The sequence below is a fragment of the Cibotium barometz genome, chromosome 24, assembly GCF_041138505.1.
Source record: "Cibotium barometz isolate CiBa-2024 chromosome 24, ASM4113850v1, whole genome shotgun sequence".
Taxonomy (NCBI): domain Eukaryota; kingdom Viridiplantae; phylum Streptophyta; class Polypodiopsida; order Cyatheales; family Cibotiaceae; genus Cibotium; species Cibotium barometz.
Genome location: NC_141069.1, coordinates 56186197 through 56258285, shown reverse-complemented (window position 1 = coordinate 56258285; position 72089 = coordinate 56186197). Strand labels below are relative to the sequence as shown.

The window sequence follows — 72089 nt, the reverse complement described above, 5'->3', positions numbered from 1 at the left end:
ATGAAGCGGAACAATGCCATATCCCATATGCACTAACTCACAACACACAACCTTCCTAATCCTATGAGGTCCTCAAGAGTCCCACTCTCTGGCTACCTCGAGAGCTTTGAAGTCCCACTCTAACCTGTCACCTAATCTAACATAAATGTAAAAGTACCCTAGACGAATCTAGAGGAACCTTTGACAATGCTAAGATGAGTAGACTCGCTAATCTAAGGACACTGTCCTCGACAACGGTGCAAATGTTAGTGGACCACTGCGACGGATGTCAGAGTATAGCTTTACTGGGCACTAACAACTTATCAATGCCAAGGGAAGTGACTCGATTAGTGCATGGAGGTGTCTAGGCTTGTCAGGCACTACGGAGTCTAAGAGTAACATGGTCCAAGCATCAACACAACCACTCAACAGAGATTCAAGCACTTAAACACAAACACAGCAAGTCTTTCCTACGAGCAAACACATGCCATTTCGATGAGCAAACATCATTTAACGGTCACGAACCTTAATGAGCATACACACACCATGCTAAGGAACATAACTAAAGTCTCAAATCTTCAAATCCTAGGCACTCAAGAATCGCGAATCCTTATCGCCATGCCAGAAAATTGAAGATTTTAGTCGTGCAATCTCTTGAGCAACATGAGGAGATACTCCCTAAGTATATTTGCAAGCTAAAATAATGCAAAAAAGACCCTTAATCTCTTGATTAAGCTTACTAATCAAGAGGATAAAGAGAGCTTAAATCTTCATAAATTGCATACTAATCAATGGAAAAGCATCAGAAGAACACTTACACTTGATTAAAGACGCAATGGCAAGCAATGGATGTGCTCCTTGAGCTCCAACAATCCCTTCACAAGAGGCAATGGATCACTGTATACACATACTCCTCTCTTCTTCACATTAACAAAAGGTCTTTTCAAAAGAGGATTTTTTGACTTAAAATACCTAGGCTATGAGGTTGTGGGTTCAATCCTTCTACAAATTGGAAGCCCATTGACCCATTTAAGTCACAAAAATCAGGGAAGTTACAAATGTATTATGTGGGTAAGCCTTTAGCTTCAAAAATGATTCCCACAACAATGTGGGCAATGTGGGTTCCCGCATCCATTCCCATAGCTGCTCCCGTAACCTCTCTTTATCTTTTCCGTTCCATTCCACACCCGTAGACGTAGGCGTTGCCCCACAATAGGGGAGACGCATCAAAGGGGGTTGGCTAGTATGTGAGCTTGAGGATAAATTGTATCTGACACAAACCTATTGTGATATACTATGATTAATGGAATACTGTTCTGTGTCACCTCTCTTGTTTACTGTAACTTGCATTGCCTCATCTTTCATTGCTTTACTAACCAATGTGATTATTTGAGAGAGTTAGAGGAGATTTTGAAGGAAAGGGGTGAGTGCACAGATGATCATAGCGGTCACACATTGGTGAGTGGCCTATTACCCCGGGACTCCACCTTGTGAGTTGTCACCCCCGAAAGTAGCTACATTAAAGAAGGTATCACCTTGTGAGTTGTCACCCCCGAAAGTAGCTACATTAAAGAAGGTATCACCTTATGAGTTGTCACCCCCGGGACTCCACCTTGTGAGTTGTCACCCCCGAAAGTAGCTACATTAAAGAAGGTATCACCCGGCCTGCCATGATGGAAGGTCCCGCCACAGAAGTTACTGAGTGGTCTTCACCGTTATTAGGAGACCATTACCCAAGTGGGGTGACTTGGCATCTTGGATCTTGGAGAAGGGGTATATAAGGGGGAGATGCTGTGTGACAGACTTCTTGATGATGTGGAGAATAATAATGTACATAAATGTAGCATAAATAATGAGCTTTATGAGGATATAGAATAGCAAAAATCATGCTTGTGTGACAGGTACATAAGGCGATGGATTTTATGGGTGCCACGAGTATGTGTGGCAAGGTAGCTAGTGGTACTAGAAAGTGTCCAGATCATAGGGGAAAGCATGTGTGAGGATTGTGGTGTGTTTATCTCTCTAGCTTGTATGAGGCTCATCCTTATAAATATTTCTAGTGGTACTAGAAAGTGTCCAGATCATAGGGGAAAGCATGTGTGAGGATTGTGGTGTGTTTATCTCTCTATTGCGTCCATGTTTGAGGCTAGTTTAGCTTGTATGAAGCTCATCCTTATAAATATTTCATATCAGAAAATTCCCCTAGTTTTTCTCTGCTGATGAAAAACTTATTTGAAGTGTGAATTGGTTGGGGTCTGTTCTGATTAGGGTTTGCCTTGACTATGTGCATAGTCATGGAGTATTATGAAACCTATTTTGGTGTGAATGGTTGGGAGTGAAGCTATATGAGAATTATTGGGTCATGTTCAGGTTTTTCTCTTGATTTTTCTCTACTTTCATCTTTGATTCTTTTATGTGTGATCCCTTTTCAAATCAAGTGGGTTATCTCTATGTATGCATTGGCATAGTACCCAGCTAGTCGAGGGTAGACATAAGGGTTTTGGTTTTTGGGAGAGGAGAAATTAGATTGGAGAGTTGGTACTTTATCAACTTGAGAGTGTGAATTTTCTTTCCTCATCATATGAAGGCAATACGTGATGTTATATAGGCCATCATCTAAAACCCTCACAACGCATCAAAGGGGGCTGGCTATATGTGAGCTTGAGGATGAATTGTATCTGACACAGACTTATTGTGATGTACTATGATTAATGGAATATTGTTCGGTGTCACCTCTCTTGTTTACTGTAACTTGCATTGTCTCATCTTTCATTGCTTTACTAACCATGGTAATCCTAGTCGGGGATGCTCATGCTAACTAGTGTGATTATGTGAGAGAGTTAGAGGAGATTCTAAAGGAAAGGGGTGAGTGCACATGCGATCATAGGGCTCACACATTGGTGAGAGACCTATTACCCCGGGACTCCACCTTGTAAGTTGTCACCCCCGGACGGGTGTCTTCCAGCTGTTTTCACCAAAAATTGGCATTTATGAGGGTTCAGAGATATCCGATAATATGGACACTTTTCAAAGACTTTACGAAGACAATTCAGATGTTCTAGCCATGTTGAATGTATGCACAGGTCATCCAGAAACACTTCTAAGAACTGTCGCAAGAATTCCTTGAAAGCATGATTCATCAGCCTTTGAAATGTGGCTGGGGCATTGGTTAAACTGAAAGGCATTTATTTGAATGTGTAGACTCCATATTCAGTAATGAATGCAATCTTTGGCTGGTTTTCTTTGGCTATTGATGTTTGGTTATATCCTAAATATCCATCTAGAAAACTATAGGCTTCCTTGCCAGCCACTCTTTATAACACATGCTCGCTAAAGGGAAGAGGGTAGTGATCACGGCACATTGTGGCATTCACCTTCTTTAGATCAATGTAGACTTTCAGTTTCCCATTCTTCTTAGGTACCACCACAATCGGCGATAGCCAAGTTGGATGTTCAATCTCATAGATGAATGCACATTCAATGAGATTGTTTATTTCTCCCTAGTTTGCATACTTCAAATTCATAGGATACGGCCTTTGATAAACTATCTTTGCATCAAGTCTCATCGAAATTATATGATCACAAACCTCAGGGGGAATGCCTAGCATGTCTTTGTAGGGCCATGCAAACAATCTCTAAACTCTCGTAGTAGCTCTAGCAATTCTTCCTTCTCAAGGTGGGTCAGATCCATAGGGATGAAAACAGGTTTGGGATTCTCCCCACCTTCGGCTAAGTCTACTTTCTTGACCTCGGTCGGGCAGGCCATCACAGCCAATTGCATTTCTTTTGGTTGGCTTTCGTTGAGCTTTGTCAAAGATAAGATGCCTTTCTCTGACAGTAAAAGATTTAAACTTGTCAAGCACGGAATGTAGATCCGTGTTAGGATCCTTGGTTTGTTTTTCCTTTAGCTCTTTCTTAGCTTACTTTTCAGCTTTAAGAGCTTCGTGGTTTTTTCTCCTACGGGATGACTTACTAGATTTCAGGCTTTTGTGTGCTTCTACCTTTCTTACTTCGACATGAGGGGGTTTTCTTTGCATCAAGTGTTGCATTTGTTCTCCCCAATTGTCTACCGCTAGCATCAAGTGTCGATGTACTTCAAACATTGTTCGATTGCTACACATTCGATGAAGCGGTTGAGATGAGCAGTGTCTAACTTCTTTACCACCTCGTCCTCTTGCACTGTCTCCAATGAAGCTCGTCGTCCATCCTTCCTCCAAACGCCACCTTGTCCAAAGCAACTCTCAAAGCAACCTTCTTTTTTGGAGGTTGCTTCATCATTGCTTGCATGAGGACGGTCTCATCTCTCCCAACCTCGTGTTTGCGCCTTGACCTCGAAATCCTCTTCACTCATGCTTGAGTACCATGAATTCCATGAACCATGAGAGGAGCCAGAGGAATATGATCGACGAGATGAATGAGAGCAGTGGGAGGAATGTGAGCAACGAGAGGTCATAACATCTTGCCGCTGCAAATATAAAATAAGAAAACTCATTAAGGACAATACATCGACAAGACACAAACAAAATTAGCCATGAGTATTTTTATATATAAGGACGCTTATGGCGGACGGTTTTAGAGGCGAAAAACGTCCGCCATGAGAATTTTTATATAATAGTTTTTTCGGCTCTAAAAATGTCCCTATATAGCTTGTTGGATTCGATAAGCCGGGGAGTTTGGGAGGCATCCCTATATACTCCCCAGCTTGTCGGATCCACGTTTGGGCATTCCAACATATAAGCCGAGAAGTTTGGGAGGCATCCCTATATACTCCTCGGCTTGTCGGATCCGTATTTGGGCATGCCGACATATAAAAATAGGCGTTTTTCGACTATGTAGAAAATACCTATGCTAGCTAATATCTATCTGTGACCGGCTTATTTACTATGGCACACATGTCCAGCTGTATCTAGCTGGTGTCGATCATGATCTAACACATAAAGATGACACACACAGGAACTGAGCTTGACTTCTAACACTCCCCCTCAAGCTCAAACCATCTGCAACACTCCAAGTAGTTGCCGAAAATAGATGGACTTATCTTTACCAAGTGATTTAGTAAAGATGTCCACTACCTGGTCTTCAGTTCTCACATGCATCAAGTCAATCTACTCTACTAGTATCATTTCTCTGATGAAATGATAATGTACTTCAATGTGTTTCGAGCGCGCATGGTAGACGGGGTTACTTGCAAGCATAACACTGCTCAAATTGTCACAATATATCTTTACCTTGTTATCCAAGTGAATTCCAAAATCATTCAGCAGCTTCTGTAGCCAAACAGCTTCACATGCTGCTAAAGCAGCACCACGATACTCTACTTCTGTACTCGGCAATGCAACTATAGTTATTTCTTACTCTGCCCCAACTGATCATGCTGCTGCCCAATCCAAATGCATAACCACTCGTTGATCTTCTGTCATAAGCGCAACCAGCCCAATCAGCAGCAGTATACCCTGTCAAGTCAAGAGGTTTTCCATATGCATAAAACAGCCCATAATCAGTCGTAGCCTTCACATATCTCATGATTCTCGTGACTGCATCCAAATGCGGTTTGCGAGGCTTCTGCATGAATTGACTAATCAGCCCCACAGCATAACTCAAGTCAGGACGTGTAATAGTCAGGTAAATCAAGCTGTCCACTATCTGACGATACATGGCTACATTTTCTATTTTTGTACCAACATCAATCTGCAGCTTGACATTCTGTTCCAGGGGTGTATGCATAACCTTACATTCAGCCATACCATACTTTTGTAACATATCATGAGCATACTGCTTCTGTAACAACCATATGCCTTGAGGTGTCGACACTACCTCAATTCTCAGAAAATATTTCAACTCTCCAAGATCTTTAACTTTGAATTTTGCCTGCAAATATGATTTAACTTCTACAATCCCGCTTTCATTATCTCTAATAATGATCAAGTCATCAACATAGACAACCAGAAATACATAGCCATGACCTGTCTTCTTCACAAACAAATTGTGATCTACATTACCAATCGTAAACTCATGTTGCTCTGTAAATAACTGCTGAATCGAGCATTCCATGCTCTAGGCACCTGTTTCCGTCCATATAATGCCTTTTTCAATCTGCATACATATGCGGGAAAATCTGGATGCACATAGCCTTCAGGCTATTCCAAATAAACTTCTTCCTTCAACTCACCATTTAGAAAAGCATTTTTCACATCCATTTGCCATAACTTCTAGCCTTTAGCTGCTGCCAATGCAATGACAGTTCTGACAGTAGATATTTTGGCTACAAGACTAAACGTCTCCTCATAATCAAGATCGTACTGCTGTGCATACCCTTTTGCAACCAGCCTGGCCTTATAATGCTCTAATGATCCATCTGATTTACATTTAATCTTATACACCCATTTGCAGCCAATAGGAACTTTGCCATCAGGCAACTGCACTAAATCCCATGTTTCATTTTCAACCAAAGCAGAATACTCTTCATCCATGGCAACACACCACTTCTCATCTGCAACTACCTCAGCAAACTTAGTGGGTTCTTTAAAACCTGTCACTTTCGTCATATAAGCATAATGATGGACGGAATATCTAGTGTAAGTGTACCTGTCAACGAGTTTCCTGACCCTCTCAGATCTCCTCAACTGTGGCTCACTCTGAACTTGCCTCTCATGAGGCGGTACATAACGATTCTGCCTAGCACCTGGCGTAACACCAGATGAAATCCCCAACTCACTGTCCAAGCTATCACTGCTAGACGACTCATAACCCGCAGTAAGTGGTCCTGTAACATCTTCAAACACTTTCTTTTCCCTTATCTACTCTACCCCTCACTGACATGTCCGTGTCAGTGGACGTAGGAGTGCGATTCCGAAATCTGCCAGACCAAGGACTCACTGTAGATGATACATCACCTGTCTGACCACTCATGGTTACACTAACTGCAGGATTATTTTCAGCATTACTTACGCTTGCTGATCCATTAGTAGGCATAGTAACTGGATTCCCATACCAGGAAGCTAACTCATCAAAGACAACATCTCTGCTTTTATCAGTGTCTCATGTGTAGACGGCAGAGCATTTATAAGCTTTTCTTTCATGTGCATAACCCAAAAACACGCTTTTTACTGCTTTAGGATCCAATTTCTTTCTCTTTTCATCTGGTATATGCACATATGTAATGCAAGCAAAAACTTTTAAGTGCCGAATGTCAGGTTTATAACCATACAACCTCTCATAAGGCATAACATCATGAATTCCTGCTGTAGGAGTTCGATTTAACACATAAACAACAGTCATCACTGCTTCAGCCTAGTAAGCATTAGGCAAACATTTTTCATTCAGCATAGCTCTAGCTGATTCCATCAATACTCTGTTTTTCCTCTTTGTAACACCGTGCTACAGTGTATAGCTGCAAGTAAGCTGTCTTCTTATCCCGTACTTTGCAAGATACCTGTCAAACTCATTAGAAACATATTCGCCACCTCCATCTGATCTGAGACAAGATACATAACAGCCCAACTCATTTTCAGCATACTTTTTGAAATCTCTGAAAGCATCAAACACATCATCTTTATGCTTTAGAATGTACATCCAAGTGTATCTTCTGAAATCATCAATGAAAGATACATAATAACGAGCTACTCCAAACGATGCATTATGCGACGCTTTGCCACGCTGTGAAGTTGCAAGATGGCTATCTTAGCCTTTCCTTCTTCAGAAAACTCTCGTAAAGCAAAGAAGTCTTCTAGTTCTTCAATCCAGGCCTCGAAGTCTTCACCTGTCTTGCGTATGCCATCGAATTCATTGAGCTTAGCCTTCTTGAAAACTTGTTTGAGTGCAGCTTCTCCTGCATCGTCATCATCATCATCATTGTCGGCGTTTCTCTTCCGCTTCTTTCTTCGCTCTACGTTCTTCTCCTTCGACCCCTCACCTCGTGGAGGCGGTAATGGATCTTCTTCACCCGTCAACTCCACCCGAATACCTCCGTCTTCAGATGATGCCTTACCAGCCCTTTCCATATTAAGATCTTGAGTGAGCTGCTGGATAAGTTCAAACTGCTCCCTCAATCGTGCTTCATTTGCTTCCATCTCTGCCGCAGAATCTGAACGTGCTCTAATACCACTTGTAACGCGACACAGGAGAGATAACTTGAAATATAGAGAAATTAAGAGAGTACGCAGGATATGGAAAATAGAGTAGAACAGAATAGCTTTATTGAATCGATTGAATTACAAGACGAGCATAGCTCGAATCAAACCCCCTACCACCCCCGAGCTATTTCAAAGATAATTGTGTCTCACTCTCACACACACTCCCAATCACACTCTCAATCAACCTCCATCATAGGCAAATAGCCTCTCTATTTGTAGAAAAGCGTGTTCTCTATTCGGTGCATGACATGCGCGAATTTCCTTCGCAAAAAGCGTCCGAAAAGTAACTTTTTTAGTTAGCTCCACCAACCGAGTAAAGTAGGCAGAAAAAGTTATTCGAAAAGAGACGTCCTGCAAAAATAACCAAAAGACGCTACTAAAAAATATCAATTACGAAAAAAATTTGGAAAAGTAAATTTTTTTTAATGTAAATTTTAAGTCCTAAATTTTAAGGCTGTTTTGTACGATCCGTATCTTCCAATCGGCTCCAAATTTGCCCGGTCTCGTCACACGTCGATTTGTTCATCTCGTCGAGCTCTACGACGCTCGTGAGAGACCCAAAAATCAGATCCGGCTCGATTTAGCCGAAAATTAACCTGCAAGTTACCAAAATCTAGAAAAAAGATGTAAAACAGGCTTTTCATAGTTTTTCCTTAATCTACGGGCTTCAACGGACATCAAAACCATAGAACTAGAAAAATTTCAAAAAACCAATCTTTTTCCTTGTCCTAAGGGCTACATTTCATCAATACAAAACTCCCCCAAATTCTTACCTTAACACCCTCAAATGTGGCCGACAAGGAGTGCCCCGGGTCAAAATTTGAAACTGAGAGGAGATACTCCTTTTGTATCCCTAAACTATGTACTAAACTTAAAAAACCCAAAAATGCTCTAAATAAAAGTTATTGCTAAAAAAACATGAACAAAAGTCATATTACATCGTGATAAGACTGCTCGTCGGTATATACTTTCTGCCGTTAATGATTCACTCATGTTAGATGTTTATCCCTTATCCACGTCACATGATATATGGAACTATCTTATCACTATGTTTGAGAAGAAAACTGTTATAGAGATTTTGTATCTCCGTAATCTTTTGGGCAAGCTTCAATTTAAGGCAGATATATCCATGACTAGTAATATTGAATCATTCAAAGGTATTATGAATCAACTTTTTGCTGCGAGAGATCCTATTCCTCGAACTCAATTGGTTACCCACCTTCTTGATACAGTGAAGGAGGATACTTTGTATGACAATATTGTTACTATATTATCTAACAAGGATGAAATTGACTTTGAGCATACATGTATTTCTTTGATTGAATATTCTCAACGTCAAGATCGTCAAATGTCGATAACTCATGACACAGCCATGATTGCCCAAGGGTATAAAGAATCGGAGACAGCCTTTGTTGTTCGGAGACGTCAATTCACATCTCATGGCTTCCAAAGAGGACGTAATTCTTCTCGTTTGAGATTTCCTCAAAAGCATTGTTCTTATTGTGACAAAAATGGTCACTTGGTATCTGAATGTTGGGCACGAGAGTACAATGAAGAACATGGTATTACAAATAAGCAACCTCGTTTATCAAGGGGTTCTTCCTCTTCTACAACCTGTGAATATTATGGGAGCACAAGGCATTCATCCCATCGATGCTTCAAGAAGCGTTATGATGAAGACCGTAATCAAGCATATGCTGCTCAACAAAATCCTCCAGATGAAGACAATGTTTATCAAGAGGCTAATTTGGTTCACTATAATGTCTCTCCAGAGAAGGTACTACATGTTCGTGATGGCTCTCTCTTTATTGTTGATTCTGGTGCTACTAGCAATATGACATATCAATTGCAATGGTTACACAATTATCATCCAATTCCTATCAAGAAAGTGGTTTATCTTGCTGATGATATAACTTGTCGAGTAATGGGTATTGGCAACTTATATTTGGAAACTCCTTCATCAACCAAAATTCTGCGGGGAGTTTTGTATGTTCCTAATTTACAAAGAAACTTACTTTCTGTTGCGCGGCTTGTGGATCTTGGTCTATTTGTTGGATTTGATCATACAAAGTGTCGAATTGAAAAGGATGGTACCACTATTGTAGTTGCTCCTCGACATGGTAATCTCTTTGAACTTCCATTGAATGAGGATGTTGCTAATATTGTTACAACTCCGAGAGATTTGGATTGTAAGCTATGGCATCATCGGTTTTCTCACTCAAATTTCTCAAAGCTTCTTGATATTCATCGTCATGATCTTGTGCGAGGTATGGACCTCAAATCTTACCCACATATGGGAATATGTGAATATTGTGCTCTAGGCAAACATCATCGTAAGCCATTATCTACAAATATTCATTCAAACACTCTATTGGATCTCATTCATACTAATATTTGTGGACCCTTTCCTCCATCCAAGTCTGGCTACCGTTACGTCATTACTTTTATTGATGACTATTCACGCTATACAAATGTCTTTTTGCTACGACATAAATAAGAAGCATTGGACACATTCAAGAGGTACCAAATAGCTATGGAGAATCACACTGGTCAAAAAGTCAAAAGTCTTTGAAGTGATAATGGTGGTGAATATATTTCCAACTTATTTCATGATCATTACATCAATCATGGCTTCCACCATGAGTATACCGTTCCATATTCTCCTCAACAAAATGGAGTTGCAGAGCAAAAGAATCGTACCATTTTGAATGCAATCAGATGCATGCTTATTCATTTTGGATTGTCTCGCTCCTTTTGGGCAGAAGCAGTATTGACAGCTGTTTATATTCAAAATCATACTCAAATTACTGCACCTTCTGGTAAGATTCCAATCACAGCTTGGACAGGCCAAACTCCTTCTGTTGCACATTTCAAAGTCTTTGGATGTATTGCTTATATTCATGATCCAAAAGAGACACGACACGAACTTGAACCTTCAAGTTTAAAGGTTATTTTTATTGGTTATTCTGACAACTCAAAGGGTTACAAGTTCTACGACCCAAGTTCTCAAAAGGTCATTGTAAGTCGAGATGCTATATTCAATGAGCAATTGATGGGAGGCACATGGTCCAAAGATGATGCTGATGATACCAAATCATTACTCACTTCTTTTCCTTTTCTGCTTTTGGACAATGATTTGCATGATGACAACACTCTTTTGATGGATATTGATGCTCATCCTACAGCTTCAAAAAAGGAGCCTGCTAACAGATCTTGATATCTATGTTGATCTTCCTATTGAACTTGAGCATGGTGCAAATCATGTACATGATGATGATCTTGAAACCTTTTATCATGAATTAGCTGTTTCTGAAGATTCTTCAACTTATGCGGAAGCTATGTCCTCTCTACAAAAGGAACAATGGAAGGAAGCCATGGATGCTGAATATGAGTCTTTGATCTCAAAAGGGATTGACTATCATGACACTTTTTCACCCATAGTTTGTAGTACAAGCATTCGAGTACTACTCGCTTTTGCTACTCAATTTGATTTGGAAATACATCAAATGGATGTTAAGACGGCTTTTCTTAATGGAGACTTAAAGGAGGAAATATATATGGAGTAACATGAAGGATTTATAATTCTCAGAGAGGATCATCTTGTATGCAAACTCCATCACGCTTTGTATAGACTAAAGCAAGCTTCACGATCATGGTACATCAAGATCAATTAATTTCTCACATCTCAAGGGTTTGCTTCTTGCTTCTCTGATCCAAATCTTTATATGAAGCGCAATGTGGATAACCATTTTGTGATATTGGCTCTTTATGTTGATGACACTATACTTGTGTCTGACAATCTATCTTTCATGCAACAAGTCAAAAAGGTTTTATCCTCAGTCTTTGATATGGTGGATCTTGGCGACATACATTCCTGCCTTGGTATTCAAGTTCAACGGTATCGTCACAATGATATTTTGCTTCTTCGTCAAACAAAGTTTATTCAAGATATTGTTCAAAAGTTTGGATTGGCTACTGCACATTCAGCAAACACTCCTTGTCTTGCAAGTTCTAGCAGGAGTACTTCTATAGATATCAAAGGCTGACCTATTAGCTTTACATCAACCCTATGCTAATCTTGTTGGTTGTCTTCAATTTGTGGGCATGAGCACTCCTCCTGATATTCTCTTTGCAGCAAATCTGTTAGGACAATACTTGTCCTCTCCATCTACAAGACATTGGTCTCAAGCTAAACGTGTTTTGAAGTACTTAAAAGGTACTGCAGATTTCGAACTTGTATATCGCCGCCAAGAAGACATATCTTCATCACCTTCTCTTAGTCTTTTGGGTTATTCAGATGCTGATTGGGTAAGCTCTAACTTATCCATGCAATCCACTAGTGGTAATTGCTTCTTTGTCAGTGGCTGTTTGGTATCTTGGGCTAGCAAGAAACAATGTTATATTGCAGATTCTACTGCAGAGTCTGAGTATGTGGCTGCATCTTTAGCTGCTCGGGAATTGGTTTGGCTTCGACAATTGCTTGCTGATATTGGTCATTCCCCTTCATCAAGCACTCCTCTTAGATGTGACAACCAAAGTGCTATTAGCCTAGCCAAGGATTACGTGCAACATAGCAAGTCCAAGCATATTGTAGTACATTATCACTATGTTCGACATGAAGTAAGGAAAGGAGCAATCATGATAGAACATTGTCTAACTGATCAAATGATTCCAGACATTCTCACCAAAGGACTCCATGAAGCTCGGTTTACACTTTTGCGATCAGAACTTGGAGTTATGTCGGCCTCTCTTTTTTGGCAATTAGCACATCTCACATTTTGTCTAGACTTGTACATAGCCTATAGACATTAGGACACTTCACACATTACTTCACATCATGCACATTTATTCTTTGTAATTTGTATATAAAAGCACATTCATTGCACATGGACTTTATGGTGGCATTGTGCATTTATATATACGAGCTCGGGTTTTTCCCTTGTGCTCCCAAGGGTTTTTTTTACTCTTCGCAGAAGCTGGAGACCTTTATTTGAGTGGGGGTGTTGGAGCTATAAATAGCTCGCTCTAACTCACTCTAGGTCTCGCCTATATATATGTGACTTGTGACTAATATGATTCATTCTTGTGGAGCATCGGTGGTGTCTCTTGTCTCGTCTCTCTCTTCATCTCTCAATAGTTTATCTCAACAGTTCAACAGAGCTATATATAGCTCCAACACATAGAGGTACATGTTGAACATACCATGCTGAGCACCTATGTGTGACTAGCTTATGTGCATGCTTTGAGCTACATTGCACAAAAGAAAGTATATGTTATACTTGAAAAAGGATCAAGAAACATCTGTTTATGCATCATTCAGCACTCTCATCAAAGAACATTCAACTTTGACTGCTTGCATGCATCATACACAGTCGAAATAACTATATCCCAAGCTCTCAAACCAAAAGGGTATGACTTGACCACTCAAAAGTTGGATTTACTGGCTAAAAACACTCCAGATAGCGCTGTTATGCACTTTTGAGGGTATTTTCTATGAAATCTTGTATGCCCAACCTTCTCACAAGCCTAATAGCATCATTCTCAACAATCCTATGGAACTTCAAAACATACCACTGTGAAGCAGCTAAGAGATCGCGATCTCTTGTTGCCCTACATACTGCTAGTGGATGAGTAGCCAGGCTTGTAGGTCTATGTCTAAGAATCACAATGACTATGTTGGAGCCTGAATGTGAGCTCAGAATCACTGGTTATCATCAGTTTAGTACCTAAACTGAAAAAAACGCTCGTTTGTAGCTACATGCTTGTTCAAGTGTGTTTTTAAATGTTCAAAGTGGTTTTGGTATGATAGAACAGCTTAAAATTGCATGATTTAGCTGTGGTAAAGAGCTCGAGCTGATTGCTGAATTTTTGTGCCAAAATAAGAGATCGCAATCTCTTGTTGCTCAACATACAACATACATTTTTTTACATGGCTGTGAAGTCCTATGTCTAAGGAGCATGATGAGCATGTTGGTACATGAATGTGAGCTCTAAATCACATGCTATCATCAGTTTAGCGTACTGTGTCCAACACCAATCTTGAGTTCTGTCATACTTATTGGTCTCATTTTTGAGTGGCAACATACTTTTTGGAATCTAAGTCTAAGTTGGTTCTAATTATGAGAGTGAACCTTATTACATATAATATGTGACCATGCAATCCATTCCCTTTTTGGCATTGTGGTTTGTTCTGTAGCTCGAGTTGAAAATTAACGCAGAGTCTTAGAGAGTCTGCAGACTCTTAGAGAGTCTGCAAAAGTTTAAAATAAAAATTCTAGAAATTTATATCTTCTTCATTTCATTACCATTTTGTCATGGATCAAAGATCTTGTCATTTCAAGCATGTCAAAAAAAATTTGGCTCAATTTGGCCACCGAAAAGCCATGATTTGCTAATTTTAGTCTTTTTTCTCCCCTTTGTTCAGGTTAGGTCATTCAATGTCCAAGTCAGCAATTCCACATCAACAAATATCCTAGTCAGCATGCCTTGTCATCATGCCATCTCAACATTGTGTCCGATGCGGCAATGTGTGTTGCCAAGTCACTATTTGAGGTGGCATTGCCAACTCAACATTGTGTCCTACGTGGCAGTGTGTGTTGCCATGCCACTATTTGAGGTGGCACTGCCAACTCAACATTGTGTCCTATGTGGCATTGTGTGTTGCCATGTCACTATTTGAGGTGGCAAAACCACGTCATCTTTAGGTTACCACATCACATATCATTTGCTGAGGTGTCAATGTCACATCAACCAAGATACCAGCCACATCATATAATTTGCCACATCACTACCCTCTACATTAACAATTTCTTTGATTAAAAAATTATAGAAAATAAAAATATATTAATTTTTTAAATTTTTTATTTTTTTAAAAAAATTATTTTTTACTTCTTTGATAACATAAAAATAGTTATATATTTTAAAAGTTTTTTTCTTAAAATCACATTTTTTTGCCAAAAAAATCAAAAAAAAAGAAGAAATTTTTCTTTTTTGAAAAAAAAAACTAAAATCAGATTTATCTAATTAATTCTTTCAACCAATCAAAAACTGTATAACCCTCTAGATTTATCTAATAAATTCTGTCAACAACAGCCAATAAAAAACTCACTTGGTTGTATGGTATTCTACATGGGCACTTTGCTTTTGTTTCTTCATACAAATGGATGTTATGGTGTTGTTTCTTCATTATATGGCTTTTGTCATTATCAATTTGAAGCTTTGGCAAGATGGAGTTTTTATGCTTATGGTTATGGTTTGGGCTTACCCGATCTCACATTCGGTGTCGGATGGTGATGATACTTTGCAGGGCCTCCATGTGATGTGTTGGACCCCCGTATAAAGTTTCATCCCTATCGGATGTCGAATGTGTATGGAGGTGCGTCCAAACACTCTCATTTTCCTATGCCCAACGCACATCACGCTACATAGAAATTAACAATTTGGATGCACGTGATCTCACATTCGGGGTCGGATGGTGATGAAACTTTGCATGGACCTCCATGGTAGTCCGATGACAATGAAACTTTGCATGGACCTCCATTGACAATGAAACTTTGCAATCATATCTTGCTAGATCTCCTAGCCCTACTTGCCAAGTTTCATCCCTATCAGACACTGAGTTGATAAGACGGAGCCTTACCCTGATGTATTTTTCCATGCCTACACGTGGTAAAAATACGCTATGGTAATGTCCTGTTCCGACCATTCGGTGTCCGATGACAATGAAACTTTACAAGCATATCTTGCTAGATCTCTTGTCCCTACTTACCAAGTTTCATCCCCATCGGACACCAAATTGATGAGACGGGGTCTTACCCTGTGTGTGTATTTTTCCATGTCGACACGTGGTAAAAATACACTAGGGTAACGTCCTGCCGTCCCGACCATTCGGTGTCGGATGGTAATGAAACTTTGTAAACATATCTTCCTGGGTACCTTGCTCCTACTTGCCAAGTTTCATCCCCATCGGCGGACACCGAATTGATGAGACGGGGCCTTACCCTGATGTATTTTTCCATGTCAACGTGTGGTAAAAATACGCTAGGGTAACACCCTGTCCTGACCATTCGGTGTCCTACGGTAATGAAACTTTGCAAGAATATTTTTCTAGGTCCCTTGGCCCTACTTACCAAGTTTCATCCTCATCGGACACCGAATTGATGAGACGGGGCCTTACCTTGATGTATTTTTCCACGTCCGACGTGTGGTAAAAATATGCTAGGGTAACGCCCCGTCCCAACCATTCGGTGTCCGCCGACGGCAATGAAACTTTGAAAGCATGCCTTGATAGGTCTCTTGCCCCTATTTGCCAAGTTTCATCCCCATCGAATACCAAATTGATGAGACGGGGCCTTACCCTAATGTATTTCTCCATGTCGACACATGGCAATGAAACTTTGCAAGAGTGTCTTCTTAGGTCCCCTGCCCCTACTCAAGTTTCATCCCCATCGGATGCACGTGTACACATATTCAACATCGAAAGGCGGTGAAACTTGGTATGCATGTTGGTCCAATCACCATGGAGGCCCGTGTCAATTTTTATCCCCATTCGATACTACCGAACGTATGTAAGTGTGCACCGAATTCCCAAATTTTCAACGTGGACTAGTTGGGATTTTCGTTGTAAAGAAATTACATTTCGAATGCACACATACACATGTTCGACATCAAAAGGGGATGAAACTTGGTAAGCGTGTTAGTCCCATCACCATGGAGGCCCGTGCCAAGTTTTACCACCATCCGGCATCGAACTTGTATGATGCAGGGTCCATAGTGATAGGTTGGGGACCATAACTATAACCATAACCATGACCATTCCCAGCCATAAGAATCAAGACCATACACATAACTTACACCATTACCATAACCATAACCAAGACCATAACAGTCACCTAAATCACAACCATAACAATCACATACACATAAATTACACCATTACCATAACCAACATACTTTGTAATAACAATGCAACCATAACTATGATCATTCCCGACCATAAGAATCAAGACCATACACATAACTTACACCACTACCATAACCATAACCATAACCAAGACCATAACAATCACCTAAATCATAACCATAACAATCACATACACATAAATTACTCCACATACAACTGCATCTCAAAATAGAGCGGGATCGCCCTATTATGTGGAGTGTCCCCATACTCAGTAATGTAATGTGGATAGATATGTGGTGCAATAGATGGCTCCACACACTAGTCGACCTTCAATGGTAATCATTGACAAAGGGGATTGCCATCAGGTCATCGAAAGCACTACTTGGTTCCAGCACTGATGCCTGAAATAGAGCTAAGCTCAGGCCATGTCAAGCCGTGCCATAGGCGCATGGCATGCTACTGCTCTATCCATGGGAAAAGGGACACCTTGGAATCGAGATATCGCAAGGTGAATAGCATGGACTCGAGGCTATCCACGAGTCCCTGGGCTACAGGTGCATCGGCCACTACTGTGGAAGATGTGCTCACAACCGTAGAAGGTGTGAAACTCACACGAACTCTATTGAGATCCCTCTCTAGCAAGGCAATAAGCTAAGCAATGGTTGTGGGCAATGGTTCGCATTCGCAAACCATGCGTGGGAACCAAGGTAAAAAATAAGAGCCCTTTAAGAATTTGTAAGTGTAGATGGGTTAGCGAATATATCTTCCCCATAAACCTAGGAGCATAGAATTTGGGATGAATGTTATCAAAAAATTCCCTAAAAAGTAAAAAATTGGGCGAATATCTTCCCCATGAACCTAGGAGCATAGAATTTTAAGATGTCAGGCAAATTATTTTTGGGAAAAATGTAAAAAAAATAGCCAATTGGCGAATATTAGCCCCTATTTTTTCCCTTGGTGGGAACTAGCTCTAATCTAGAGGGAGCTCTAACCCAAAAGCTACTATTAGTGCTAAATAACCCCTAATCACACATTGTAATGAGGCAATAAGCATGTGCCATGTAATAAATACCTCGGTAAGAGGTATTACGGGCCCGAGGTATATTTTATACTTTTTTTTTTTTTGCGTTAATATACCTCGGCCCGAGGTATGTGGATGCCTACATGACGCTGACTGTGCGAGTGCGTGGATGTCGACATGGCGACGTACATACCTTGGTATGAGGTATGTGGATGCGTGCGTGGAGCTAAGCTGGCGAAGACGTGGCAAGCCTGCATGGCGGCTTATATACCTCGGGACGAGGTATGTGGCATGTGCCATGGATCCGACGTGGTGGCCATGTTACCTCGGTCCGAGGTATTGTCCGACCGAATTTGCGCGTAACGCATGTAGAGAGTGTCCAAAATAGGTCACCTTTATCTTACTACCATCCAAAATAGGTCACCTTTATCTTACTACCATCCATATAGTCTTCTCTAATGCCACTTTATTATTGAACCCCCCTTTGGCATTAAATTAATGTCACTAATGTGGCATTAACACTAGTTTGGTACCAAAACAAGACACTTGAGTGTCCTTTTTTGGGGGTTGCGAAAAAAAATCAAACTCCTAATGTAGGCTTTAAAAACCAAAATGCTTCATTGGGCATGTAGAACATAACCCTATGCTTATGTAAAAAATGCTAAACATATAAAATGCCTTTTTATTTGGAAGTACATAAGCAACAAAGTAGCATATGTCTTGAAAATGAACATTTTTCAAGATTTTTCAGGATTTTTCCAAATATGCAAGCATCATTCTCTCAAAAAAAAATCCAATGATATCAATAGCATTTTTCCCAAGATATTTTGATAGCATACATCAGTCCAAGGAGGTAGAAGTTCACCAAAAAAATCATTTTCCTTTCCTAGAATTTTTTCCAAAAAAGTTGTATAAAATCAGCAAAAGTAACGCGTATTATCAAAACTCAATCACGCCACTAAAAAAAATTGTAGCCCTATCAATGAGAATGTTGATTATTGGTTTTCATGCTTGAGATGAGATAAATAAGCCATAATTTGATGTGTATGACACTAACTTAGCCTCCACTTAAGTAGGTTCTTATCGCCTAGTTCTAAAAAAGCTATAAAAAATAAAAATACAAAATTTGATCATCTTTTTTCAAAAACTAATCATAACTATGCTTGCACAAGTAGTCTACACCTATAGTTACAACAAATAATGCACTTACACAGCTTTCTCCTTTGATGAAAATCAAAATTAGGCTCATAATTAGACATTTTACGTATTAAAAACAGGTTGCGCGAAAGGCCATGTATGAGAAGAGGCCCAAAAAGTGGCTCTAAAGTTTTGGAAAATTCAAAACAAAGTAGTATTTACCCTATATAACATGGGTGCACCTCAAGTTTTACATTATTAGCTTGCATATGGAAGGAGAAAAATTCATGCTCCACCTGTATAAAAAACATCATTTCAATATTAGCGAGTCAAAAATTTATCCAATAATTATCGTTTGATGATTCCAAGATTTAGTTTACATCATGGGCTTTCCATCAAGCCAAGTTTCATGATCAAACTATGTCCCTTCTAAAAGTTATATACAAATTACTACTATTTTGAAAACAGCAAAAAATCATGCGTTTTATCAGCATGTGTCTAAGAAAATTAAAATATTGCCTTGCAAAAGCTAAGAAAAGTGCAATTTAAAAAATCTCAAATTTTTTTTAGGTCTTGAGGAACATCTGTGGATGTTAAGCATTTCAAAACTCTTAATACATTGCCCACAAAAATTCAAGAAAAATGCTAACTTTCAGGACACTTTAGTGTCCTCAGGACACTTTAGTGTCCAATTACAGAACTAGTGTTAAAGAAATGCCTAAGGGGTGCTTCATTCAATTTACTCTCTCTCATCCCCCTTCGCTACTCTCTCTCACCCCCTACTGCTCTCCTCTCCTCTCACTACTCAACTTTTCTCTCCTCTATCTCACTGTCGCTCCCCTCCTCCCCATCGCCACCCCTCCTCCCCACCCCTCCTCCCCTACCTACCTCCATTATCTCCCGCCGCCCCTCCTCCCCTTTGCCCAACGGCCCCCCACGCAGATCTCACCATTGTAGAGAGAGAGAGAGAGAGAGAGAGAGAGAGAGAGAGAGTGAGAGAGAGAGAGAGAAAGAATAATCTTTGCTAACTACTCCAAATATTTAGAATAATATCCACTTAGTGCAAGTTGTTAGGCTCATTACTATAGCCATAATACTCATTTTGTACTAATCACTACTTAGATCAAGCTATATATCTATTAAATACTATTAAGATCACTATTAACTACTAAATTCTCCACTAATCAACTTTATTAATTACTACTACGATTGAGAGCTTGAGAAGTCGCGGGGGGGGAGAGAGAGAGAGAGAGAGAGAGAGAGAGAGAGAGGACGGTGGCGACAAGGACACATTTTTAATCAAGTCCCCAACCCTTTCTATTTTAATGAAAGAAAAAAAATAAAGTAATTAATAAAACAATAAACATAAGAAAAGTGGAAGTTCTTCCTTGATGGCCTGCCAAATTGAGGGAGTGTGTATATGTGAACCAAAGATTAAATCCAAGAGGACCTTTAAAAAAAATAATTTTTAAGATGGCTAACCAAATTTAGAGAGAGAGAGAGTGTGTGTGTGTGTGTGTGAAATCCATGAGAGACTTTAAGAAGTAACAGAAATTTCAATTTACTATATTAGAGAGAGAAATACTAACATTTAATGCTAAAACCACATGTAAGGATAGAGAGAGGTATCTTACATAGAGAGAGGTATGGAGAGAACATAAACATGTGAAAAATCACACATAATGAGAATGCAAATCCCAAGAGAAAAAACACAAAATATATTCATCTTTTCCAACCACAAATCACTTTTTTCTTTATCACCTTAACTTCTTTCATCATCTAAGCAAAAAACACTATTGATCCCTTGCCTTCCTATGATTCTTTTTGCCAAAGGAAAAAAAAAAGAACCAAACACTAAGACCTTTGCCTTTGGGCCTAAAAAAATTCACTATTTAGTATCCTATTTTGCTTGAAAATGGAAAGGAAAAAGATCTCTTTAGGGCCAAAAAAAAATTTTAACCAAAATTGGACTTTCTTTTGAAAGGCAACGTGTAGGATAAATCTTTACCTTTGGAAAAAATTCTAATAGTTTTCTTACGTAGTAAAAGAGTTAAGAAAACAACTTGAACTTCCATCATAGTCACTTGGCCACAAGTGACTAAAACCAAGTTATAGATGCATTATTAACTAGGCTAAGCCCTAGTTTTTTATTAACACTTATATATATGTGTGTGTGTGTGTCTGTGAGCACCCTACTAAGTGTTCATAAAAAACTAGGGTTTAGTCTAGTTAATAATGCATCTGGGTGGTAGTAGGTTAAGGGTGACTCACTTTTGGCACTTTGCAACTAAGTGTGACATAAAGTATAATTGTCCAAAATGGTGTTACGTGGACATATAGAACTATGACTAGGCTACCACACCTTAAAAAGACAAGAAAACTACATCATCTCAAGACTTGGCATATACTAAGCCTCACCCACCAAATTGAAATGGGTCCTTAGGACAGACAAAAGAAAAAACATATAATATTCACCTAAAAATTTCCTTTCCTTACCCAAATTGAGTTAAATTGCGTCGGAGAGAGAGAGAGAGAGAGAGAGAGAGAGAGAGAGAGGCAGAGAGAGAGGGAGGGAGCAAGGATAATGGCGACAACGACACTTTTTTTAAAATTAATTTTTAATCGAGTCCCCAACCCTTTCTTTTTTAATGAAAGAAAAAAAATTAAAGTGATTAATGAAACAATAAACATAAGAAAAGTGAAAATTCTTCCCTGATAGCCTATCGAATTGAGAGAGTGTGTGTATGTGAACCAAAGATTAAATCCAAGAGGGCCAACCAAATTTAGAGAGAGAGAGAGAGAGTGTGTGTGTGTATGTGTGTGTGTGTGTGTGTGTGTGTATTTGTGAAATCCATGAGGGACTTTAAGAAGTAAGAGAAATTTTAATTTACTATGTTAGAGAGAGAAATGCTAACATTTAATGCTAAAACTGTTGGGGTCAGAGGCTCATTGCCTTTGACCGGCCGCCCATGTCTTGGGTGGACGTCCACTAATGATTGTACTAACCCATATATATACTTATAGTGTGTATAGGGGGTTGCCACTTTGAGGTCTCCCCACCCACATCTTGTGTGTTTTTCTCCTTCATCTCCTCTCTCGCATAGCACAGCACCCTAGCGTGCACCCCGCGATCCCTTCAATTGGTATCAGAGCGTGGCGTGCGGCGTATGTGCAACGCGCGTGTGCGTGGTTGTGGCGACGACGGACGGAGCTCGCAGCGGAGCTTTGAGTACTGTAGTGCGGTTGCGAGGGCAGATCTGCAAGATCGGCTTCAGATCTGCGAGCCGGGAGCGGCGGCGCTTGCGGCATAGCCAGCGTGGGAACACATTTTATGGCGAGAGGATAAGGTGAAGAAAAAGCTCTCTGTAGAAAAACGTTTTTCTGTGTGTAGTGAAGCTGGAGGTGTGTAGCTTGCTTTGTTGCTGCTGTTGAGAGCTTGTGAGCTTGCATTGAGTAGCAAGAGAGAGAACAGCACCCTCTTGTGTGTGAGCTTTGAAGAAGAAGAGCTTTGAAGCTTTTGCTGGAGTGTAGCCTTGCTGCTTGTAAGCTTGCAGCTTGCAGGAGAGGAGAGAGAGCTCTTGTGCGCTACACACACACACAGGAAGTGCTGAATTTCAGCCCATAAGAGCTGCACAAATCAGCCCGTACAGCCCTTGAGGCTTGCGCTAGTGAGAGAGAGAGTCTACCTACTCATTTGCACTGGTGTGTGTGTGTGTGTGAGAGAGAGAGCTCCTGTTACTAGCGCAAGTGAGAGAGAGAGAGAGGAAGAAAGCTCTCCATGTTTCTGTGCATAGATAAGTTTAATTAGTTTTTTAATTAAAATTAATTAAAGCTTGTAAGAGCCCTTTCCCATGCGCTTCTTTCCGGTGGAGTCTCTCTCACATCCGCCGGGGGTTGCGGAAGAGGTATTTCTCAGCAATTTCGAGGAAGAAATTCGAGGACGAGATCTACTACGCAGAAGAGCACTTCCGCTCACGCCCGTGTCGCCTACGCCCATGCCAGCGCGAGTACGACATCGGCGGAGGCGTTTTCACCTATGGATTTGGCATCAGCATTGCGATTCGACATCGGCATCGACATCGGCGATGACATCAACCTCGTTAGTTGCAGAGCGAGTGTAGCCATTCGGCGGCTATGCTCATTGACACGCATTGCTGATAGGGCTCGTCAGCAGTTTTGCTTGATGCGGTGTATGCATTGAGCATATGCGGGTGTTCTCTGCAGTTACAAGTTCTCTCTATAGGCTTTGACTCATGTATGCGATTGCGGTACACATTGCTCATTTGTGAGCATTACAGGTCTCGTGTGTGTGCATATGCTCTACGTGAGTGGATTTCAGTCACACAGGTCTCTTGTTTGCATCCAGATTGGTAGACATTTTGAGCTTTGTTGCTCACATGTATGTGACTGTGGATATATGCGCATGAGCTTGAGCTATGCTCAGAGAGACAGGTACTGCGTGAGCTTGGTTGAGTTCAGTGGTTGGACACAGATTCGCAGAGATTTATGCATGTATATTGAGTGCGATTTGATGCGTATTGGATGCTCATGGTCTTGAGCTTACATGCAGTTACTAGTTATTGGGTTTCATAGCCGTTTTGCTACCGGAACTCTTGCGAAATTTTCCCAGGCTTTTTATGCGCATTGGTTGCTGCTGCGATCCAGTTTGTGATTGCAGGTAGCACTCAGGGTTTACGTGCGGTGTTCTCTGCAGGTGGGAGATTAGTGTGTGTATGCATCGATACCGCACATTGTGAGTTTGGCCGATTAGCTCACGGGTGAGCGTAGCGATTCGTTCACAGGATTACAGGATCTCATAGCGATTGTCTCACAGATTTGCATCTCGGTTTTGCCATATTTGTAGACATTTGGCAAGTGCTTTTGTTCAACGATTTGGCCTTCTAGTGTGCTACATGGTTCTCATGGCAGAGACAGGTGATCGATCAGATTGTGACCTCTCACGGATGCGCATGTTTGATGGGTTAGACTTTGCAGCATGGCGAGCGTGTATGCTTGTTGCATTGACACGGCGAGGGTTGCATGGACCATTGAGTGGTGATGCAGGTAGACCTTCTAGTATGTCTGACGATCAGTGGCAAGAGGTAGATGAGCTAGCATTATCTACGATCTGCTTGCACCTTGTGGAGTCTATTTTTGCTCTTGTTATGCATGAGACGACTACGAGAGCATTGTGGCAGCGATTACATGAGATGTATGATGGATCTGAGTCATCCAGGACTTGTATGAGAAAGAGGCATTCACGTATATGTCGACAGGTTACATGTTGGCATTGTGGTCATTCAGGGCACATTCGACGGTGTTGTTTTCGTCGTATGCGACAGCGCATGAGACATGGTTGTCTCGGAGATGCAATTAGCTCAGTTGACTTGACAGTTGAGGGAGCAGATGCAGTGTCTAAGTGACGGTGATGTCACATTTGCTTCGAGTTATGCACTAGATGTTGTTATGCACACGGATTGTGCACTTCCTTCGCAGTGGTTGCTAGATGCGGATGCTACGTTTCATGTCACGTCATGTTGTGAGTGTTTTTGTAGCTATTCTAGCGGAATGCTTGGCAGTGTGCACTTGTCTGATGGTTCAGTGCATGGCATAGTTGGTGCAGGAGACGTGAGGTTGTCATTGTCGAGTGGTGCATCATATTTACTGCGACATGTGCGATATGTGCCAGACTTGAGAGTGAGTTTGATCTCGGTTGGTCAGCTCAGAGATTATGGATGCCAGATTTCACTTCGAGAGCGATCTTTTACGATGCATTTGGGTTCGCTGGTCATTGTGAGAGGTGCCAGGGTTGGCATGCTTTACCCTATGCACGTGGATCAGGTGCGAGATGGCATAGTCTCGGTTTTTATGCAGCCAGGTAGAGAGCGAGAGCAGGAGAGTCTCTTTTGCGCATGGTCTGCAGGATGCTTTGCCAGTTTGACAGAGCAGAGCGATGAGCTTGTTGTGCATGATACTCCTATGCCAGATAGATAGGTAGAGCGGTTTTGCTCTAGTGAGACATGACAGGAGGTAGTTGTGCGGGAGTCTATGCATGGAGAGTTAGAGCAGGAGTGCTCTAGTGAGTCACAGCAGGATTAGACATCAGATATGGATGCGGAGACATTAGCAATGATGTAGTCATTTCTTGAGATGCTCGAGATTGAGCATGACGCTGTGCAGGATATATGCAGGTGCAGAGGTAGAGCGGGATTGCTCTAGTGAGACACAGCAGTTGTCAGAGTTTGTGTATACAGAGGTAGAGCGGGTCTGCTCCCTATAGACACAGGCTGACAGGATTGACTTGACAGCTAGTTTAGATGTTGATGCGGCATCTGTGACATTGTCTGACTTTGATATGCTCATGCTAGAGGCTGATATGGTTATCTTAGGACATGTGGATCCAGTCCTTATGGATATCACGGAGGTGACGACCATCCCGGAGTCAGCTATTATGCAGTCATTCATCACTATGTTTGACAGTGAGCATGAGGATTCAGTTGTGCAGGATTTGTCTTTGACTAGACACCTAGAGCAGCAGGCTTGCTCTAAGGTTGCACAACAGGTTTATGCATCTTTTGTGGACACTCAGGAGATGCATGGGGTTGACATGCCTAGTCAGCCAAAGATGCCTATTGCCAGGGACATTCGTGTTGATGCATCTTCCATACGGCTAGCTGGTTTAGCTAGTGTTGCATCAGCATTTGGTGGTCTCATGAATGAGATGTTGATCTCGAGATCGGATTTAGCAGCTGCAGTGGGGCATTTGCTATCAGTCTTTTGGTGACTGATACTGGCATAGCACATGGGGGAGTTATACAGGTATTGCATACATACTTGCAGGACGTGTGTGGTATGTCTGGTGGTGTATGGACTTACACAGGAGCAGGACAGCTGGATACACACGATCATCGACCATCTGTGGGCATTGGATGAGTGTGGTTCTCACTCATCAGTCTTGTACATTAGTCATTAGACTAGGTTCTCTTATTCAGCGGCACATTCGCCTCTAAGTGGGAGGTTGTTGGGGTCAGAGGCTCATTGCCTTTGACCGGCCGCCCATGTCTTGGGCGGGCGTCCACTAATGATTGTACTAACCCATATATATACTTATAGTGTATATAGGGGGTTGCCACTTTGAGGTCTCCCCACCCACATCTTGTGTGTTCTTCTCCTTCATCTCCTCTCTCGCACAGCACAGCACCCTAGCACGCACCCCGCGATCCCTTCAAAAACCACATGTAAGGATAGAGAGAGGTATGGAGAGAACATAAACATGTGAAGAATCACACATAATGAGAATGTAAATCCCAAGAGAAAAGAAAACAAAATATATTCTTTTCCAACCACAAATCCCACCCATCACTTTTCTTTATCACCGTAACTTTTCTCATCATCTAAGTACAAAACACTATTGAGGGCCTTTATACACTGCACATGCACCCGTCACTTTGCTTTAAAAAACCCAATAAAAAAATCCCACATTGGATTTGGGTAGTGTGTTCCATACACACCGCCAAAAGTAAACTAGTAGTTAGGTCCTAGTTGGCAACTGAGTCAACGCCAAAAGTTTCTGCAATTTGGACGGCACCCTTGAGCTGCCCATTTGCAACTCAAGTTATGGCGGCCAATCAAATGAGTTTCTTAAAATGTTTTCTAGCAATCAAATGGCAGCAGATTTTTCTAGACATTAAGAAATATTTTTTGGTAATTTTTTTAAAGTGGCGGTGTGTAACCCCCATGCTCGGATGACCGTCCACCATTTAAAAATTGCCTGCCCTATTTTGGATGGGCATCCAAAACGAAATGGTGGTGTGTAAACACCTTGATCCCTTGCCTTTCTATGATTCTTTTTGCCAAAGGGGGAAAAAAAAAGAACCAAACACTAAGGCCTTTGCCTTTGGGCCTAAAAAAATTCACTGTTTGGTATCCTATTTTGCTTGAAAATGAAAAGGAAAAAGATCTCTTTTAAGGCCAAAAAAGTTAACCAAAATTGGACTTTCTTTTGAAAGGCAACACGTAGGATAAATCTGTACCTTTGGAGAAAAGTCTAATAGTTTTCTTCTTTAGTAAAAGAGTTAAGAAAACAACTTGAACTTCCATCATAAGAGTTAAGAAAACAACTTGAACTTCCATCATAGTCGCTTCTAAAACCAAGTTATAGATACATTATTAAGATGGCTAGTTTTTTATCACCACTTATATGTGTGTGTGTGTGTGTGTGTGTGTGTGTGTGTGTGTGTGTGTGTGTGTGTGTGTGTGTGTGTGTGAGCACCCTACTAAGTGTTCATAAAAAAACTAGGGTTTAGTCTAGTTAATAATGAATCTGGGTGGTAGCAGGTTAAGGATGCCCACTTTTGGCACTTTGCAGCGTGTGACATAAAGTAGAACTATCCAAAATGGTGTTACGTGGACATATAGGACTATGACTAGGCGACCACACCTTAAAAAGATAAGAAAATTGCATCATCTCAAGACTTAGCATATACTAAGCCTCACCCACCAAATTGAAATGGGTCCTTAGAGCAGACAAAAGAAAAAACATATAATATTCACCTTAAAAAATCCTTCCCTTATTCGAATTGAGTTAATTTTTTTTTCTTGAGTTCATTACACTACCTTCTTATATACATATAAGAACAGCCTAAATTTGATATGTATTTTAATTATTATGATTTTTTTACTCTACTATTACAAATTTTGTAAGAGTTTCAAAAAAATTCCAAACAAGATCTAAGAAAAATGAACTGTTGAAATTCAAATCAAATCACACCACATCATTCTACTAACTTTTTTTCTATCCTTTGACTGTTGGATCTTGAGAGTTAATGTATAGATCATGTAGACCTACAAGGACACAATAAGGGAATTTTTTAAAGAGATTTTTTCAAGGTAAAAATTTATAAAAACTAGCAAATTGTAGTTTAAAAATACCAATAAATCAGATTAGGTTGTACACATACTTAGTATTTAGTGTACAAAAAGGCTTGCTTATTACATCTTTGAACTAAAAGTTATAAGTACTTTTTACTTGTACTATCATGCTGCCAAATTGTACAATAACTCATACCTGCAATTTATCGTCCCAATAGAATTTTGATTAAACCACCTTGTTTTTTGATCATCTTTTGTCAATTGGGTCCCCACTATGGGTTTTATGATCTCACCAAATCTTAGCTCCATTGGATTGCCTAGATATGAAAATTAGGTGCTTGATTGGTGAAAAAATACTTATTTTCGTGCTGAACTGAGAGGTCCAAGGTGCCAAAAGTGGATAAGCCCTATCTTGCTACCACCCATCTACACACACACACACACACACACACACACACACACACACACACATATGTATATGTTTTTTTTTTTTTAAATCCTTGTGCAGAGGCCATGCTAATCTTCTCTATATCGTTCTAATTTTATCAGAATCTGATGTCCCCGAAGGGATAGAGGGGGGGGCCAAGGGCCTTCGGAGTGGGCCCCATGGATGCCCTATGACCCGATGCTTAAAGCGTAGGCAACCTTGGCTTGGCGTCATCATTGCAGTTCTTCCAGAGAGGGGAAGAGGAGCGGGTGCCATGGCTCTACTGTGTGCGGTGACAGAGATGGAGGGTGAGAGAGAGCCAAGCATGGAGCTTTGCCATGTAACCCTATGCCTCTAAAAAGATCTTGCTTTTGCAGTTGTCCCACCACTTTGAGGGGTCCTCAAAACTCCTTTCATTGCAAGTCCTTGACATTGCCAGAAGAGGTAGAGGTTTTGCACTTCTTCCGAGGAGGGGTTCCTGGGATGCCCCCGTGCTGTATTACTACCAAGCAATCTAGTGCTTGCTGCACTTAAACTTCTTGTGCATATCTTGGTGTACATATTGGCCATAGCATTGGCAGACACAACATCATTCTGGAGCACCCCTTTTGCTCACGACTTCCTACTTTTGTCAGTGGTTGCACAACCTTACACAATGCAAACATAGGTGACATGCATCCTGAAGCATGCCCTTCATGGCTCATCTAGTTCATGTGTATGCGTCTGTCTGTGACCCATTACTTGGTCCACCCATCCCAGCGGGCTAAGTGCCTGTGCCAATCGTGCATACCCAAAAGAAGTTGCGTTGGCGTATGTGCGAATGAAGGTGTAATATGGTGTGTTTCCATGGGCTACAAGTGCAAAAACGTGGTTACAAAAAATCCTGCCTCAACTCTTGAAGGACCAAAGAGTAGAATTTGTAGTTGGAGAGCTTTCTCTTTGATGATCCTTCTCGCGCCTGCATTAGAAGTACTTGGCTCATCGATTTTGTCGTTTTGTGGAGCCATTAGATCGACAGTGGTAGGCTGTAAGATTTTGCGCTTTTAATGATGGGAGAGGTTACCACTTGCGTCTTCTTTCGCCATAACTGTGGGTGGAGTTTTTGAAACTCCAACTGTGGGTGGATTTCTTGGGCTCGAACTGTGATTGGCTTAGGTTTCCAAACCCAGTGCCTTGTATTGTTGGCGTTGAAACTGGAGGTGTCCAGATGGCCTAGAGCTGCCATGGGTTGTTGGCGGTTGGATGACTGTAAGGGCTTCTGCAGAACCCAAATTTGGGCGGGTTCACATTGGAGCGGCGGAAAACATACTCTCAAACACACTTTTCCAGGTGGAACTCTTACAAAATGCACACTTCCGCCGTCCAAGTGTTCACATGGGGAGGGGGGAAGTAAAAGGGAGCCTGACTTCTTCCGCCGCCCACTGTGAACACTGGGGGGCGGCGGAAGAAAGAGTAAACACCATACCAAAAACCATAGAACAAAGCTATATTATGTCCACAAAGCATAGTGTAACTACAAAAATAAAGAAGCCACACTACAAACCACAATAAGCCAGACAAAAGACTTGTATTACAAAAGCTTAATCGGAGTTGGTAGGTGAGTCCAGCTCCTCTAAAGCCGCCCTTCCAAAAACTTGTAGGACATTCATCCTTGCTTGCTCTCTATACATTGTTCGGGCAAGACTATCTCGCCGCTCCGAGCCAACTCCAAGGTCACTCGCACCCCCTTCATTGCCTCCTTGAGCGCGCTCCATTGCATCCTCTATGTCAACTTCACGTATTGCTTGAAGCTCCCTCATGGAGGTAGCTATTGCTCTTCGATCCTCTTCTACACGTCCAGAGCATGCTGCCAATTCTGCTTCCGCCTCACGTACCCACTCCATATCAAAAGACTCTCCATGTTGGATACAAATGTTGTGTAGCACAAGACAAGCCGCAACAAGATCTGGGACATGACGTAGATTCATGTCACATCTTTTTAGCAAGATGCGAAACCTTGCCTTGAGCATACCAAACGCTCTCTCAAAACTGGCATCCTTGTGCTCGATTGAATGAAATTCCAATGGTACTTTACACGTGTCAACCCTTCCTTGCATCCTTTGAAAGGCACTAACATGTATGGCCGTGCGGGGTAAGCACAGTCGCCAACCAAACAATAGTTACCCAGCTCGCCCCTTGCACATGCTTGTCCTATATCACTTCTGGAGAAGTTCAAGGAGTCATGCGCTGATCCGGCCCAACCGACATCATAATTCCATACTGAGCAATTGGCGGCTACTGTTAGTTGTAGCAAAATAGAGTGGAACCCTTTCCGATTGAAGTAGTCAACATGGTTGTCACGGGGTGCAATGATGGGGATGTGAGAACCATCTATCGCACCAACGACGTAGGGAATTCCCCTAAGTGCCTCAAACTCTCGTGCTAAAGTTGCTAGCCGAGATCTTGAAGGCCATCTTATGTACATATTCCGGAGACCCGATTTCACAATTGCCTTGGAAAATGCAAGGATTATTTCACAACATGTGCTCTTAGCGCAACCATAGGTGTCACCAAGGCCCAGTAGTCCATCTCCTGTAGCAAGTCTGCTTAGAGCAATGGCTACCCTATCTTGAATAGACACAGGCGCACGAAAGTTTGTCGTTTTCTTTTGCATGAATGGTGCTAGACTCCCACAAAGGTAATGAAAGGTTTCTTTGCTAACCCTAAGACGCCGCTTGAACATGGTAGCACTATAAGCACTTAGGAGATAGCATTTTACAAAGCCTTGAGGCCGTGGATATGCCCACGCTTGTCTGTGTTCATGACCCCTCCTACGGTTCGCAATCTTCCTCAACCTCACAGATCGTGCCATGCATTCGGTAACATGCAACCAAGTCTGCACTATGCACTCATCATTGTGCATGCTTGGTTCTTTAAGCAATTCATAGATCGCTATAGAACACAACCACGCACAATAGAGTGCAATGTCTTTGGACATGCCCATTGTCACCTGCAAATCCAAAACAAGTTGATACATATTAAATTCTCAGCTTAACATGCTTCTTAGGAGCTTAGAAACATTCATAAATCCATACAACGCATAGGAACAAAGCAACGTCGAGATCCCAAACTTTATAAACTCATACAATAATAATAACAAGAATTTCCTCCGCCAAGGCTACTTGTTGCCCCCCCTTCCTTCCTTAAGGAATTCACTCATTGTGGCATGCAATCCTGCCAATATCTTCAGTCGCTCCCTCTCCAAGGCAACATTTTGGCTAGAGGTCTCCTTGAGATGGTCCAATAGATGTTTCCCAGTATCGGCCATTGTGGCCAAAGATTCCTCATACTTGGGAGTCACTCGACGACTTGAGGACATGGGTGCTTGTGGCTTCTCGTCATCTTGTGCTATAGTTACTTCATCCTTGTCACCGCCAGGGAAAGTAGCATCATCCATTGTTGATGAAGAAGCGTGGCTAAGAGGAGTGACCGTGGCTCTATCGTGGTAATACTCATCCACCACATCGAACCATTTACATGTGTGCCTCCTGTCATTGCCAGATACCGAGTTGTGAGCTTTGTCCACTCTATATTTTGCTAGCACCGCTTGCCACTTCTTGCGACAACTTTCACTATCCTTATTGAAATCAGGGTAAATGCCGGCTAGCTTTGTGGCCACCTTTGCCCACAAGTTGACCCCTTGTTTCCCAGGATTGTTGAACTCCTCACTCATGCCCCCCCTGACATGAATGAGTTGGTCAACCCAAAATTCTTGCCACTTGCTTTTCTTATTGTCGTTGTCGTCATCTTCCCCCAAGTCCACCACCACCTTCTTTTTGGAGTTCCTGGGTTTCTTTGGCGCAGGTTGGGTCTCTAACACAATCTCCTCATCGCTAGGCTCCTTCCTCATGCCACGAACTCGCTTTGGTTGAGAAGATAAAGGGGGGTTATTGAGTGAGTTGGGTGATGGTTGGCTTCCTAGGGAATTGGGAATGGAACCCATGTTTGGGATACCTAGGGGGGATGATCGATTAGGAGGTTGCGCTACCATAGGTGAATGGGGGGGGCGAAACATGAAGGGAGAGTTTGGAGAAAAGGAAGGAGAATTGAGCATGGCTTGGAAGCCATGAGGTGGCACATGAAAAGGAGGAGGGGGAAATGAATAGAAATTAGAGTGCGGGAGAGGAGTTTGGGAGAAAATAGGATCATCGTCGCCGCGTTGTTGCGATGAATCAAATTCATGGCTCGTGTTGGAATCCATAGTACCTACATGGAACACGAAGAGAATATTAGCACCACATAAAATAAAAACACATACATTAGTCATGATAATGGAAATGTGGTTTGTGAGGGGTCACCTTATGCGCTCGCTTCACGTTGCCTCCCGCCCTTTTCGCACACCCCTAAAAGAAAAACAAAAGCACACAATGTCAAAGGCATGGCAAGTGTACCACAAAAACATTAAAAGAAAGGTAAATGGGTGGATAAAAAGAAAGCATGATTGAAGTGCATGTAAAAGCACCTTGGAGAATGGAAATTGTGAAGCTTATTATTATGTTCTCTAGAAATTCTAGAGGGTACAAAATCTCACCCTAGACCCTCTAATTTATAGGAAATTGAAGGGTGTTGGGGGAGGGACGTTGGAAAATGAACGTTGAAAGTGGAAAGTGGCCGTTGGGAAAAAGGCCATTGAAAAAAACATCCGTTGGGATTCCGTTTTTGGAAATTTTGGAAATGCTGCAGGCTGGAAGCCGTTTTGGGCGGAGGGGGGGGTCGGCACAATTTCAACCAGCATCTTCCATGACGTGGCAAGGTGGGGGTGGATTTCCACCGCCCGCTGTGAACGCAGAGTGCCATGGGGCACTCTGCGATTGCATGGCAGGAAGGCGGCAGCTTGGCTGCCGCCTTATCTGAACCGGGCCTTAGGCAGCCATACTTGCTTTGTGGGTGTGAAGTCCGCTTGTGACAAACGGGGAACAACTCTTGATTATCGGCATTGCTGGGACTTCTTCTTTGGGCAGCGGTGGTGGTTTACCATAGCATTTGAATGCTCTGTTTTTGTGGAAGTAGGAGTAACTGAGGTTGTGCCTTTGGGTACCCAAATGTGTCTTTGCCCTTTTTGTGCATGCAGTAGCGGTTTGGCTATCCAAACTTTGTGCTCGAGCGCTGTGGCTTCTTCTTTTGCTCTGAATCCTTCTTTGTTTTGACAGTTGTTGGAGCCGTTTTGTTTGGAGGGAAGGCTTTAGTAGTTGAAACGACTTCCTACAAATGGTTCAAACATGTCGATCTCTTCAAAGACATACTCGATGCCCTCTCTTCGCCAATGTGGTTGTTTGGTAGTCGTAGGTTCTTTGCCACGGCTGTCCAAGTATGACTGGAACAACCTGGTGCCCTGGTTTTACAACATAGAACTCATACACTAGGTTTAGTCCATTCACATGTAGTGGCATTTGTAAAACACCTTGTGCAACACTTGACTCTCCTATAAAACTTGAAAGCGTGATGCTCGTCTGAGTCAATGCTGGCTTCCCTAAAGTTATCCAAGTTTCATGATTTATCATGTTCAAGTCATCCGCTCATGTAATTAGGCCTTGGTTCTCAATCAAGCGTTACTAATCTAATAACCCCGCTTGTCGATATGTCATAAACAACATAGGGACCAAGTCCTCGCTTTTTGAGCTTGGATGCATGCTGCTTTAGTGTGTATACGAGAACTAAGTCTCCTTTGATGAGATCCTTGTTCTTGATATGAGCATCATGAAATTGCTTCTGTCTTTGCTTTAAGGCGTATATGCTTGCAACTGCTTTCAAGCGCTTTAAGGCATCATGAAATTGCTTCTGTCTTTGCTTTAAGGCGTATATGCTTGCAACTGCTTTCAAGCGCTTTAAGGCATCATGCCTGCAACTTCTTTCAAGCGCGTTTCATCTAGCTATTCAAGCTCGTCTAGCCGTACGGATAGCTCATGGCCAGTCCATTCAAGTTCTTTGGCAACTCTGAGAGTTGGAATCAAAAATTGTAGCGGAAGCATTACATCAAGACCAAATACCATATTGAATGGAGTGGTGCCCAAGGCCATCTTGTAAGCCACTCTATATACCCATAAGGCGGAGTGCAGCTTCATTTCCCAATCCATCCTAGAACCTTCAACTATCTTGGTGATCATGGTGCAAAGAATCTTGTTGGTGCTCTCCGCATGGCCATTGGCTTGAGGGTGATAGGGAGCTGATTTGCGATGCACCACCATAAATTCATCTAGTAGATATTCTACTACTTCATTTATGAAGTGTGTCCCTCTGTCACTCTTTATTTCAATTGTTGGTAGCCCATAGCGTTGTTAGGCAAACACACAAGTGAAGCGTCTCTATAGGTATGTTGCCCAAAGTGTTATATATCCTCCTTCAATAGCTCAAAGACACACCACAAGAACAAGAAAGAACCCACAATCAAGAACTATGCAACCTCTCAGGAATTTACAAGCCAACGCCCACCCAGAAGACTACAATAGTAAGAGAGGAAAACCTGTCAAAGCATGGAATTACGGCACACGCCAACCGATGCTACATCAAAAGGAGAGTCTCTCCTTACACAATTCAACATAATCAAACCAAAGAAATTCATCACTCTTTCCACAATATGCTTATACATGACCATAAACACCACTTTGTACAATACGTCTCCAAGCTGCCATAGAGATTGCACTGCCAGAAACTAGTCGTAATTTGAAGACCAAAACCCCAATTGAAACACTTGAGAGCTTGATAGAAAACTCAGAAAATTATCTACAAAAACTCAGATGATGACTGGATTTGATTATCAAGACAATTATGTGCGATAAGGCCTCGACTATGTAGCTGTCCTGTTTGAGCATCATCTAGGCTAGTCAATTCTCGCGATGGAAAACCCTTAGAAACACACACAAGGAAGGATTCACGTGATGTAACAGCAAAAACTTGCAATTTTCTTCATTTTTTTGAGTTATACCATACATGTCACTTATATACAAAGAGGGCACTTAAAAAACTTGCACCCAAGTGTCCCCGTAGCCTGCTATAGCTGTCACTCTCTTAAGAACTTGACTTGTATGTACACCCCCATGCTAAATGGAGTTCCAAAACCCATAAAAAAAAAGCCCACACCTTATCGTTTCCATCTAAGACATGCCCATATGTACAATAAATACAAAATGCGGGGTTTCCAAAAAATGCCTAACATAGTTTGCCACACCCCAAGCTTGCTAGATCATTCATGATTAGCAACAGAAGAAAAGAGATCTTTTAAGTCGCAAGCTGAAACCTCTGCATCCTTTGATGAAGAATCCACATCCAAAATTTCAGCCATGAGTGCATCTTCTTTCACCACCACCATCATTAACCTTGGATAATACTCCTTTAACCTATAGCCATTTATGCGCGATCGATGTAGAGTGCCATCCAAATCTGATAAACTGATATGTGCCATTTGGAAACTTGTTTACTACCAAGAAAGGACCTTCCCACTTTACTTGAAACTTCTTTTGAAATGTATGATCGAGCTTACTATTGTAACAAAGCACCATGTCCCCTTCTTTGATTCCTTTCTCCTTCACTTTAGCATTTGCTTTCTCTTGGTTAATCTTTGAAACTTGTTCATAGTGATCCAAAGCCGACATTCTATCCAATTGCAACCCTTGTAAGTACAAAAGCCTCTTTTGAAAAGAATTCTTGGGCTCCTCACAAAGCTTAGACATCAGCCTTAGTGTTGGAATTTCCACCTCAATGGGCAACAAAGCCTCTTTACCAAAAACAAGGTGAAAAGGGGGAGAAACTAGTACCTGACTTTACCACTGTCCTATATGCCCATAATGCACAAGGTAGCTCAAGATCCCAAGTCTTGACATGGCTTTCTGTCATCTTTGTAAGAATCTTTACAAGCTCTCCATTGAATCTCTCATTCATTCCATTGCATTGAGGATAGTATGGAGTAGTGTACCTGTGTCGAACTTTGAGTTTCTCACAAAGATAGTCGACTAGTTCTCCCTTGAAACCCGGGCCCTGGTCTGAAAGCAACTCCAATGGCATGCCAAACTTACAACACATCTCTTCAAAAACAAATCTAGCTACATCTTTGCTTGTGATATGTTTCACAACTTTGGCTTCTGTCCACCTGGATAAGTAGTCAACAGTAGTAAGTATGTAACATTTACCTCCACCTGTCTCATAGGCAACGGTCTCACTGCATCAATCCCATCAAAGACATCATATGCCAAAATAGTGCTTCTTTGTTGAGGTTTCAACACCTTATTAGCCATTCTTTGGCATTGTAAACATGACTTGCACCAATGATGTACATCCTTTCGGATGCTTGGCCACACGTACCCTTCTTGCAAGATCTTATGTAAAGTGATCTTTGTCGTAAAATGACCACCACATGCCCCTTCATGATTTTCCTCCAAAACCCTGTAAATTTCTTCTTTCCAAAGCACCCTTCGAAGCACACAATCAGCCCCTTTCATAAACAAGACATCTCCAAGTAGAGTATACTTATTATTATTTACAGGCACGCCGAATGAAGCCATATTTCTTTGATAATTCCAGATCTGTTGGAGGCACACCTGTTTGTAGAAATTAAGCCTCTTTTTGCAAATATTCCCTCCCATGATATAAGGGAAGATTAGCCCTTGCCACATACAATTGCCCTATCAAGGTCTGGGCCACCGCATGAGCCTCTTCATTTTCACCCCTGTTAATATGCCTCAAACTCCAAGCTTCAAATTGCTTCAACAATTTCTTGACTTGAAAACACATATTTTTCAGCTTTTGATTCTTACTTTTCCACACCCCAAGCACTTGTTTGACCACTAAAAGAGCATCACCTCTTACCCTCACTCGATGGATGCCAAGCTGTAAGCAAATATGTAGTCCCACTTGAAGTGCCGCATACTCTGCTTCATTGTTACTTTGAGCCATAAGCTTCAAACCTTTCTTGCTCACCAAAACACCATTAGGATCATAGATAACAATACCTCCCGAAGCTTCACCCATGAATCTTCCTGTAAGAACCATCAAAAAACATCAAATAGGCATTGTCTATTTCAGGGCTCTCCACCTTTTGCTTCTTTACCGAATCCTCCTTTATGAGAAGAGGGCTTTGCTTATAAGTGAGTAGATCAGCTAGCGTAGCTCTTGTACTCTCCTCAACAAGAAAAGAAAATTGAAATTCTTGTAGCTCCACCACCCACTTCATTAGCCTCTTTGACAAATGTGAACTATTCACTAGTTGTGGCAAAAGAGAGTAACTAGTGAGAAAAGTGAATGGTTTAGGTAAGAGATAATGCCTAAACCTTCAACATGCAAATACCACACTGGTCATAATTAGCTCCACTGCACTATAACCTCTTTCTACCTCAATCTTTACCCTACTAGCATAATAAATTGGCCTCATGTAGTGAGAGTCGTTAACTCGTTGAAATAACATAGCTCCAATGGCATCTTCACCCACTGATGGATTGACATAAAACTCTTTATTCCAATCTGGAGCTTGCATAGAAGGTAAAGAACCAAGAACCTCTTTGACACTTTCGAATGCCTCTTCACACTCCATTTTCCACTCCAAAGGATCCTGCTTAGCCGCTTTTTGCAAAGGATAAAGAAGTTGTGAAGATAAGGAGATGAACCGCGACATATACTTTACCTTCTGGATGAAAGTAGCCAATTGCTTTGTATCTTTTGGAGGAGGTAGGAGTATCAATGCCTTCACTTTGTCTGGATCCACCTCGATTCCATTCTCTGATATCATATGCCCCAAAAGCTTTACTCGAGGTTGAGCTAGATGACACTTCTTTGGGTTCAATTGCCCTCCACACACATCATACCTCTTCAAAACCATCTCTAACGTTGAACAATGCTCCACCCATGAGCATTTTATAGCTTGATATATATGTATTCCAAAAAAAATTATTGCAAAAGTAAATATTGACAATGTTGACTGTCTGCGAGAAGATTTATTTGACACATGTATCAGTTTGCTAATTGCGCCATATCTTGTACATATCTTCTATACACTATAATGCAACAACATAAGTTTCAAGAGCACCTTATACTATGTATAGAATGAAAATTTAACCTATTTTTCATTTGTTACTATGTAAAAAGTAACAAAAAATTGAAGATAAAAGGATAAAGTTTATTATGTGTGAAAAAAAGGCCTAAACTACATCTCTAATGTGGTAGTACTTGAAAAACATTTGTGCTAATATAAAAGTTATTATTTTAAGAATTTAGTTTAATTAAAAAATCAAAAGTATAAAAGTTAGTTTTTGTGCCTCATTAAATCTAACAGGTTCTTCTTCATCACACATGCTAGAAACATCCAATGCATAACAATCTGATGCATAAGAGGCATGCTGAGAACCATAACGAGTATGACTAGGCAAAGGTGCATCCAATTTACTGTCACGTAAATTCTGCACCAGCCATTTAGGCATAGACCTAGACTCTTCAATTTCTGTCCTCTCCTCATCAAGTACGTGGAAGTTATGGAGGTCCAAAAAATGAAAAAACTTTCCCCCTCTTTTTGGGGGAGAAAAAGTGCACACAGCATCTTTTAAAGAATCTTTTGACCTCTCTTACAAACCCAACATTCTTGTACACATGGCACCCACCTATTAGTCTATTTCCTAATCACCTTCATTCCATGGAAATTTAAAGGGACCCTATAGATCCCATCCTTCCCCTAATGCTTCTTGTGAGCCATCGATTCCGCTAGGTGTGGCAAGAACACTTTGGCGGAGTTTATATATAGCCACATATGACTAGCTATATCAAGGAGGTAAATTTTGCTTGAGCCTTGCAAGTTGCCACTATGTAATATGTTCTAAGTTCTTAGTTTTATCAAAGATGTCACATGTGGCATGCCGCAATGCGCATGTTGCATGTATGAATCACTCACGAATCATGATTTGAGCCTATGTACTAAATGCATTATGCTATGTAGGTTGGGCCAGAGCATGTAGTCCAAGTGGTGACCGACAATGCTACAAATTGCCAAGCCATGGGTAGAATGGTTGAGACGGACTACCCCAACATTGTGTGGACTCCATGTGCATCGCAATCCATCAAATTGCTAATGGAGGACATTGGCGCATTGTCATGGGTGCAAGAGGTTGTCAAAGATGCACTCACCTTTGTCACCTTCTTCACCACCACCAAGCATAAGGTGCTTGCTATCTACCGGGAGCATAGAAAGCTCGAGTTGAAAAAACCCTCTTCCACATGCTTTGCATACACATGGCTTCTCTTGGATCCCGGCTTCTTGAAGTGAAGCCATATCTCCTCGCCAATGCATCGTTTCTACAATGTGGAATGAGTGGGATGAGTCCAGCTCACAACAGGCAAGAGATATGCATTGGAAATGGCTCAACGAGGCCTTTTGGATGTGAGTGCAGGCCATTATCATCGCCATCACACCATATTATCGTGCTCTTCGCATTTCCCCGATATGGATGGAGCCACCTTAGGGCTTCTTATCCACTTTATGAGAGAGGTAAGAGAAAAGTTGGCAAAGTGTACGGTTCTTGAGCCCAATCAACTTGTGGATCATTTTTCAATTGTGGATGATAGGTACACCTTCATGGTGAGATCTATTCATGATTTGGCAGCCTTATTGCATCCCGCCTCTACAAATCATCCACCATCTTCACCAACCCAGAGTTACTTGTGGCTAGAGATGACTTCTTGCCCAAGGTGTTGCCGCTTGAGCATCACATGAGCTTTTTAAAAGAGCTCATATGCTACAATGACCAAAGAGGTAGGGCCGCATTCTTATCTCCTAATACATGGAAGAGGGAGTATCTTGTGAAACCCCTCTTTTGGTGGGAGTCTTTTGGCTATGGCCAACCCAATCTCCAAAGGTGGCTCTACGATTGCTTTCACAAGATTGCTCCTCCAACAGATGTGAGAGGAATTGGAGCTCCTTCTCTCATTCACACAAAGATACACAAGCACAAGGCAACTAGACCGACTAGTCTATCATCGCTCTAACATGCGTATGTTGCGGGAGATGGAAATGATGGATGAAGCAAGACAAGTAAGGCTCACTTTCTATTAGAATTTAGAGCCTAAGATTTCAAGTTTTATCATTGCATGTTATGATTTATCATTTATAAAATTCATAATAACTTGAATTAATTATGTGAATTGTAATAATGTAGGTGAATTTAGATGACCTCAAGCTAACGGTGGACAAGCTTAAGAGTGTCAACTGAGTTATGGACGAGGAGGAGGAGAGATTGTACAAGGAGCTCTATGAAGAGCTCAAGGAGATGGATCGACATATTTCACATACTCATCACGTGGCTTCATGGAAGGTTAAGAACGTAGACCAACAAGGGCAAGGGGAAGAGTAGGGTCAAGGGAAAGGGAAAGGACAAGGGCAAGGGCAAGGGCAAGGCCCGTGGTTCTAGTAGCACGGAGACCACTTTTGAGGACAAGGATAATTTTGTGAATTTCGAATCCGATGAGGAGTTTGTGGATCTTAGAGAGCCCGAGTATGACGAGGACGGAAATCTACTTAGCAAGGGCGACTTCATCTTAACATCAGAGATGTATGAGGAGGAGTTTGAATCAAAGGAGCTCCTTGCATTGGATCATGCCTCCAATGATGATAGCTTCACCATCACCCCTTAGGTCCTAGGCCTTACTACTTCACTTTGTATTTAGGTTTTCTAGTTTTGGCTTACCCCTGAGCCTTGAGGGCCTTATTTTGTACTCCTACTTTATGCTTAGAGTATATATGATTAATCTATGATCTCATTTTGTGACTAGTTTCTTGTCTATCGCTCCTCACGCGCTGACAACAATCTGGGGCAAGCAACAAGAGAGAGGCTTCCAAACACTCTCAAGGCTCCCGTGTTGGTCAGAGGGATGGTGATAGCACACAACACTAACCACACCCAAAACTGCCAAAAATGAAAGGGGCAACACCTAGCTAGAGTGAGCTAGGACACATACAACTATGCCTCCACAACTATGGGGCTTATGATCTTACAACATACAACATACTTCTCTCTAATGAAAATCACCATACAACACACAAAACCATACAACACCTTATATGAGAGTGACCATGGAATAAAACACCATCCAAACTATAAACAATGATAACACTCCCACCCCAATTGTTGATTTGCTTGTCTAGTGAGAGACCTCCTTGCCCTTTCTCAACCTAGCACAATGCGACACTAACAACCAATAACAACCACAACAAAGAGAACCAAAGAACAAAATAAATGTTACCCCAATCGTTTTGGTTGAATGGATGTCATTAAGCCAATGGGAAGAAATCCCAAGGTGAGAAGCCAAAAAATAAGACCACAATGTCCTTATCTTTATGGAAAAAAAGCGAAGTAGATGGAACACAATAATGCCCAAATCCAATCTTATTCAAGTGTTGAATAGGCAATTACAATAGCAATACTTCACTCAAGGTACATAAGGCTTATGATAAGTAAGGTAGTCTTGCAAGATATAGCATGCAAGTTTGCAACCTTGCAACTTTCACTTACGTGCACTCACACTACTTCTTGCACACTAGAACTCTTACATAACTATCTCCTCCCTTATCTTGAGAGGAGTTGGAGGGATCTATATATAGGGTTTTGGAAGAAGATTATGGTTAAGCTAAGTGGTATTAATTAGGAGAAAGATGGATTTATTTGGGATTAATGGGAATCTTGTTTTAGGATTTTTTATGCTTTGTGGAACTTCTCTTGTCATCTCAAGGCTAAGAGATAGAGAATTATAAGGGTTGAAAAGGAAGATGTTCTAGGGTTTTACAATTGCCTACCAACTTTTATTTTGGGAAAAGATGGATGGACATTTACATAATGGGTTAGTTGTTAGAAAATTAGTAGGTTAGTTATAGAATTTACAAAGCTTCATGTATATACAAAGATGATGAAATTAGAGTGAAATTACTAAGGTTACTAATGAGAACCTTGGTAATGAAAGGAAGAAGAACCTTGGTAATGAAAGGAAGAAGAGCTATCATGTATATACAAAGATGATGAAATTAGAGTGAAATTACTAAGGTTACTAATGAGAACCTTGGTAATGAAAGGAAGAAGAACCTTGGTAATGAAAGGAAGAAGAGCTATCAGGTTCTTGGAGATGCCACCGCAACTTGTAGAAGAAGCCGTCGCAATTTATGAAACAAGGTCCGTACAGGGTGGAAATACATGCGGTAGCTCGCAAGTGGACCAATTCGATGATGAAGACACGGGATGAGGCTATGTACAATGGTAATGGCTAATTTTGTGATTTCTTAGAGAGGATTTAATGGGATAAAATCCTCTAATTAGAATGGCAAAATAGAAAGAGAATGATGAAATTAGGAGAAATTGAGGGTGGAATTGGATAATTAGGTTAGAGAATATGTGGAATAGAGGTTGTAATAGTGAGGATTATAGTAGGTTTAGGGTTAATTGAGATGAAGGTAAAGATGGAGATGGAGAGCAAAAGAAGCTCCCATAGAACTTGAGTGTGTATGTGTGTGGAAGAAGGTAAGTAGAGATGATGTCAGCAGGACTACACAGTTCAGACCCACCATTTTTTCCATATCTCATCGCTCAAAGCTCAAAAATTTAAAGTAAATATATGTGCAAAAACTTTAGCTCATGAGCTAGAATTCTCTAGTTGACGACTTTTTCAAATTCTAAGAGGAGAATGGTGAGAAAAATTCGACAAAAAGATATACATTTTTTCTCCTCTAGAATCCTTTAGGTGGCCCCCTCCTTGTTGAATTTGCATATGCCCCCAAAAACAAGCCACCCAATTCATATGTAAGCGTCACATGGGTCCTTGAAAAACGTTTGTATGCTTCCTTATGAGAGGATTGGTGAGAAATTAGAAAAAATGGTGTGGGACTAGTGTGATAGAAAAACTACAAACTAGTGCATAGAAATATTTTCTATATGAGAGGTGTGCTTATGGCATGTGTACACATGTGGAGAATAATGACAATCAAATAAAATAAAATAAAAAAAGTCCCTCTTATTATCCTCACTTATTATTTACTGAGTAGTTATATTTACAAAATACCAAAAGTATTTTTAGAAAAATTATAAAGTGAAGATATCAAAAGAGAAAGATATTTTGGTGATTACCACGGTGGGAAAAATTATTTTTTACGTTTACATATTATATGTATGTACCAATGTACATAGGGTGAAAGTTTTATGGGTTGCAACACAAAAAAGTATACCCATAAATAGATAGACCTAGAATAAAAACTCAAGAAAAATATAAAATAAATACATAAATATTTTTGAGAATCCAAGTCATAATATAACATATATGCATAGTTTTTTTGGTTTTTTTCTATGTAACTCACACCTATGATGATGCTAAATGTGTATATTTACATCTATGTTCATAATATAATGGTGAGAACTCACTCACATGAGAAAATCTATCCTAGGAGACATACTTAGGTGAGTTAGCACTCGTGGGATTGTGTAAGAGATGCAAAAAACATAGCTGAAAAAATGGATATCAATGCATGTGGCATGCGGCATCCATTTGTATGATGCTTTAATGTACTTTGTGAAGTTTTCAATGGAATTTTGGTTTGTCATATAATCTCACATAATACATTTGTCATTGCAATAGGTCTTAAGTATTTTTCAAGTATTTTCTAAAAACATACCATATTGTACCATACCATATGAATTATTAAATATGGTAAATACACCGTATCGTACTATACCGTATTCGTACACTACAAAAACTATGCTCATAAAGCATTGCATGAAGTAGCAAGGTTGCGATTTGCAGTTGCAATTGCTTTATCAACTCATAGTCACAACACAAGCAAGGTAAGCCACCCTCGAGAATGTCATGGAATCTTTATATATCTGCTTGCACCTATGTACTCACACTCAAATCCAAGCTCTAGCAAGGTGCGTAAACCCTGGAGTCTTTCAAGAAAGACTTGAGCTTAGTGGGAAAGCTCTCTTCTAGGAGGTTTAATAAAGTGTAGCACAATTTAAATGAAACTTTTGCATGACACATATCTATTGCACTGTCAGTCGCCAAAACTTGCATGGCTAATCTTTTATAAAAAAACTAGATGTGGCACGAGTTCTATAAGAGGCAACAAAATAATCTTAAGAGAGAATGAGAGAGAGAGAGAGAGAGAGAGAGAGTAGCTTTCTTTTGTGAGTGAAAGAGGTAAAAAATAAAAAATTGTATAAGAGAGTTGCTTTGTTTAGACAGAGATTATTATGTTACCTTCAGAAATTCTATAATAATCTCAAGAGAGAGAATGAGAGAGAGAGAGTAGCTTTGTTTTGAGAGTGAAAGAGAGATATATCAAATGGAGAGTAGGAGTTGAAGACTTTCAAAAATTAGTATTAATTCAAATGAGACTTTCATGAAGTAGTATTCAAAATAGATAGAGATGTACTTAAAACCAATTGGAGAGCATCAGGTAAAGACTTTAAAAAATAAGTATTACTTTAAATGAGATTTCTTTACTTCAAGAAGTAGTATTTTCTGGATCGTGCAGGATGCGCATCAAGTACATTGTATCTAGAGGGACCTAGAGTACTATTTTTTATAATATATTTATTCTCTAGTGTGTGTGCCTTGTCTAAACTGTCTATAGTGTCCAAAATTTCAACGGTGAAGAATCTTTCAAAAGCTTGCAAAGTTCTATTGAGGTAGGTTTTTTGCAACCCATCTTTTGCACTACCTAACCGCCGCTGGGACACACTCTCCAACACTTGCATTCATGCTTGCACTAGCTTAGTAGCATTTGGGTAAGCACGATTGGCACATGCACTTAGCCCCTGTTGAGGGTAGGCTAGGAGATGGGTAGCACACACACACATACACATGGATGCATACATATGAGGGCATCCTTCTTGATGCATGTCACCTATGCTTGCATCTTGAAAGCTTGTGGCACCATTAGATCGTTGGATAAGAGGCAAATAAATCCATGTCTAGATTTTAAGTAAGGGGATAGTGCGGATTGACATTGTGTGGGCAATATTTCTAATGGATATGTATGCCAAATGTGGAGTTCTTTCAAAGGCCCATATGCTTGAGGAGCTAATATAGCATAAATAATCACATCTACGATGTTCATCGATGATTGCCTTAATGGAAGAAGTCCATGACGAGATTGAAGGCCAAGAGTTTCTACAATATGATATAGTGTAGGGGCCATGCTCTTGTGGACAAGTAAAAGTGGAGCTCCTCGCAATCAAAGACATCGAATGCATGGATGTAGGAGCATGCATTGACACTAGGTTCTACACCCACCATTGGGAAAAGATGAAGTTAGCAGGGTTTTCATAACTTCTTGTCCATGCTATATGGAGTGGATGATTATATAGTCATTGGATCACTACATAAGTCCACATCTCTTCGAAAATGGTATCCTATGCCTGCACTTTGAGGTCAGTGGAAGAGGACCAAGGAGCACAAGTTCTTGACAAGATTCTAGACCAAGAGCTATGGCATAGTGACATTGTGCTTGTGATGGTGCTTTGGTCACATGAGTGCTAATTGTGGTGTTCTAGGGGCACTAAGATAGCCATGAACTACCAAGTAAAATATGTCTACCCACCATGACTATATTTCTCAAAGAGCTAATCACATCAGAGATAGTCACCCACGGCCACCTTGAGTGTCAAGAGTGCAAGGCAGGAGTTGCTGTGAAATGACATTGTATCATGTATGCCAAGTACATAATTCTTTCAAAGGGAAACAAATCCATGACGAATATTGCAAGGTAGGGATTGCTTCAAGAACAACCGTTTGTGCTGGGCGGTACTCTTGAGGGCATGTATGCCAATTGCGGTGCTATTATCAACGACGCGACAACGGGCTGGCTTCTGGCTGAGGGGGGGGATCCCACCTTGGGGTCCCCCCATATAAGATTCTTTTTTTTTAAAAAATATTGAGAGAGGGGGCAGCGACCATGTGCTACCAACCCCCCCTCCCCATGCTATCTCTCTCCCCCCTTCGCTTTTCTGTGCAGGGCACGGCACCGCCGAAGCATTTTTAGGGTTTCATGTCAAGGTGAAAGAAGTTTCTGTCGTACATTGGAAAAAACAAAAAAAAAACCCCCAAAAAAAATTTGCAACCGTGCACATAACATTTAAGCACTTTCAGTTTCTCTATTGTCTAAACCTCAAAAATGTCTACTGTAGTATGGACCGACCCTGTCTTTGCCCTTGTGCGCAACCTCCCCAAGGACGTGCAAGAGTTTGTGCTGAAGCGGGTGAGTGAATCCTGCTCAGTGTACATAAGGGATTCAACCCTTTGCATTCACTTACCTAGCTTCTTATAAGACGGACGCAAAGGAGACCTACTCTACATACAGTTGTCCACGTCCTAGTGGAGAAGGTAGAAATTTTATTTGGTAAGCATCGAGTGGGAGGGCCAAGTCGGTGAAATTGTAGCGCCCCACTTTGATCTGGTTTGGCCTTTGGTACGATTATTCAACGGCTTGCCCGTATTCATAATTGACAACCTTAAGCCCATTGTAAAAATATGGGGGCTTGGGGTCACTATCACTGGAGGAACACTCGACATTCTTGGACCTCCCCCCCTCCAACCATCTACTACCCACCTTGGGATCCAATACCAGGGTATAACCCTCTACATCACCAACGTCCATGAAATGACGGGAGTTGGAGTGATTGGGAAGGAGCCCAAAGTGTAGCAAACCTATCCCCAACTCTTACGTGGCTTTGATTGTATAAGATGTTTGTTTCCGTAGTCGATTTTTTTTGCAATTGTTGTCTAAAGTTTTCTCTTTACTCTCAACTTGTTATTAAAGTTTTCCTTCAAGAAAAAGAAAAAAGATGTTTTGTTTTAAAGCCTCATGAGTGAGAACCCACCGTTAGATGTTGAATTCGCCTTTGTGGATGAAGAAACCCTTGAGGCACACACGTGAGTGGGGACAAGAGGCTAGTCCACTTGTTTGACCCTAGAGAGGATGTCCTTGAGGATACATGCCTTCCACACTTGGAGGCTTTTGTAGAAGAACTCATCGTTTGCAGTCCAGAGAAAAAGGGAACTGTAAAGCTTCATTCCAAGAAGGTCTCTATAAAGGGGAAAAGGAGGAAAGAGAAGTATCGCTGTCTGTGGGTAAGAGGGAAGATTTGATGGTTTTCAGCTCTCTCCATAGCCTTTAGCAACATGAACTTCCCAACTTTTAATGGGAGGAAAGAGGAGAATGGCCAGGACTTCCTGGATAGCTTTGAGCTAGCATGTTTATTAGCAGGAAGAGATGACCCTTCGGTTTTGCTAAAGTTGTTTCCTCTCGCCTTGAGAGGGGGAGCAAGAGAATGGTATAGTAGCATCAACAAGTTCATCAAAGAGGACTGGGGTTCTCTTAAGAATGCTTTCTTTGATAGATTTAGTCCTAAGGAGACTCCTGAGGTGATTTGGGAGAAGCTACAGCAGCTTAGGCAAGATAGTATTTGTGGCTATACTTGCTATGAGTCTAAATTCTTAGCACTTCTAGAGAGCTTAGATGCACTGTGGAGTGGAGATCATAGCCTACCTGACTTTTTGATTAAGGAAAGTTTTCTAGGTGGTATTTTTAAGAGCCTTAAGGATAAGGTATGCTGCAAGTTTCCCGTTTCTTTCAATGAAGCTGTACAAATAGCTAGATTGAAGCATAGAAAGATGATGTATCCACTGTACAAGTCGGGGGTTGTGAGTGAGATGTTACCTTTACAAACCGGGTATTATGCTCGTAGTGTTTCTTTTCCCATTGCAGATGGTGGTAACCATGCACGATTGAGGAACTCGAATGTCAACCCCAAGAGCCCTCTCAGCGACCGACGAGGGATGTCAAGAAGAGATGTTCCACAGGAACTAGAAGTAGAGGAGGAGGATTCCATCAAGGGTGTCATATGTGAGGAGGAAGAGGCTTGAAGAGGAAGAAACAGAGGATGAAGATGATGACTCAGATACTAGTAGTGATACTGATGTGGAGGTCTCTTCTTTGTTTATTGAGAGGAGATAAAAGGTGATAAGGAGAAGGTGATTTATCTAATGGAGGATGGATGTGGATCAGGTCCATATGAGAAAATTGAAGAGCTGATGCAACCCAAGGTAGAGCCAAATGTGAAATAGGGGTTTATTCAAAGCTTGTTGAGTACAGACTTGACTAGCGGGCAAGGAGAAAAGTGAGTATCTATGTATGCTTGGAAGGTTCCTTGATTTGTTTGTTACATCTTATGAGGAGATTAGAGGGTTTAAGGGTGACAATATACACATTAATCTCAAGGAAGGAGCTCAGCCTGTGCGTCAAAAGTTGAGGAGAATGGGACAGGTACAACTGGATGCTTTAAAGGAAGAGGTAGAAAAGCTTCTTAAAGCAAGCTTCATCTATCCTGTTGATAAGGCAGAGTGGGTGAGTCCAGTGATTGTTACCCCTAAGAAGGATAGAAAGTGGAGGGTTTGTGTGGATTTCAAGCCATTGAATGCATTCATGAAGAGGGATCCTTACCCTTTGCCTTTACTTGATGATATTTTAGATTCAGTGGTGGTAGGCTTTGAGAGGTATAGCGTATGTGATGGATTTTCAGGGTATTTCCAGCTTTCCATAGCCCCCGAAGATCAGAAAAAGACCACTTTTATTACACCTTGGGGATGTTTTTGTTACAGGGTGCTTCCCTATGGTCTTATGAATGGCTGTGCTTGGTATCAAAAGAAGGCTAATTTGGTGTTATCTCCCTTCCTTGGGAAGTTTGTGAGGGACTTTATTGATGACTTCTGCAAGCCTTAAGAGCCTTTAGCTAGGCAAAACAGCCTTGCCTTAATCGCAGCCGAGATGGAGAGATGCCTTGCGTCATGCGCCTCTTGCACCTTTATGCTTACTCTCACCTTGCTCTCGGTCAAAAGAGAGATGCCTTGCACCGTGCCCTTGCCTTGACGTCACGCATTAGATTGGGCCGTGCCCCTTAATCACGTACAGTGAGGCCTTGCCTCCATGTGCCTCATCCAAACATGAGAGAGAGAGAGAGAGAGAGAGAGAGAGAGAGAGAGAGAGAGAGAGAGAGAGCACTCGTGGTGCTCAGGGCTGAGCACTCGTGGTGCTCAGGGCCTGAGTGTCATGCATGAGGCCTTGCCTCCTATGCTCGGAGCCCAACTTGTCATAGAGAGAGAACAGAGAGAGAGAAAAAGAGATGTGTCGTGCGCGTTGCCTCCTATGCTCGGAGCCCAACTTGTCTCACAGAGAGAGAACAGAGAGAGAGAGAAAAAGAGATGTGTCGTGCGCGTTTCTTTAAAGAGCCTTGCTCTACTCCCCTTGCTCTACTCCATATATCCTTGCTCTACATGTATAAAAGCCTTGCTCTATGCAAGAAGAGGAGCCATGCTCTATGCGTCTCCCCTGTCCTTGTTGCGGCACTTGCACTTGGCGCTATGGCTATCGTGCAGCCTTCACTTGCGCTACGGCTGCCGTATAGTCTTCACTTGCGCCTTGCGCTATGGCTACCGTTCAGCCTTTGCGGTCTTTCTTGTACACCCCCAAGAGAAAGGGCTTTATGCATGTTGTTCTCCTCCTACAAACTTAAAGAGAGAGAAATAAATAGAGAGAGAGAGATCCAAGGTACCTTATCTTTCTGCTATGCCTTCGTCGCAAAACCTTGCTTGTTGATCTTTGTCTCAAGAAAGCCATGCTTTCAAAGAGGCCTTTAAAGCATGCAAGCCTTGCATGCAAACCTTGGCCTTGGTTTGCTGTCAAGAGGTTGTCGTCGCAGTCTTCAAAGCGTGTGTGTGGGCTTCTTGAAAACCTTGGCGCAACACACAGAGAAAGAGAGAAAGAGAGAAGACCTTGCGCGTTTGCATTTGTGCAAGAAAGAGAAAGATGCAATCCTTGCTTGCACTATCATGTAAACATTCTATGGCACCTTGTTACCCTTGCTTCATGTGCTTCTGCAACCTTGTTGCTCATGCTTTTGCAAACCTTGCCTTCTATGCCACAAGATAAGAGAGATCCATGGTGCTTCCCTTCTTGCATGCAGATCTTGAGAGAGCTTTCCTTCTTCGTGAGAACGATTCATGCGCATAGCTATGATGCCTTCTTCCTTACCAAATCATGTGTGAGAGAGAGAGAGCGAGCGAGAGAGCGCTCCATGCCCATTGAGAGAGAGAGTGCTCCATGCCCATCATGTGTTTCATGCAAAGCAAGCAAGCAGTCTTAAGAATGCACATCCGTGTTTCTGCTAGCTTGTGGCAGAGTCTGCAGAATTGAAATATCTCACAAACTGTGCAGAATCTTGCTGTGGCTGTGAGACGGAAAAACGTGCAAAACAGAGTTTTCCTTCAAGTAGCATGGAGGGTTTTTCCAAACTTGGCTATTTACAAAAAATTTGCTAATCAACAAATTTCGCCCTGTAAAATCGTGATGAGGAAGAGAGAAGGAGAGAACTTCATGCACAAGCCTTGCTCATGCAAGAAATCCATATCCTTCTCCCACCATGCTCTGATACCAATGTGAGAAGAGGGGAACTAGGCCATGCTCCAATGTGAGAAGAGGGGAACTAGGCCATGCGAATAACCACCCATCCATACTATATATAGGCCCCTGGTCCCCTAGCTTGTAGCTATATATAGACCCCTATACTACATGGCAGGGCTGTGCCCTAGGACCCGTGTCCTCACAGTAAGCAGTAGCGTGAACAGGAATGTGGGAGACCGTTTTAAAATATTTTTCTCATCTTTACGTAAAACCCGCCAAAGTGCAATATAATTGATTATAAAGCGGAAGTTATGCTTAGGTGAAGCCCAATAGTTTCTCAACTACCTCTATTTTCATGTATTTTTATCCTTTTACTAGTTTTGTCCAGCCAAATGTGAAAGTGGGCCAAAGTTAAAGGGTTTGCTATAAATGTGGACATTGCTAGTAGAAAGGGGCTCTTTTGGTGTGTATCTATTGAAGGAGCTTATGCATAGATCTCTCTATTACTCTCTCTTCTCTAAGCCTAGCTTGGCTCCAAGCACTCTTACTTGAGGTTTCTCTTGTAATCATCTTGATGAATAGAGAATGCCATGGCTTCTTCTTCTTTGTCTATGACTCTATCAATCTATGCGTTGTGTTGAGATTTGCTTAATAAGTTTAAGTCGTTGCTTAATGCTTAGTGTGTGTGCTTGATTAATGAAGTGAATGCTTGATGCTTGAATGCTTGTGTGCTTGTTAATCATTGTGTGGGCTTGCTTGAAGATTAGCTTTACTTGCATTGATGTGGGAATGAAGGAATTGCATAGAATGCTTGCTTGAAGTCTTCTTAGCTCATGCTTTTGTTGATTACACTTAAGTAGGAAAGTGTTAGTTGGCCTTCAGTGCTTGGGAAGTGCTCGTGGGCTTCGATATATGCCTCTAGGTTTGCATGAGCATTCTTTCCATTGATCGCACATTAGTATTGAGTCATGTGGGCAAAGTAGGAGTGAGTAGGTTAGCACATCCATTACTAAATCATTCGATTAGTGAAGTGTTAGATAAGTAGAGTCATCATGAGTCTTCCCAAGTGCAAGCTAGATATTCCTTTGCATTGACAACGCGAGGTTTCCTCCATGAGCTAGCCGGGTTAAGCTTCCCTAAGTCAACCTCTTCATTCACTTGAGAGAGTTGGGTTAGAAGCCACTAGCTATGGTGACCCCAATAATGGCGCCACTGCTGGGAAGCGCCGACCTAAGCTAGTGAGTCTCAAGCTTGCTTTGGGTATTAGATCACTAACACTCTTTTAGATAAAATGGGAAAATCCCACAACTTTGGGACTAATTTAGTTTTTGTAGAGTCCCATTTCCCATTTAATTTGAGAAAATTTCGTGTAATTTGGGAATGTTATAAATAATTATTGTTGTTGAGTGCTTTTGTTGCATTAGTCAAAGAGGTAGCTTCTCAAGTAAATGGTGGTGTTGAGAAACACCTTTTTTTAATTAAGAGTTTTTTTCTTGTCGGTGTTAATAAACACCTTATAAAATCATGTTGATAGAATCAAACCCTCATGGCCGTGTGGCCACATGCCATACCTTTGCAACCAAAATAAAAATACACCAAGATATGCATACCAAATGCTATTCATTTGCATCTATTAAGCTAGCTTGTGCCTTCTCCACAACATTTGCTGGGATTTTAATTGCTTCAGCAACTCTTCCACCCCTTGGAGTCCATGACCACACAACTGCATCAACACACTCCCAACGCTTTGGGTCAGCAAGATTGCAACACCAGTTCTTTTTCCAACAATCCTCATACTGTTCATGGATTGTGGGATTTCCTTTTCGATGTTTTGGTGCCCAGTATTGAATGAAAACTTTATTGTGGTTAGGAGATGAGCTATCTACATCAACATTTGACTCGGCAACTCCTAGCCATATTGGGTATTCTGGATCTGCGGGTCTCACAAGAACAAAATGCCCTTTCTTGACATCAATGTGAGGTCTGAAAGCTTCATGTGGTCTTGCACTTTGAGGACCAACAAAATGCTCATTAAATTCTTCACATCCTTGAAAATCATCTGTTTCTTCCTCTATCTGTTGCATTTGATGAGTCCCTGCAGTCTTTGGCCAAAATCTTGTATATTGACCAATGTGCTTGTTGGTTGGTTGTTCAAGCTCACCAATTATGTTTTGCCAGTAAAGAATAACCGGTTCCATGTATTTTGTAGAGTCGTGATCCTTTCCCTTCAATGCAGAACATCTTTTCCAAAAATTCATATATGTCTTAATCCCTTGAATAACTTGTGGACTATCCCTCACATAATCGGCTATAGGTACCACATTTGGGCAGCCTGTTGGCAATTTTGGTTTCCCTTCATCGTCCTTTTTCCATAGCTCGATTGCTGATTCCCTTAGCATCCAATTAGGTGATTTTGGGTGAATTTTGTACTGCATTACTGGGAGTTCACCTTGCATATAGAAACAAAACTGAAGTGGTTTAGAGTGTCTGATTAGAGCATCCTGTCCATCGCACATGTACCCTTGAACAGAGGATTTGAAGTCAGGAACTTGTGTCATAAGAAATGGTGCCGGTGCTGAGCTTTCACATTTTTGAAAATGTTCCATCAAATGTGGAAAAGTGAATGTCATTTCTGTTCGCAATCTCTCTGAGAACCTACTGAACATTGCATCTATGTCCTCATGTGTATGACCCACCATTAAGAATCCCAATTGCACAGTTTTGAACACTCCTTTTGCTACTAGCAAGGACAAGTAAATAACGATTCTTATTCTCTCCTGCACAATTATTCTCGGGCAATCTTCGAAACACAGGTGTGGACAAGGCATCCAAAGCACATTGAGAGTAGACTGATTGTAAGTTTGGAGGGTTTGTAATCCCTCCATTATATCCATCAATAGCCAACGGTGGTGTTATTGTTGAAGCAGCCCTATCACGCTCGCACTTCATTTTGTTTTGGTAGTCTAGAGCTGTCCTTGAGTTCAGTGCTTTGAACAATGTTGAAGCAGCCCTATCACGCTCGCACTTCATTTTGTTTTGGTGGTCTAGAGCTGTCCTTGAGTTCAGTGCTTTGAACAATGTTATGTCGGTGTGTGGCATACCATCATGGCATAAATCTCCTAGTCCATGGTTTTCTCATCTTTTCAAATTCTGTAAGCATAATGCAAGGGAACCAATTGTAGCATTGGGATCTTAGGGCCATAGACCATTAAGCGAGAAATGACCATACATCCCGTGACCATGTCCATGAGTTATCATGCTTGTTAATGATACTTGTTTAACTGATATGCATTAGCATAGTCTTTTGAGTTCACTCGCAATCTAGATAGTGCTGCCTTCTTCTGGTCCATCTTATCATGTATAATGCATAAATACTTTTCTTTTTGCAAATGTGAGAACTTACGCCATGTGTAGTACACATTTCTACAACTCTGTTGTTGCAACATGTGAATTTTACGTTCATCCTTCAAACACACAATCATTTCATCATCCTTTGTTGACTCTAGTTGAGACTTTATCCTACTACATACAACACATTTGGAGAACTCACTTGTGTAAAATGTCTATTTACTTGTATGTGTTTGGTATTGCAAGCAAGGTTTCCCTAGTTCCATCCTCCATAGTTCTACTTTATGGGGCATTCTCTCTGAGTTTTCCTCTACAAAAGAGCGTATCAGTGCCCTACCCATTTCTGTATGATCTCTCCCTTTTCTTATGACACCATCGTTACCATGCACTGAGCGACAAACCCCATTCTCAAATTGCTCACGAATAACGATAAAATGATGTTTTTTGAATGCCATGAATTTCATGCCAAGCTTTACTGCACACCTCATTGCCATTAAAAGAAAATACATAGCAAGTCTTACTAGTTGTTGTGTTCTGACGCCAAGCAGTTTGCATTGTATCATACACATGGTTCTCTTCTGCAAGCTCTGTCCCCAAAGTTCATTGTGCATAGCAATGACCTTATCCCAGTTTGCATACTGACAACAGCTTTTGAAACAACAATCTATGAAACAAGTTGAACAGATGATCGGGCCATAGAGTGCTCAATGTAGATGTGACAAAGGGCACCAACAGATGTCACAAAGGGAAACTCTCTAGCCCTAGGGCCAAAGTGTTCTCTATGTAGGTGTGAAAAAGGGCACCACATAGCCCAAAAGACATCACAAAGGGATACTCTATGGCCATAGGGCCATAGGGTGCCCCATTAGGGTGCTTCATGGAGAGTATATATACATCCAATGGCCCTAGGGCCATAGGGTGCTCCATTAGGGTGCTTCATGCAAATTACATATACATCCTATGGCCTTAGGGTGCTCTATGTAGGTGTGACAAAGGGCACCACATAGCCCAATAGATGTCACAAAGGGACAACCTATGGCCTTAGGGCCATAGGGTGCTTCATGGAGAGTATATATACATTCCATGGCCGTAGGCTTCATGGAGAGTATATATACATCCTATGGCCGTAGGGCCATAGGGTGCTCCATTAGGGTGCTTCATGGAGAGTATATATATGTTCCATGTCCTTAGGGTGATAGAGTGCTCCATGTAGGTGTGACAAAGGTCACCATGTAGTGGACAGGTGTCCCCAAGGGACACCTTATGACCTTAGTACATAGGGTTCTATATGTAGGTGTTTGAAGAGGAGTATATATACATCCTATAACCTTAGGGCCATAGGGTGCTCTATGTAGGTGTGACAAAGGGCACGCCATAGCCTAGGCATCACAAAGACACACCCTATGGCCCTAGGGCCATAGGCTACTTTATGGAGAGTATATATACATCCTATGGCCTTAGTGCAATAGGGTGCTATATATGTAGGTGTTTCATGAGGAGTATATATACGCCCTATGGCCTTAGGGCCATAGAGTGCTCTATCTAGGTGTGACAAAGGTCACCACATAGCCCAAGAGGCATCCCAAAGTGCAATAGGGTGCTATATATGTAGGTGTTTCATGAGGAGTATATATACGCCCTATGGCCTTTTAGGGCCATAGAGTGCTCTATCTAGGTGTGACAAAGGTCACCACATAGCCCAAGAGGCATCCCAAAGGGATACCCTATGGCCCTAGGGCCATAGGGTGCTTCATGGAGAGTATATATACATCCTATGGCCTTAGGGCCATAGGGTGTTATATTTAGGTGTTTCATGAGGAGTAGATATAAATCCTATGGCCTTAGGGCCATGGAGTGCTCTAAGAAGGTGTGGCAAAGGGAACCACATAGCCCAACAAGCATCACAAAGGGAAAAACTATGGCCCTAGGGTCATAGGGTGCTCCATTAGAGTGCTTCATAGAGTGTATATATGCATCCTATGGCCTTAGGGCCATAGGGTGCTCCATGTAGGTGTGACAAAGGTCACCACATAGCCCGAAAAGCATCATAAAGGGACTCCCTATGGCCTTAGGGCCATAGCGTGCTCTATGTAGCTGTGATAAAGGGCACCACATAGCTTAGGCGTCACAAAGAGACACCCGCTATGGCACTAGGGCCATAGGGTGCTTCATGGAGAATATATATACATCCTGTGGCCTTAGTGCAATAGGGTGCTATATGTAGGTGTTTCACATGCGGCGTATATATACATTGTAGAGCCTTAGGGCCATAGGGTGCTCTATGTAGGTGTGACAAAGAGTAGCACATAGCCCAACATGCATCCCAAAGGGATACCCTATGGCCCTAGGGCCATAGGGTGCTCCAGTAGGGTGCTTCATGAAGAGTATATATACATCATATGGCCTTAGGGCCATAGGTTACTATATGTAGGTGTTTCATGAGGAGTAGATATACATTCGATGGCCCTTCCTATGGCCCTTAGGGCCATAGGTTACTATATGTAGGTGTTTCATGAGGAGTAGATATACATTCGATGGCCCTATGGCCCTAGGGCCATAGGGTGCTCTATGCAGGTGTGACAAAGGTCATGACTTAGCCCCACATGCATCACAAAGAAACACCCTATGGACTTATGGCCATAGGGTGCTCCAATAGGGTGCCTCATGGGGAGTATATATACATCCTATGTCCTTAGGGCCATAGGGTGCTATATGTAGGTGTGACAATGGGCACTACAAAGCCCAACAGACATCTCAAAGGGACACCCTATGGCCCTGTGGCCATAGGGTGCTCCATGTAGGTGTGACAAAGGTCACCACAGCAACAAGTTTCACAAAGGGACACCTTATGGCCTTAGGGCCATAGGGTGCTATGTGTAGGTGTTTCATGAGGAGTATATATACATCATATGGCCCTAAATGGTGCTCTATGTATTTGTCACAAAGGGCACCACACATACCAATAGATATCACAAAATGAAACCCTATGGCCTTAAGGTCATAGGTTGCTCCATGTAGGTGCTTCATAGAGAGTATATATGCAGCCTATGGCCCTAGGGTTCTCTATGTAGGTGTGACAAAGGGTAGTGCATAGCCAAGAGGCATCACGAATGTACTCCCTATGGCTCTACTATATGTAAGTGTTTTATTTAAAAGGGTGCACAAAAACATATTTTTGTGCCCCTCTTTAACTGCAAACATGCATTCATGTCGAACATTTGAATGTGTGCCCATGCCGCACGTGTAAATTTTTTTTAGGGACGCAAATTCTTTTAGAAAAAACGTGTGTCCGTGCCGCACGTGCGAGCAAATGGTCGCACGGCATAGTTTTTTTTTTTAAGGGACATAATTTTTTTTAAAAAAAATGTGTGTCTATGCGGCACATGTAGGTGAGTGCATGTGTCACACGTAGGGGGTATGCGTGCATCGCACGTTTGAATTTGCAAGTGTCGCACATTTGGTTTTTTTAAAAGGAGACACATTTCTGCCTGTATCGCCCATGCAATTGTGCACCCATGCAATTGCGCACATTTTTTTAAGAAAATGTGCATCTATGCTGCACATGTGAGAGCACGCTCATGCCACATATTCAAATGTGCGCCCATGCCACACGTTTTGAATTGGAGTCCCAATTGGTGTGCAAATAGTGCACTTTTTTTGAGTCAATATCTCCAGACCATGGGTGTGAGATCCCAAGGGAGAAAACTATGGTAGGGTAGAAAGAATGTTCCATCAAGCTATTTAGGATGAACAAGAACATCCACAATGGTCCTAGGGTCATAACCTATTTTAATGAACTTTAGTGAATCAATATGGAGATTCTATTGTCTTTAGGACCTTTTGTCTTTAGGACCTTTCTCTACCAGCATTCCATTCGAAATCTCAACATTGGTTGGTGACGATGGCATAGATACAGTGATATTTTGAAACTTCCAAGCTTTAAAGATTGACACCTATGGTGGTCGAGCTCTCTGGGGTTAAGGGGCAGCAGCCCCTTGTCGCCTCCCGATTTAGGGTTGCCGAGCAGGGTCGAGGGGCAGCGCCCCGTAAAGATTTTTTTTAAAACACTTTTATTACATTAAAAAAATACAAAAAAAGGCCTCTTAGGTGACGCAAATCTAAAAACACAAGTGGGAAAGATTGGAGCCAATGCCATGTGAACCGGACCCAGGTTTAAAATTTGAAATTTGAAATTACCGAACTTCAAAATATTATTAAAAAATAAACATTATCTCTCTCTCTCTCTCTCTCTCTCTCTCTCTCTCGCGTAGATCTGCCCTCCTGCACAGAATCGCCGCCCCCTCTCCCTCCCTCTCTCTCTCTCTCTCTCTCTCCCTCTCGCGTAGATCTGCCCTCCTGCATAGAATCGCCGCCCCCTCTCCCTCCCTCTCTCTCTCTCTGTGTTTCTTGTGTAACAGAACCGCCCCCTCTCCCTCTCTCTCTCTCTCTCTCTCTCGTAGATCCGCGTGTACAAAATCGCCGCCCCCTATCCCCTCTCTCTCTCTCGCGCAGATCTGCCCCTGCTCGCCTGCACAGAATCGTCGCCCCCTCTCCTCTCTCTCTCTGAATCGCCACCGCCTCCCTCCATCTTTCTTTACATATCTGCCCCCTCCATGTTTCTTGTAGATCTGCCCCTTCTTCTACACTTTGCCCCCTCTCCCACCCTCCCTATCCTCTTTCCCACCCTCCCTATCCTCTCTCTCTTTCGACTATCCGCCTATGCAAAATCGTCGCTGCCCCCTACCACCTCGCAGAACTGAGCCGTCGTCCCCACCGCTGTCCCCTACGTCGCCCCCTCCTCGTCGTCTCGTCAGTAAGACTGCCCATCTATTAACATAACCCCCCTCTCCCGCATGCGGCTCTCTCCTCGCCTTGACACTCTCGTTGGTGCAGCTCTATCCACGCCACCACACTCTCCAGTCGGCACAGCTCTTTCAGCTCCCCGACCCATCGACGCGGCTCTCGTGACCCCCCAACCCATCGACGCGGCTCTTTTGGCATTGTGAAGCAGGTAAACCTTTTCAAGCTTATTCGTTTACTGCATTAAAAATCACCTCTCTCTAAAAACTTAACAAAAACAGGTAAACCTTTTCAAGCTCATTCGTTTACTGCATTAGTTTTTAAATTTCATATAGACCATAGGGTGCCAGTGTAGAGGCTCCACAGGGGCACCTAGGCCACCAAATGGCCTTAGGGCCATTGCTTGCTCCTTGTAGGTGCTACATTATTCTCTTAAAGGGCATCTTGGCCACCCTATGTCCTTAGGGCCATAGGGTACTTTAACTAAGATGTAGGGCACCCTATGACCCTAGGGCCATAGGATGCCAATGTAGAGGCTTCATAGGGGCACCTAGGCCACCTAGTGGCCTTGGGGCCATTTGGTCCTCTTTGTAGGTTATACAATATGCTCTTTTAAGGGGCACCTTGGCCACCCTATGGCCTTAGGGCCATAGGGTTCCTATCAACATAGAGGGAACCCTATGGCCTTAGGGTGCCAAGATAGAGGCTCCACAGGGGCACCTAAGCCACCCAATGGCCTTGGGCCCATTAGGTGCTCTTTGTAGGTTAAACTATGTGCTCTTAAGGGAACCTTGGGCACCCTATAGCCTTAGATCCATAGGGTTTCTTATTAACATAGAGGGCACCCTATGGCCCTAGGGCCATAGGGTGCCAAACTAGGCCAGCCAATGGCCGTGGGGCCATTTTTTCCTCTTTATAAGGGCACCTTGTCCACCCTATGTCCTAAAAAGTTGAGATATGATTATGTAATTTTCATAGTTATCTTATAACACATCTTTATAAGGGCACCTTGTCCACCCAATGGCCTTGGGGCCATTTTTTCCTCTTTATAAGGGCACCTTGTCCACCCTATGTCCAGAAAAGTTGAGATATGATTATGTAATTTTCCTAGTTATCTTATATCAAATTTTAATTTCAATGTAAGTTGATTTCACTAATTTGTGATTTGATGGTGTGAGCATTTAAAATAGTTGTCTTGGATTAGCACATAATTAAAGTCAATAATTTTTTCAGCATTCATCACACTCATAAATGTCAAACATCTGTCAAAGCAATGAAGATCGTGTATTAGAGCGCAAGTGGTTCATAGACCATTTGTCTCGTGGTTTGCGTGAAGATATAGTTTATCAATTGCAACAGGATTTTATTGAGCAACAGAAAGTGCGCGTGCCTTGGCCAGAGCGGCAATTTCATTTGTTTCCAAATGGAAACATTGTTTGGAACATCCAAAAGATTCTTTTGGATGATGCAAACAATTGGGATGGAAATTTAAAATTAGTTTTATGGAAAGAAAACCTAGGCCTAGTGCAATTTTTCAGTTTGTCATGTAACAACAAGAACATTTCACATAATTTTGTGTCTCATAGAAAAAAAATTGTATTAGGGCTTATTGCAAAGCAATGACTATGTAATGTTTGATGATTATTCAAGTTTGTGTAGTGGACTGCATAATTAGTGGTTTGAGTCAAAGACTGTTATCCGCAATGAAGTGAAAAATCTCAATCTATTAATGAAAATTGTGGCTGCATTATATTTTTTTCATTTTTTTTGAAATAAGTCCTTGATTTGCTTCATGGCTATGTTTGTCTTTTGTAGTTAAATATACCACCCTTAAAAATTAGTATTTTTTATAGAACTTTCAATGTCCATATCTTTTGAAGAAAATGTCTAATAACCAAAATTGCATATTGGGTGAATAAGATAATGAAATAAATGAGTTATTTTATTTTATCAATATTTTAAAGAATGCTATGCATTTCTATGTTTCATGTGATCAAAAAATCATTGAAATTAATGACTTGACAATCTATATATAGTCAAAAAGGAGCACCCACACCCTATGCCAACCGTAGAAATTAGATTTTACAATCTTTAAAAGTCTTAAAATGTAGGCAATCACAAACCAAAAATCTATATCATATTTTTAAAAAAGCACCTCTGTGTTCAATGACAAAGATGTTGAAAAGTCTCTATATAGATGCACAAAGATTTATTAAGCATTATTTGACTCTAACAATATAATATAGGACATCTCTTATGGAATACATTCAAGATATTATGTTCCCCTTGGGCCATAAGAAGAGCCAAGGAGTCTTGTGGCCTAAAGGCAATATGGTGTTTCTAGATGTTCTATGAGGTACTTAATAAGAGAACCCTTAGGCCAAAGGATATAGATCAATATATTCAAAAAACCTATTAAAAGCTTCTTATGGCCTTAGGGCCACCTAGGCCACCTAATGGCCTTGGGGCCATTTGGTCCTCTTTGTAGGTTATACAATCTACTCTTAAAGGGCACCTTGGCCACCTTATGGCCTTAGGGTCATAAGGCTCCTTGTTAACATGGAGGGCATCCTATGGCATTAGGGCCATAGGTGCAAATATAGAGGCTTCACAGGGGCTCCTAGGCCACCCAATGGCCTTGGGGTCATTTGGTCCTCTTTGTATGTTATACAATTTGCTCTTAAAGGGCACCTTGGCCGCCCTATGGCCTTCGGACCATAGGGTTCCTTATTCACATAGAGGGTACCTTATGGCCCTATACCCATAGGGTGCCAAGACAAAGGCTTTGTTGGGGCACCTAGTCCACTCAATAGCCTTGAAGCTATTGGGTGCTCTTTGTAGGTTATACAATCCGCTCTCAAAAGGCACCCTAGGCACCTTATGGCCTTAGGGCGAAAGGGTTCTTTAACTAACATGGAGGGCACCTCAGCCACCTAATGGAATTGGGGCCATTTGGTCCTCTTTTTGGGTTACACAATATGCTCTTAAATGGCATCTTGGCCACTTTATGGCCCTAGGGCCATAGGGTTCCTTATTAACATAGAGGGCATCCCATGACCCTAGGGCTATATGGTGCAAGGATAGAGGCTCCACATGGGCACCTAGGCCTATCATTTCCTCAATAACATCAGCAGCAACAGGTCCTTGTTCTTGTGGCTTCTCCTCATCAGCACTAGGTCCTTGTTCTTGTGGCACCACATCTGCATCATCTGTGTCATCAAGGTGTATGACACCTTCTCGGACTTTAGAGCTCTCACCTAACTCGACAGTAGCTGGTACAATAGGTTTGGGGAAGGCATACTTCAAAAACTTCCAAATTATATCAGCTCTGAAACTATACACATAGCTCGAGTTGAAGCTATCTTCTCTCATTTGCAATGAGATATGATGATTTAGAACACTTTGTACCAATATCAAATTTTTTGAAGCTAAATGAAAATTATTTTTTCTTACAAGCTCTGGCTGTCCTATCTCAAAATAGCTTGAAAGTATATATTTGGCACTAATCATCACTCTCCAGCCACAGCTACTTGAATCATCTTGTTGTGGTGTCTGGATAGTTGGAAAGATATGTTAGAAACTGTTAATGTCTAAACAAAACAAAATTATTAAATAAGTTCAAAGGCATAGCATGAAATAGACATCAGTAGAGGGAGCAACTTTCTACCTCTAAATCTATTGGCTCTATTGAATCCAAAAGATTGACATTAGGAGGACACTGATCCAATGCATCTAGAAGTCTTCTAATACAACTGCAATACATATAATTCAGTTAGTGTGCATTAAATCCAAATAATGAAGTTTAAAGTTAAAAATAGCACACAAACCACTTATAATTTAACCTCTCTGTGTGTGTTTCTAAGAGAGTTGAATAAAAAGCATTGCTTCTGCTGGATGTCAATAGAAGCAAAGCTCCAGTGGTCACTGCATAAGGAAAAAAGCATTAAGAAATCAAAGGCTACAAGAGTACTCAATCTTGAAGGAAAATCCCAAAAGAAGCAGCCACACACATACTTGTTATGGTATGGAAGTAGCAAAATATCAACATGATCAAAATCACAGTGTCTGAACCAATTGGAAATATCCATGGGAGTTTCCTTTGGATCTCTTAACTTGAAGGAAATTGCAAGATCAATAATATAAACTGTATGCTGTACAGCATGGTTCAGCCAGCTTCTCATCATGCTACATTGGACAAAACAATAATTAAGGTAAGGTGTAAGGGAGGAGGTACAATAAGGATTGTTTTGCAAACAAATGTAAAATAAAAGACACTTACTAGAGCATTGCAAGAATGATAGTATCTGAGCAATACTCATTCTTATGAACCAATGCTGCCAAGCATGCTCTTGTCAAGTCAAAATTATTCTCTGAAAAATCATCTTCAATATGGACAACTATGTTAGGGCCCAGCTCTTGCAACCTTCTCTGTATCTGTAGCTCCATCTGTACAGTCTCCACATTTATAGCAGACTTGGATTCTTCTATTTGCTGCTTCAGTGACTCCTCATAAGCAGCTTTCCCTCTGGTGCTCATTGAGTGGGTCACTTCAACAACCTTCACCTTGTCTGCCTTCAATTTCCTTGTAGGTGGAATTAATAATATGTCTCTCATTTTAATGTCCTGTCATTCCACAGGATGGACCAGCTTGTCATATCTCCACCTCACTCTGGACAATGTGTTGAAGTCCTTGGCCATCAGAGTTACCCTGTGAGCATGGGCTGCTACAAGCATTGCATCTTCAAAGTACTTCTCCAGGTAATCCTCTGCCATTTCCTGTAAGGAAAGAATGGCAGTCCTGTTCCACCTGAAACCAAGGTGCCAGCTATCACAAATTTCTCTCACTAGCCTCTGAAAAGGTGCCTTGGGGATTGCAAAGCCTATAGCTTTTTGCTGTTTCCTGATCTCCTTTAGCACACCAGCAGAATGCTTTAACCTCTTGGACTTTTACTGTAGCATGCTCATTGGCTTCCCCTTCCTGCCATGTGCAACTCTTCCTTTTGTAGGCACACTAGATTCCTTGACATCAGCCCCAGCTTCTGCTGCTGCTGCAAGCCCTGGCCCCTTGCCAGACCTCCTTGCAGTTGCCTTGGTTCTTGCCATCACTCTGAAAAGGTCCATACAAAGCAATAGTAAAAGATTAGAAACATGGAGAACATACTATGATTAAAGAAGGTGATGACAACTTGGATGAAGCAAAATTGAACAATTTGCAACAAAAGGCGATTATGAAGATTTGAAATTTGTAACAGCTCAAAATCGCGTTTTTCTGCAAATGCTTGAAACAACATGCTTTTGCATTCATATGATGAATTCTCTATCTTTCCAACTATAAACAATATGTATTGTGTTTATAGAAGAACTATACAGGCTTGAAATGGGTGGATGAAGAAGCATTTTAAAATTTGCAACAAAATGCGATTTGAACTATTTTGAGATTTCTAAAATCCTCTCCTCGCGTTTTGCTGCAAATTCTAGAGACAACATACTTCAGCATGCCTTTAGTCATTTCAGTGTGTATGCAGCTTGGTGCAACATGGATTGAGCCTATGGACATCAAGAAGTGATCAAACTCTCACTCAACAGGGCCAAATAAAAAGTCTTCCTGCTTCTACATGCAGTGGAGAAAATCTAAAAAATGCATATAATATTTATCATAATATGTAACCTACATCACATCAATCAATTCCTTACCCTAATATACTATTAAACAAGAAGAAGAGGAAAAAGATTTTCTTACTAACCTGGAAGCTATCTGCAAGTGTTCTGTGCTGATGATGAGTATCCTGTGCTGGGTATGAACCTCTGCTGTTGGTCTGGATGCTGATGGTGTGGAGTAGGGAGGTAGAGATGCAAGAGAACTGAGTTAGGAGAGTAGATTATTACAAAATACAAATAATGGAGTTATTAATACCACACGTGTGAGATATAGTCATTTTTTAACACGTGTGGGTCCCACTAAATCTTTTGGGATTTGAAATTTGTGGGTCACTTTTTGCCTTGGAAATTGTGCCAATCATGATTTCATAATTAGATCCATTAACACTTTTCCCTCCCCGTATTCCATCCCTGCCAGCACCCTCCCATCATCCTCTTCTCTCCCACTTTGACCACTTTCTACCCAACACACTCCATCCACTCTGCAACCTGTCTGAAGACTACTACCATTACCAGATCTCCAGGTTACCAGTGCTACAGCTCAGTTTTGGAAGAGAGCAGGACAATCTCCAGGGCTATTCCATCAGTATGGAAGAGGAAAAGAAAGGTCAGAGATCTATACCATTTTCAATGTTTTCTGACATATATTTCTTCCCTCTGTAGAATTCTTAAATCTCAGTGCCTAGAAATCTGGCAGATCACCCTAGGATTTGATTGGAGATGGATATGAGTAGGATTTAGAATTTTGCACAACAAAATGCGATTAGAGAGGTTTATGTTTTCCAAATGCTCCAAATCGCGTTTTGCTGCAAATTCTGATATTTGTTCTAGTTTTTATTTTTTCTCCTTCTTTTAATCTCTTTTGCACTGGGGACTTCCTCCTTGCATCATTTATTGTCCTGAACATTGTGAGATATCCCTAGCATTTGATTGGAAGTGGATGTCAGTAGAAATTCAGAATTTGCAACAAAATGCGAGGAGAGCACTTTATATTTTTCAAATGGATCTGCATCGCGTTTTGTTGCAAAGTCTTGTGTCTCTTTTGGTTTTTACTGTTTGCTCATTGTTTTGCTTTCTATGTCCATGGAGATGTCTTTCTTGATGATGAGAAATGTTTCTTCTTTGGAACAGTTGATCCTCAGGCCCCTCCTTTCAAGAGGAAGTTGGACTTCTCTGCTGCTATACTCAGACCACAGCAATCACCAGGTGATTCATGTGTGCTGATGAAGAGTTTTGTTTGGTGATATCCTATACATTATCTGGTTGCATAGGTGAGCATATAGAATTCATGTTATATAAATTTTGCTTCAGGCAAAAGCAAGAGACTAGAGCAGAAAGGTGAGTCTTCCCTTTCAAAACAAAGGGAACCAGAAGAGGACAAATCTCCAGATTTGCTCCTATTTGACTTTCTTCACAAGTGCAAGGCTCAAAGGAACTTCCACATATACCACAGTATTTTCAACAGGGAGTTCACTATGAGCTCTCTTTTGGACCATCACAGAGATTTCCTTTCAGACCATTGGGATACCTTTAAACAACTGACAGAGGCAGAAAGGATTGTGGAAGGTGAAAAGGTTTTTGTGCATTTAAATCATATTGTCTCCATTGACAAGCTGAGGTACCATGTGAATAGAAGGTTTGACAGCCTGCCTGAGGAATATAAATTCAGTTGTAACTTGCACACCAGAAAGTGTAGAGTGCTTGAGGAAAACATGGCATTCCTTATGTACATTGTCTTTCAACAACAATCTCTAGAAGAGCAAGGGCAGGAGACTGAAGAAGAAGATATATCTGTAGCAGAGGTAAAAGAGGATATTCCTATGGCAACAGATATAGCAGAGCAGGAAGAAGATATCAACCTCGAGGATGAGGGGCTGTGGCTGCTCTTGACCTTGTTCAACTAAGGACTGAGACTCTTAGGGCAGCACAGCCAATTGAAGACTTTGATGTTCAGAGCAGCAACTATGCAGTGCCCATGCTTCCAGGTGTCTTGATTGGTGGTAAAGATTATGTTTTCCTCCATGATATAGAGTGTATGTTCAATTTGAGGGAGGACTATGCCATTTCCCTTATTGCCCAGGCTTCAAGGCTTGACAAGGAGGTTGGCATAGAGGATGACCATTCACTGCTAGCTTTGGAAACAACCTTTGATCCTGCAGAGGCCCTTACTATTTGTTTCAAAGAGGCTGAAAGTTTCCAAGAGCCAGATGAAGCTGCCTTCCAGCTCACCCAGGAAGCTATGAATCTCTCATCACTTCATAAGGAAAAACTTAAAGAAGAGGCTGGACTGGAGGGGAGAGGAATAAATCTTTGGAAAGATGAACTTCTTGTTGCTGATGAAAATGAGAGGGTATGATATTATTACTTCAAATCAAATACTTTATGTTGTGTTTAAATGTTTTGTAGTTATGTATCATTGTCTCACTATAATCTTTTGATACATGGCAGCTACAAATTGAGGATGACACATTCCTCCAGAGATCAAGTGGAAGCAGGCCAGCTGGGTTTGGCAAAATGTCAAGCCTAGCTCATTATATTCATGATCTAGGTAGTGCTAAGATCTTGATTTACCATAGGCAGTTGAGCAACAATGGAGAAGCCATTGTTTACTTCTTTAAATGTTTGTCTAGGGTATTAGGTGGACATGATCTTCCATGGCAAAAGGAAAAGATCATTTTAATAGATAGGTTGTCCGCCATAGATATATTTGGGGATTATGTGAATAAGCAGGCCTCTAGGGCCTCTTACTTTTTGTCTTACACTTCTTATGCATTAGCATGTGGTGTTAAGGAGCCCAAATGTCTAGAGGGCTATGGAAAACACAAGCTCATAAGGTTTCGAGAGCCACCCATGATTGCATCAGGCCACACAATCCAAGAAGAAGAACACGTGGAGATAGCTGAAGACAAGGATACCCCTCTCAGACAAGCAACAGAGGCAAGCATTGATAAACAGAAAGTCGACATCAAGCCAATAAGGAAGAAAAAGAGTCCAATCAAGTTCAAAAAGAGAGTTCCGACTCGCAAGCCTTGGGAGTAATAGGATTTAGTCATCAAATATAGCACAAACATTATGTTGAAGTTGAACTGATTTGTACAAAGTCTTTGATCCTCATCAGTTCCTTGTCCGTACGGACGATCAGTACCCTTTTGCATTTGTCCCATCATTGTACGACACTTCAGTACTCTTCCCACACTCAAAAGCTTCTAAAAGTGTTTGACACTCAGTATTTTATTGGTAAGGATCAACAGTATGTCTAGCATAATTAAGTAGTATTGATTGAATTTTTTGTGTGTTAATATATGGATGTATTGATGCTTGTTAATATAGATCACATGTTTCATAAAAGACTTACTTTTGATGGAGTCTCAAAACATATAGGCATTACACCAAGAGTCACTTGTTCCACAGAATAAAAATCTATTGATTGAGTTTGAAAACATGTGGACATAACACCAATAAGTTACAAACTGCTATTCATGTTTACTTGTCCATTTATGGTTTCTAAATATCTTCGAATCCCTCCACTGTCTATGTCTCTCTGCTGTCATTGAATTGTCCAAAGTTTGTCTTCGTCTTTGCTTTTGGGCTAGAATAAAAGCAAGCTTGACTTTGGAGCTAGCAACTTTTCTTTTAGCATGCAGCCTTTGTAGAATGCCTCGGTAAAACCATTGGAAGACTTCCTTCAGACTATTTGCCTTTTGACTCCCTCCATAGTGTTGTGTGTGTCTGAAAAATGCATTACGTGCCATGTAGTGAGACTTCTCCATGCCTTGGGTAGACCAAATTGCTGGGCATCCATACTTTTTGACAAAATAGGGAAGGTGGTTGTAGATGATATGCTGTTTTCACAAAGACATAAGAATGCATAGTAAGTTATAAAAGAAAAGAGGATCACACTTAAGTAAAAGAAGAAGACATCACTTTACCATGTAGTGAGTTATATTGCAGGCTGTCCATGCGTCTTTCATTGACTTCCCAAAATGTTTTATTGCCTCTTCAAAGTTCTTGTAATCACTCTTTGTCCATGTTACATTGTCACAGAACATGAAGAGTTGATCAAGAGACCTCCACACCTCTGCCTTCACATTTCGTGCTTCCCCATCTGCTTCATGATCTTTCACGGCATTATGGACTTGCTTCCACAATCCATAACTAATCCTTGAAACTGTTTTACCTTGCCTTACTTGCTTACTATTGTGTTTGGGTCGAGACAAGAATCTTCTTGCCTTAACACCACCAATAGAGGGCTTGATTGGTACCTCCTTGCCATTGCTAGACTTTTTAAAATCCTGTGTGATATGAACATCACCTCCATGCAGACCTATATCGGATAACACTTTTTCCAATGCATGAAGAGCATCCTTTCTATTTCTTTCGGGACGGAGTTTCCAAGCAAATCCAATATACAAAAATACCAATTTCTCAATAATTCGACATAGAGCATGCAATGTGCATATGTGAACATTACATAGTGGAATGTCAAGAATGGCCTTGAAGTCAGGGTCACTGTTTATCTCTATTAGGTGCTCTCTTCCACCATTTAGAATCCATTACTTGCGCTGATTCTTTGCAGTAAAGACAAGGAGACTTTGAGTTACCTCCTTCACTAACGTTATACATGCACTTAAGTGTTTTAAGATCCCCCGCCACGTGCCACTCTACTTGAAAATCACCTTTTCCTGCAACATGGAGATTCTCTCCTTGCACCTGTCTTTTAATTATTCTTGGTATTTCCGTGTGGTGAAACACCCAATCTAGTGTTTCATGGTCTTCTGTCTTTACCTGTGATTATACAAAACAAAAGTCTTACTATAAAAGATTTGAAAACATTGACTAAAATCAAGTACGAAATAAAAAATGATCATACCTGGAATGAGCCCAACCACCATATGTGTTTCTCCGACTGCACACTAAAATACGTCGAACTCGCTTCATTCAATGATGTATCAAGTGCTCCATTCATCAATGTGATAGTAATCCTTTCCATTTTCTTTTCCTTTACAACCTCACACTCATCCAGTTTGATAACAAATTTCAAAATGCCTTTGCACTCTTCAAATGTTATTCCATAAAACTCGATCATTCTTCTTTGAAGTTGTTGTAGATCTACAAATATATTGTTCCAAGGGTCATACACAGTGGTTCCTTTAGCACCATGAAATATATCTTCAATATGGATATATGGTCCAATAAACTCATCTATACTTTCATTCAAATGACCTCTTATCTTCCACACTGTTGCTGGATTTGGCAGTAAAACTCGTTTAATCCTTTGATCTCTCAAAGTTGAGGATATCGCATGGAAAATCAAACTATATCCCTTCCTGCTAACTCCACTAACATCAAGAGCCTCTTGGATTGTAGTACCATCAACTTGATTATTGGATATAAAGTCCTCTACAACATTGCGTTTGATTGTTTTGTATTTTTTTTCTTCAATCAAACCTTTTGCTACACCACAAGAAAGCAATCCTTTCATTTGTTTAACTGGAAGAAGGTTGGGATCCATATTTTCTTTTGCAGGCTCCAATAATTTCCTATAGTAACAATATAGTAACAACACAATATGCCTATATTATTCAACACTTCCAATCCTGTTTTGCATTAATGGACAAAATACATATAGTCATTTGAGAGCATTTTTGAGTTTAAAAAATAAAAAATTACAAACTAACCTTGCTTCCTGAATTCTTCGCTTGCATCCACCAGTCCCAGCCTTCAAATTTGCAATGTTTTTAATCTTCCTATTTCGTTGTCTGTCTCCAAGCATGGTTCTCTTCCTTCTTGATCTTGTTAACTCTTTTTTACTCTTTGAATGCTCCTCAATTTCATTCTGCAACTGCTACTCCAATTTTGCACGAATAGCTATCTCTTGCATCCTGGCTCCCTTTTCTTGTAGGTACATTGTTTTATATGTTTCTGCAAATGCAGACTGTGCTGAAATATAACCAAGAAGTCCATTTTGTCCATCGCCCGCAAACCTCAATAGTGTGGTTGGATTGACAAATGGAGGTGTAGAGTTTTGTACTAGACATTTTGGATATATACTTCCATCACACCATAAGTCAATATGTTGGAGCCCTTCTCTTCTCATATTTTCCCGTTGTTGAGCATTTAGCACCGTATCCTTTCGTCTTTTTTGTGCTGGAGCATATTGTTCTTCTAAGTCGATGTGAAGATGATATAATCGCTTCTTCTGAGATTGTACTTCACTAGTATCGGCCATTTTTGTGCTTCTGAGGTTGCAAAGTTGGCTTGTCAATCTCATAGTCTTTTTGTAACATGAATTGTGGAAGTGTGGCGGTATCCATACAATCATTAAGTTCAGTGATGGATTCTTTATGAGAGGCCTGCACACGTCGTCAAAAGAGATGCGAAATCTTCGAGAAACAAAAAAAATTAAGGAGATATTTAATGCAAAATCGTGTTAGTTAGACAAAAGATTATCTTATTCTTTTCTGAACTGACAGTTCAGTGGTCCTTACTGACAGTTCTGAGCCACGTTTCCATATTTTATTATTTTTGAGATCTTTTAGGAGAGAAATAAATCGAAAAATAGTGAATTTCTTACAGGGCCCCAAAATGAGCTCCGTTTTTCCCTAATGTACCTCTTAGATTGATGCAGGCGGATGGTTGGTTTTGGTTTGAATGCATAAGCAGTTTCCTCAGATCATGTTATACAGTTGTTTACGCTTTGAGCATATCATACACAACACTATATGTAGAGAGGTTATTTTTAGTAGTCAAGACATCCTATGCTATAGAGCATTTATACCTTCTACATAGAGTAAGCTTCCATCTAAAACTTTTCAATATTACCATCTTAGCTCTACTTGAAAGTGCACATGTCATCACATCGTACCTCAATTCATGTTGGTATACTTATAGAGTAAAATGCTATAATCGTAATCTATATAACCATCTTAGCTCTACTTGAGAGTGCACGTGTGGGCATCACCATCACATTGTACCTCACTTCTTGATGGTATAATCATAAATTAAAATTCTCTCAATTCTTTGCTTTGCATTGTTAACTGTACTCTCTTTTCTACACTTCTCCTTTTTGTTACATATATTCTTGTACTCTTATTCAACTCATTCCACGAGGGACTGGTCTAATGAAAATAGTGCTAAAGAAGAAAATAAAGATGATAGGGCTTCAAGCAAGCCACATGAATGTTTGTCAATCCTAGAACTAGCTACTAAAGCACATGGCTAGAAAGGAACTCAAGAAGGAAACACCCAAAGATTGGTGAGAAAGAGTCTCATGCAATAAGAATTCCACCCTCAAGAGGAACAATATGGAAAAAAAACTACGTATAATGCATCAATATAGAAAGGGAGGAGTGTTAACCCTCAAGCTT

The 72089-nt window shown here is 41.2% G+C and overlaps 2 protein-coding genes, 1 long non-coding RNA gene, 1 other non-coding gene and 1 pseudogene across 4 annotated transcripts; 2 read left to right on the top strand and 3 right to left on the bottom strand.

The window, feature by feature from the left end:
* The first annotated feature begins 23527 nt into the window (after positions 1-23527).
* LOC147625480 (uncharacterized) lies at positions 23528-26308 on the top strand (annotated as a pseudogene).
* A 2200-nt stretch (positions 26309-28508) lies between these two features.
* LOC147625479 (U6 spliceosomal RNA) lies at positions 28509-28616 on the bottom strand. Its single transcript, XR_015269047.1, has one exon. It is a non-coding gene; the product is annotated as a U6 spliceosomal RNA (small nuclear RNA).
* A 1433-nt stretch (positions 28617-30049) lies between these two features.
* On the bottom strand, positions 30050-30499 carry LOC147625478 (uncharacterized). The gene has a single exon (XM_086817980.1). The coding sequence runs from the start codon at positions 30476-30478 to the stop codon at positions 30050-30052; it is 429 nt and encodes a 142-aa protein (XP_086674106.1). The 5' UTR covers positions 30479-30499.
* Positions 30500-31128: 629 nt separating this feature from the next.
* LOC147625477 (uncharacterized) lies at positions 31129-33039 on the bottom strand. Its single transcript, XM_086819035.1, has 3 exons — positions 32971-33039; positions 32807-32851; positions 31129-32714 (listed from the first exon to the last, which is right to left on the bottom strand). Exon 3 carries the CDS (start codon positions 32707-32709, stop codon positions 31627-31629), a length of 1083 nt encoding a protein of 360 aa, XP_086675161.1. The 5' UTR covers positions 32710-32714; positions 32807-32851; positions 32971-33039; the 3' UTR covers positions 31129-31626.
* A 25485-nt stretch (positions 33040-58524) lies between these two features.
* LOC147625476 (uncharacterized) lies at positions 58525-60814 on the top strand. Its single transcript, XR_015269039.1, has 2 exons — positions 58525-59275; positions 60298-60814. It is a non-coding gene; the product is annotated as an uncharacterized LOC147625476 (long non-coding RNA).
* The last annotated feature ends 11275 nt before the right edge of the window (positions 60815-72089 follow it).

Bases quoted from the DNA above. Each gene is read 5' to 3' on its own strand.
- LOC147625477 (XM_086819035.1), bottom strand. From the start codon at position 32,709: ATGGATTCCAACACGAGCCATGAATTTGATTCATCGCAACAACGCGGC.
- LOC147625478 (XM_086817980.1), bottom strand. From the start codon at position 30,478: ATGCTCAAGGCAAGGTTTCGCATCTTGCTAAAAAGATGTGACATGAAT.